General features: G+C 45.0%; 1 long non-coding RNA gene across 1 annotated transcript; it reads right to left on the bottom strand.

The window, feature by feature from the left end:
* Nucleotides 1-22031: 22031 nt before the first annotated feature.
* Nucleotides 22032-66505, bottom strand: LOC123371380. The gene is made up of 3 exons (XR_006579781.1): nucleotides 66448-66505; nucleotides 51120-51214; nucleotides 22032-22154 (listed from the first exon to the last, which is right to left on the bottom strand). It is a non-coding gene; the product is annotated as an uncharacterized LOC123371380 (long non-coding RNA).
* Between the last annotated feature and the right edge of the window lie 5584 nt (nucleotides 66506-72089).

The raw sequence follows: 72089 nt of genomic DNA, 5'->3' as shown, positions 1-72089 counted from the left end.
CATTGATGGACCTATCCTCCATGAACTTAGCTAGTTCTTTTTTGAACCCTGTTATAGTCTTGGCCTTCGCAACGTTCTCTGGCAAAGAGTTCCACAGGTTGACTGTGCGTTGTGTGAAGAAATACTTCCTTTTGTTTGTTTTAAATCTGTTGCCTATTAATTTCATTTGGTGACCTCTAGTTCTTGTGTTATAAGAAGAAGTAACTAACACTTCCTTATTTACTTTCTCCACACCAGTCATGATTTTATAGACCTTTATCATATCCCCCCTTAGTCGTCTCCAAGCTGAAAAGTCCCAATCTTATTAATCTCTCTTCATATGAAAGCTGTTCCATACACCTAGTCATTTTTGTTGCCCTTTTCTTAACCTTTTCCAATTCCAATATATCTTTTTTGAGATGGGGTGACCACATCTGCACACAGTATTCAAGATGTGGGCGTACCATGGATTTATATAGAGGCAATATGATATTTTCTGTCTTATTATCTATCCCTTTCTTAGTGATTCCCAACATTCTGTTTGCTTTTTTGACTGCCGCTGCACATTGAGTGGATGTTTTCAGAGAACTATTCACAATGACTCTAAGATCTCTTTCTTGAGTGATAAGAGCTAATTTAGACCCCATCATTGTATAGAGATAGTTGGGATTATGTTTTCCAATGTGCATTACTTGGTATTTATCAACACTGAATTTCATCTGCCATTTTGATGCCCAGTCACCCAGATTTGTGAGATCCCTTGGTAGCTCTTCACAGTCTGCTTTGGATTTAACTCTTGTGAGTAGTTTTGTATCATCTGCAAATTTTGCCACGTCACTGTTTAACCCTTTTTCCAGATCATTAATGAATATGTTGAACAATACTGGTCCCTGTACAGTCCCCTGAGGGAGACCACTATTTACCTCTCTCCATTCTGAAAACTGACCATTTATTCCTATCCTTTGTTTCCTAACTTTTAACCAGTTATTGATCCATGAGAGGACTTTCCCTCTTACCTCATCACAGCTTGCTTTGCTTAAGAGCCTTTGGTGAGGGACCTTGTCAAAGGCTTTCTGGAAATCTAAGTACACTATATCCACTGGATTCCCCTTGGCCACATGCTTATTGATTCCCCTCAAAGAATTGTAGTAGATTGGTGAGGCATGATTTCCCTTTACAAAAACCATGTTGACTCTTCCCCAACAGATTATGTTCATCTATATGTCTGACAGTTCTGTTCTTTACTATAGTTTCAACCACTTTGCTCGGTATTGAAGTCAGGCTTACTGGCCTGTAATTGCGAGGATTACCTCTGGAACCCTTTTTAAAAATTGGTGTCACATTAGCTATCCTCCAGTCATCTGGCATAGAGGCTGATTTAAGCAACAAAAGTTACATACCACAGTTAGTGGTTCTGCAATTTCATATTTGAGTTCCTTCAGAACACTTGGGTGAATACCATCTGGTTCTGGTGACTAGTTATTACTGTTAAATTTATCAATTTGTCCCAAAACCTCCTCTATTGACACCTCACTCAGGGACAGTTCCTCAGATTTGTCACCTAAAAAGAATGGCTCAGGTGTAGGAATCTCCTTCACATCCTCAGCAGCAAAGACCAATGCAAAGAATTCATTTAGCTTCTCCTCAGCGGCCTACTTTTCCTTGAGTGCTCCTTTAGCGCCTCGATCTTCCAGTGACCCACTGGTTGTTTAGCAGGCTTCCTGCTTCTGATGTACTTAAAATATTTTTTGCTATTACTTTTTGAGTCTTTGGCTAGCTGCTGTTCAAATTATTTTTTGGCCTTTCTAATTATATTTTTACAATTCACTTGCCAGAGTTTATGCTCCTCACTAGGATTTAACTTCCACTTTTTAAAGGATGCCTTTTTGCCTCTCACTGCTTCTTCTACTTTGCTGTTTAGCCATAGTGGCACTTTTTTGGTTCTTTTACTATGTTTTTTAATTTGGGATATACATTTAAGTTGAGCCTCTATTATGGTGTCTTTAAAAAGTTTCTATGCAGCCTGCAGGGAATTCATTTTTGGCACTGTACCTTTTAATTTCTATTTCACTCACTTCTTCATTTTTGTGTAGTCCTCCTTTCTGAAACTAAGTGCTACTGTGTTGGGCTGCTGTGGTGTTTTTGACAACATGGATGTTAAATTTAATTATATTATGGTCACTATTACCAAGTGGTCCAGCTATATTCACCTCTTGGACTAGATCATGTGCTACACTTAGGCCTAAATCAAGAATTGCCTCTCCTCTTGTGGGTTCCAGGACTAGCTACTCCAAGAAGGTGTCAAGAAACTTTATCTCTGAATCCCATCCTGAGATGACATGTACCCAGTCAATATGGGGATAGTTGAAATCTCCCATTATTAGAGTTTTATTTTTATATTTACAGCTTTTCTAATCTCCCTGAGCATTTCACCGTCACTTTCACCATCCTGGTCAGGTGGTCGGTAATATATCCCTACTATTATATTCTTATTATTCGAGCATGGAATTACTATCCGTAGAGATTCTATGGTACAGTTTGATTCATTTAACATTTTTACTTCATTTGATTCTATGCTTTCTTTCACATATAGTGCCACTCTCACACCAGCACGACCTGTTCTGTCCTTCCGATATATTTTGTACTTTGGTATTACTGTGTCCCATTGATTATCCTCAATCCACCAAGGTTTCTGTGATGCCTATTATATCAATATCCTCATTTAATACAAGGCACTCTAGTTCACCCATCTTATTATTTAGACTTCTAGCATTTGTATATAAGTACTTTTTAAAATCGTCACTTTTTACTTGTCTGCCATTACATGATGTGATTGAATGGGACTCTTTCATTTGACTATTTCTCATCAGATCCTACCTGTATTTTATCATCTTCCATCCTCTCCTCCTTACTAGGACATAGAGAATCTTCATTAATAAATCTTCCCCTAAGGGATGTCTCTGTCTGAACCACATGCTCCTCCTCACCTGTTGGCTTTCCCCCAGCCCTTAGTTTAAAAACCACTCTATGACCTTTTTAATTTTAAGAGCCAGCAATCTAGTTCCATTTTGGTTTAGGTGGAGCCCATCCTTCCTGTATAGGCTCCCCCTTTCCCAAAAGTTTCCCCAGTTCTTAATAAATCTAAACCCCTCCTCCTTACACCATCGTTTCATCCATGCATTGAGACCCTGCAGTTCTGCCTGTGTAATTTTAATTTTAATCCTATCCCGCAAAGCATTTGAAACCCCCTCCTAGATTGGTATCATCCACAAACATTATAAGTGTACTCTTTATGCCATTATCTAAATCATTGATGGAGATATTGAACAGAACTGGATCCAGAACTGATCCCTGCAGGACCCCACTTGATATGCCCTTCCAGCTTGACGGTGAACCACTGATAACTACTCTCTGGGACTGGTTTTCCAACCAATTATGCACCCACCTTATAGTAGCTCCATCTAGATTGTATTTTCCTAGTTTGTTTATGAGCTCATGCAAGACAGTAGCAAAAGCTTTACTAAAGTCAAGGTATACCACATCTACCGCTTTCCCTCTATCCACAAGGCTTGTTACCCTGTCAAAGAAAGCTATTGGGGTAGTTTGACACTATTTGTTCTTGACAAATCCATACTGACTGTTACTTATCACCTTATTATCTTCTAGGTATTTGCAAATTGATTGCTTAATTATTTGTTCCATTATCTTTCCAGGTACAGAAGTTAAGCTGACTGGTCTGTAATTCCCCAGGTTGTCCTTATTTCCCTTTTTATAAATGGGTGCCATATTTGCCTTTTTCCAGTCCTCTGGAATCTCTCCCATTTTCCATCACTTTCCAAGATAATCGTTAATCGCTCAGATATCTCCTCAGTCAGCTCCTTGAGTATTCTAGGATGTATTTCATCAGGCCCTGGTGACTTGAAGACATCTAACTTGTCTAAGTAATTTTTAACTTGTTCTTTTCCTGTTTTAGCCTTTGATCCTACCTCATTTTCACTGGCAATCACAATGTTAGACGTCCAATCACTACTAAACTTTTTGGTGAAAACCAAAACAAAAAAGTCATTTAGCGCTTCTGCCATTTCCACATTTTCTGTTATTGTTTTCCCCCCTCACTGAGTAATGGGCCTACCCTGTCCTTGGTCTTCCTCTTGCTTCTAATATATTTGCAGAATATTTTCTTGTTACTCTTTGTCTCTGAATAGTTTGATCTCATTTTGTGCCTTGACCTTTCTAATTTTCTTCCTATATACCTGTGTTTTTGTTTATATTCATCCTTTGTAATTTTGACCTAGTTTCCACCTTTTGTGCGACTCTTTTTTGATTTTCAGATTATTGAAGATCTCCCGGGTAAGCCGGGGTGGTCTCTTGCTATACCTCCTATCTTTCCTACGCAGTGGGATAGTTTGCTCTTGTGCACTTAATAATGTCTCTTTGGAAAACTGCCAACTCTCTTCAATTGTTTTCTCCCTTAGATTTGCTTCCCATGGGATCTTATCTACAAACTCCCTGAATTTGCTAAAGTCTGCCTTCTTGAAATCCATTATTTTTATTGTGCAGTTTCCCCCCCTACCATTCCTTAGAATCACAAACTCTACCATTTTATGATCTTTCACCAAAGCTGCCTTCCACTTTCAAATCCTCAGCTAGTTCATCCCCATTTGTCAAAATCAAATCTAGAATAGTCTCTCCCCTAGTAGCTTTCTCCACCTTCTGAAATAAAAAATTGTCTCCAATACATTCCAAGCACCTGTTGGATAATCTGTGCCCTGCTGTGTTATTTTCCCAATAGATGTCTGGGCAGTTGAAGTCTCCAATCACCACCAAGTCCTGTGCTTTGGATGATTTTGTTAGCTGTTTAAAAAAAGCCTCATCTACTTTTTCCTGGTTAGGTGGTCTGTAGTAGACCCCTACCATGATATCATCCTTGGGTTTTTTACCCCTTTTATCCTGAGCCAGATACTTCCAACAAGTCTGTCTCCTATTTCCATCTCAACCTCAGTCTAAGTGTGTACATTTTTTATACTTAAGGCAACACCTCTTCCCTTTTTTCCCAGCCTGTCCTTCCTGAGCAAATTGTACCTTTCTATACCAATATTCCAGTCATGAATATTATCCCACCAAATCTGTGATGCCAACTATTAATTGCATTTCAAGTTCTTCCTGCTTATTACCCATACTTCCACATACTCTTACATACTCTTACATGTGAATGTACATTTTCCTTATTTTCTACTTGTTGCTCTCTTTTAAATGTCAATCATCCAGTTGCAGACTAGAGCCAAGGTATTTAGTACAATGGACTAGCCATCAGCCCACCCTCCGTGTAACTCTATCCTAGTCATCTTTCTTTTGGGTTATTTTTCCTTATCCCATTTCTCTTTTTTTATTATCATTATTCTCATGGCCATCTTTTCTGGGCCATTGGGCTCCAGTGTTATTTTAATTAATTACATCATTATTAATTAATTACATCTGACAATAACTAAGAGTGTCATGGAAAGACTGGGAATTAGTTTTGCAGTGACAGACTGATCCACTGTAGCTGCTTGAGAAAGCCAGGTGGGGGTTAGGGAATTGAAGCTGTAATAGATTATTCTATCATAACTGCCTGTGAAGGAAGGGAATTATCCCTTGAATGACAAACTGCTCTACCATCCCTGTTTGGGGAGCCAGGCATGGGACTGGGAATTGAAAAGTCAGGCTGTTCCACTGGAAATCTTGGGAAGGGAAGTAGCAATTTTTAATGTTTAACTAAAATTTAAAGCAATCCCTTGCTTCACAGGGAATCTGCCCAGCACTTGCAGGTTACCTTTTCCAGTGTTAAAAGGTGGCCCTTTTCATTTACAGATTCTCTGAAGCAGCTGGCAAACCCCAGAATATCATAAAAACTTACAGAGAAAAGCAACTTCTAGTAATAAAAATATGGAGGGAAAAAATCTCCATTAGGACTGCTGCCCTTCTATTTTTTAGTACAAATTTGTACAGGCTTCTGAGGGTGCCCTCCATTTGTATACGTGGGGATGTGGCGGAGCGATGACTCACCAGCGTGGCACCTCCTGCTGGTTGTCCAGAGAATTAGCTCTTTACAGCTCAGAGCATCCTCTGCAGGCTGGTGTCTCACCTGCCGCTGGCCCCATGTCCTTCCCAGACCCCGGTGCCCTTTTCCATGGGGTTCTACCTACCACAGTAGCCCCTCACTCTGGGTCTCCCCTCCCAGGGGAACCTGCAACTCCCTATCCCCACCTTGCCTCAGTGGCCACTGCCAGTCTCCATTTAGCCCCCGCTCACTGGGGCAGATGTCAGTCTGTAAACCACTCATCGTCGGCAAGGGGGTTGGACCAGCTGCCTCTGCCTATTCCTGGGCTGCCCCTCTGCAGCCCTAGTACCCTTTTATGGGCCCAGCTCCCTCTGCCCTTCCCCAGCACTGCTCCACTCTAGGTACCCTCCTCAGCTTCCCAGGCAGCCAGCCCTTCTGTCTCTCTAGGAAGCTAGAGAGAGTGGGTATCCCAACTTCTGGCCCACAGCCCTCTTATAAGGGCCAGCTAGGCCCTGATTAAGCTGGCCACAGCTGTGGCTGCTTTCCCAATTAGCCTACCCACCCAGCCCTCTCCCAGGGCTGTTTTAAGCCCTTCAGGGCAGGGCAGGGCTACAGGGGGTCTTGTGAGCAGTCGGCCTCAGCTTATAGCAGCACTAGACAGAAGGGTTCTACCCTGACTGATCTTTTGGCTAAGATCTAGCATTGGTTCCTATCACTGTACTATCTGATATGTCCTCATCCAGGAGATGGACTCAATGATCTCATGGGGCTCCTTGTTCTTTAACCTCTACGATCTTTGAGCTCCTGAAACCAGCATTGTTCAACTGAAGTCAATAGAGATTCTCGGATCTGGCCTGTAATTCTTTGCCTTAACTGCAAGGCAGCTTTAGCCAATTTACAGATCGTACACAAGTTGTCATGAATGGCATAGTTCACAGGCCTGACTTCAAGCTCGCACATCTGCAGCTCAGCTTTGCAGATGGCAACATTATACAGCTGGTTTATAATAACGTTGTAGAATTATAGACGTCTGCTGCGTCCTATTTCTGTGTAAATTAAGGTTGAAACTAGACTAGGTTTCCCACTGTTGAAATCATAGCTAAAAAACTCAATAGACCGTTCTGATGGGGAACAAAGGTAGCAGGAGGGGGAGCTGCTGATGAGAGGGGCTGCCGTGGCCAAGTCTGAAGTTGTAGTTTCATGCCGCGCTCCCTGTTTGCTAATCAGAATTTTCTCCATGTTCTGTTCAGGTCAGAACATAATGCTACTTGCAATAGTGCCATAATGCGTAGCAGGTGGATGGAATGCATACACCAGTGCTAGGGTCTGTGTGCATTTCAGATTGGAAATGAATGGACTGTCTCCTGAATTTTGAACCCTTGGGCTTGACAGGAGTTCCATTGGCAGCAGAGAAGCACCACACAGACTCTGCTGCTTTCCTGCTCTAGCACTAACCCTGTCTGCAATGGCTCATGCAGGCTTGTAGCACTTCCCCACTGCAGTAAATCCAGGGCATTTTACTTTGGTGTCTGTCGTGTTGCTTCATGCTCAAAGACCAAACATACGGTGAGTCAGGATACCGTGAATGTTAGCTAAGGAGAACCACAAACCCAAGAAAGAACTAAAGTCAAGTCCCAATGCAGGAGCTCTGTGTTTATCTCCTCTGACAGACTGCAATGAGCGGCTGGCTGTCACTGCAGACAGCAAAATCCTTAGTGTAGCGGAGTGGCTATCCGCTCCCGCCTGGTGAGGCTTTAAAACAGCCCTGGGAAGGGGCTTTGAGCTGGGCTGATTGGGGAAAGTGGCTACAGCTGGAGGCCACGCCCCAAACTGAAGCCCTGGGGATTATAAGAGGCAGGAAAGCCAGACCCCAGGCAGAGTTTCTCTGCTTCTAGAGAGAGATGGGCCTGGCTGCTTAGGGCTTGAGGCCAGATACTTGAGGGTGAAGCAGGGCTGGGAACAGGCCGAGGAGCTGGGGAGGCTCCAGCCTGGAAAGCCCCAGGCTGCGGCCTAGCAAAGGGCCTATAGGTACTGTGGGTTGCAGAGGGCAGCCCAGGGGTAGGACGAAGCAGCAGGTCCAAACCCCCTTTGCCTGTGATGAGTGGGCTGATACTGCAGTCTGCCCCAGGGTGTGGGGCTAGACCATGACTGTCAGTGGCCACTACTGAGGCAAGGCGGGGATAGTAGCGCGGGGTTCCCCTGGGAGGGGGAGACCCAATTATAGATAGCGGGCACCGGGTCCAGGGAGGGACGCCGGGGGCCTGCGAACAGGCGGGTCACCGGCCTGCCGGGGGCGCTCCAGGGCCGGACCGAGGGACATTCCGGGACCGACCAGCAGGAGGCGCGGCAGGGGTGAGTACCACCCGCATACAGTGGCACCTGACCAGGGACCGTTAGAACCGCCCCTGATACAAAGGGCCAGGGCAAGGACGGTGGACTATTGCCTGGACTTTGAGACTTGAGAGACTGAAGAAAAGATGGACTATTATTGGAGGGCCTGTGTGGCCCGGCTTGCCGAGCAGCAAGCACGATTGCTTCCGCTGCTGCGGGGGCAGGCACACGGACCTCAGTGGGGGCCAGGCACTTTGGGCTGGAAGCCAGTGCCAGGGCCTAAAGACTATTTCGCCTGTGGGCGAAGGGGACATTTAAGAAGAGTGTGCCCCTACTGGGTTGGGGCAGAGAGGCCTCACCCAGACAAGACTCGAGTGCCCCCTGTGAACTTAACAGGGGGGCTCCAAACTTGTTGGACCTGTGGGGAGCAGGGACACCTAAAGAGGGAGTGCCCTCATAGGTCCCCCAAGGCCTGGGCCAGCCCAGAAGAAAGGGCTAGGGCCCAAACAACCAGAACTAGGGCCGTGGCAAGGGGAAGGCGCCGGCGGTGCTTTCACTGCCACACCAAGGGCCACATAAAGAGGCACTGCCCCCTAAGGCAGAAAGGGGAAGTGCCTGAAACTAAGGCTCAGTCCGAGACCAGCCCCAGGAAAGGGGTGGTGAAGGCTGAGGCCCCTAAAGAGAAGGGGGCTGGGGCAGGGAGGCCCCACCTTAAACAGGGAACCCACACAAGGGCCAAGAGGGCTGAGGTGGGAACCCAAACCGATGTGGGAACCCACATAGGACTAGGGAGGTCTACGGTGGGGACCCAGACAATAGAGGAGGAAACACGCAGTCTGCTCCAAGCGCTGGGGAGCCTGCCAGCAGAAAGAGATTCTCTGCGGACCCAGCAGGTGGCTGGGACCCAAACCATCACCCCGCCTGTCTTAGACGGAGAGACCCAGACGGAGTGGGCCCAGCAAGAGGCTGGGGCCCAGGAACAACGTGTCCGAGCGACAAAGGGGACACAGGTGGTGCTGGGACAGACCACCACTGGAACCCAGACCCTGAGGGAAGAGGGCCTCTTAGCAATTTAAAGGTACAGTGAACTGAAAACAAAGGCATAACCATTACATAACTAAATACACCATGCTATCCAAAATGCGGTCTCGACCTCTCTCCAATGAAGCAATAGCATACATTTAAAACCAGAGTCTCAACCATATGAACTAATTCAATTCCAGCACTGAGCACTGACAGGTTCTACGTTTCCCTGAGACCACGATAAGTGCTTATATAAATGTGCACCACTGTTCCAACTCAGCCCAGCTGTAGTAGCAGCTTCCCTTTCTTATATCTGTCCGCATACATTCTGTATTAGACCTGCATGTTAACTTTGCAGATCCTTGTGATATACTGTATAGTCAAATAGAGACCACTTCAGGATACTGTATCTCTCAATGCAAAACAGTATTACAGTTCTCCCTGCTCTGAGATCCTCCACAATCCTGCCACCCATGTCACAACTGTTGGATACTCTGGCGGGGGGAGGGAGACAACCCATAAGCTTTACCAGCAAACATCTTTATTGCATACAATGGCTTGCTCCTCAGGAAGAAAACTGCCAGAACATCATCAGCCCTCAGCTTCAGCCAGAGACTATGAGGTGATCAAAATGCCTTCAGGGAAGATCAGAAATACTGGATGTGTCTAGACAGCAAAGAAAAACCTACCAACTCAGGCTCTCAGGGCTTGGGCTGCAGGGCTGTTTCATTGATGTGTAGACATCCGGGCTTGGGCTGGAGCCCAAGCTCTGGGACTCTTCCACCCTGCAGGGTCCTAGAGCCCGCAGGTCAATCCATGTTGCAGTTGTTCTTTTCCTCTCTCCCCCCCGCCCCCACACCAGGGCAGGTGGGGACAACAATTTCAAGGCAGTGGGAAGATGACTGGGGGTGGGGTTTACACAGGCAGTTCAGCTGCATTAACTTTAATGGGAATCCAACAGCTAAAATCTCTGAGAAATGTTCCACTTAGTGTCATTGGTGTAGCTACGTGTGTACCAAATTGACCAGGGTAAAACAAATCTCTGAGCGTGGAAAAGCGCTGTCTCTACAGCACATAGCTGCAGCATTGAGGAAAAGCAATTAGCAGAGGGAATTTGTCTTAATGCAGTTTTCCATTTTGTGTCTAACTTTGCCCACGGAGGAGCCGCCTGGGGATTTCCAATTCATCTTCCCTTGTGTGTGTGGGTGGGTGGTGGGGGAATGACTTTAATTAAGGTAACAGGCGTACACTTTGAACCTTTACCGTCTGATCAAACTGGAACAGAAGGAAGGGACGGGAAAAACACAACAAAAAGGGGTTATAAAATATAAATCATAAGGGAGAGAAGAGAGAACATAACAAATGGCAGGCCAGGTGCGCCTTTTCCACATTGTGCTGAATTTAGCCCAAATCCCTCATGTTTCCCCCCCCCTTGGCTTTCCAAACAGATGTCTGTAGCCCTCAGATAAATTACCAAGAAAACAGAGGGCGGAATCCTGTTTGATGCTGCTTCTTTGCACATAAATCCCAGCTGCTGATTTTATAGTATTTTCTTTACAGTCCCAGAACCAAAAAAAAGAGAAGATGTGGAATGGCTGGATCTTGTGCAGGACCCGAGGCTCTCATGACAAAAAGGGCTTGCTCTGCCCCCTTCTTGTCTGAATGAGGCCTTTGCTGCTGTTCACTGCTATTTCCCTATAGATACTGCAGTCAAAATAAAATTTGTCCTTTTCCTCTACTTATTTTCCAGCTGCCTCCCAATCCCATTGATTACCTTACTGGGACCTGATCTGAAGTCAATGGGATTTAGGCTTCTAACTTACCTGGGTGCTTTTGTAACTCCCCGTAAGCAGCTATTTGCATCTTAAGGCACCTAACTACCTTTATGAATCTGGTCATTAGTATCTCTCTCTCTCTTTATGTCTCCTGTCGACTTACCTTACGCTTCTCGTTCCGGTAGAGTACTGGAGTTGACAGGAGAGCGATCTGCGGTCGATTTAGTGGGTCTTCACTAGACCTGCTAAATTGACCCTGGTGGATCGATCGCCGCAGTGTCAATCTACGGTAAGTGTAGACATACCCTAACACGCTGGCCCTTCTACACTACCACAGTGATTCAGAGGGGCCGTTGCAGCTGAAGTGCAAGTTGGAGCAATCCTGAGGATTGAACTAACATGCACAAGGGACCATACTGGTCCTTGACAGTCCCAGCCTATGGGAGGCAAAAACTGTCCCCCTCATTTGATCTTTGCTCCAGATTCAGCCCTAACATCCTTAGTGAAGGAGTGAAATCATGCCTTATTATGCTGAATTTCCAAACACGCATGCACGCACACACACACACAACCTGCTGGTGAGTCTGTGTTACAGGTCCCAACTCTTGTTAGCTCACACGGTAACAGAGAGGTCCCCAAGATGGTGGCCAGCTCTCTCACACACAGCCTTGTCACCAGATAGGTATACGTAGGAGTTGAGAGACCCCACTCACAAGCTCTGGATGCCAAAGATGCAGCAATGTTTCCCCACTATAACAGGGCATGGCGTCTGAATTGGAAAGCAGTTTGCAGGAGAAGATAATGTGGTTTGTATTATTCTTTCCATAATCTGTTGGATAAAGTATTTTCCATCAGGAGTGATGTGAAAACTAATCTCAGTCTCTCCACACTGTTCATCTCAAGTGAGCACTGGTCTATCCATTTCCAAAGCAAAGGAGTTATTAAATGGATAATGTAAAAGGGAGCGTGTAATAATGAGGCTTTAATTACCAAACTCTTTACCTTATTGCTTTCCTGCACCCCCAATGAAAACCAACAGTGGCAGTTTCTATTAGAAATGTTGATTACTTTTGTGAATAATTAGACTCGCTGGGTTCCAGAGGCACCTGACCTCCGTTAATAATGGCAGAAGAGGGTGGGGGAAGAAAGAAGCATTTTATAAATGCTGAGAGAAGGGAAAATAGCAGATCTGCAAACTGTAGCAGTGTAGGAGGCAATGGGACTGTAAGAGAGTTGGATTCATAGAAAAAGGATATATACTAAATATATAGAGCTAGCATGTATGCTAATGTAACACTACTTTCTCCCGTCTCTCGAGGGCAGCAACCCAGGTAAACTTCATGCAGAGTCCTGAGTTTTGTGGATCTGTCTAAGATTGCAGAACACAAAGGCCTCCACTGTAAAGTAGTAAAAGCAATGCACCTGTTCTAATCATTGCATCATGAAATTGACATGTCTTAGTGCAGTGTCACTGTGCCATGTTTTTGCCGTAAGGAAGGTGGCAACATACTAGGTGTTTGTTTATATAGCACTGTTGCTGTTTATGGGGCTGGACACTGGATATGGCATCAGGTCAAGGGCCGCCAAATAGACATTTTAAGGCCCTGATTCAAAGCCAGCTGGAGCCAATGGGAGGCTTTCTGTTTATTACTGTGGGCTTTGGACCAAGCGCTAACGGAAGAGTGGGAATAAAGCAGTGTGATGGCTGTTTGTTTATTATATTGTCCATTGTTACCTTGTGCTCCCTGCTGGCTGGCTGTTTTATCTACCTGCTTCTCTCATCTTATACTTTGATTGAGCTCTGAGTTTAGCTCTTTAGGGCAGAAACCATCTTTTTGTTCTGTGTTTGTACTGCACCTAGCACCATGGGGTCTTGGTCCATGATTAGGGCCCCTAAGCACTGCCACAGTACAAATAATAAAAATAAAACAGTACAAGACAATGCAGGACAAACACACAGTGGTGGATGATCATTAAGTACAATACCTCCAGCAAATATGTCCCTTTCTTTTGCTGCAGCACATGCCTTCTGACTCCTACTGATTTCAGCGAAAATAGGACTCTAAAATCAGCAGTGAAGGAGGCAGACAGTCCAGCAGTGAAAAGGTTAATTCTGAATAACAAAAAGGAGCATTTGAAAACCACCTCTATAGAAACATCGATATGCAGGTTAAAGTGAAAGTCCAATGTTTGTTGTGTCATTGAGAAGAAGCTGTTAGGAAGTGCAGTGGGAGATTGGAGGTGAGAGATGTAGGAGGGACCACTGGGGAGGGGGAGATGGGCAGGGGCGGCTCCAGGCCCCAGCACGCCAAGCGCGTGCTTGGGGCGGCATGCCGCAGGGGGCACTCTGCCGGTCGCCGGGAGGGTGGCAGGCGGCTCCAGTGGACCTCCCGCAGACGTGTCTGTGGAGGGTCCGCTGGTCCTGTGGCTTTGGTGGAGCATCCGCAGGCACGGCTGCAGGAGGTCCACCGGAGCCGAGGGACCGGCGACCGGCAGAGTGCCCCCCGCGGTGTGCCGCCGTGCTTGGGGTGGTGAAATTGCTAGAGCCACCCCTGGAGATGGGGCTTGGTGGTGCACTGTCAGGAGATTGACTTTCTACCTCTATGGACTGGGGTTCAAACATGAGCATAGCAACCAGTGAAATGAGTTTGATGGTGTCAGTCTGTTCCGCAGTGAACCTTGCAAAACCACCACACAGTGTGACATGCCTGGAAACAGACAGAGTGGTGGGGTTGTGGGCGAGGGCCAGGTTTTGAAAGGTATTGAAATCAGTGTGTGCTGGGCACCCTAGTGAGTTTTTCAAAGCGTCTAGGTGCCTAATACCTTTAAAAATCTAGCCCTAATTGCTCACTGAGATTTTTCCAGTTATTCCTCTGATTCCTTCATGAAACAGAATCAAATCTCCCTCTCCCCCTGCTCTGGGAACTCCAGTGGAGGAGTTGGAGCTCATACAGTACGTACCAGCAATGGTAACACTGTACTGCCGCCGGCTGTGTGCCACTGGTGATGAGAAGGCAAGTGGAGCATACCGGAAGTGTGTTCTCTATGCTGCTTCCCAGGGAGCCCACTGCCACACACCGAGGTGTAAGCGGTGAAATCTGATGGTCAGAGAAGAACCAAAGGTGTGGTCAGCAGGCAAGCCAAGGGTCAGCCCCTGGTGTCAGAACAGAACCAAAGGGCAGAGCCAGAGTCATGGTCAGGAGACAAGCCAGTGGTCAGAACCAGGAGGTAGAAATCAGGAGATCAGAGCCAGGCAGGGACTAGGGCTGGAGTGGAGCAAACAAGAGGTGGCACAAGGGCTGAACAGACAGCAGGTCTGGCACAGCTATGAACATGGAACCCATTGACCCGCCATGGCTACAGGGTTTAATAGGGATCTGTTGGCTCTTCTGACCAAATGGGGAACACAGTCACTTAGTGCATGTTTATTGGGCCCAGCTGACTCATTGGGTTGCTAGGCACCGAGCCTGGAGTCAACTGAGTTCCTGACACCCACAGCATTAGGACTGGGTTTTCCCAGGGCTCCCCAGTCCATACAATAAAAACAGACCTTGCCCCCTATGTGCACCACCTCTCTTCCAGCACGGGATGCTGTGTTGTAAAAGGAGCCTGTCAACTTCCCTCCTGCACCTTTTCACATAATAGGGGGGGAACAAAAGAAGCTGAGAATTTTGTCCCAGCCTCTAGAAACGGAGGGTATTAAGGAGGTGCAATGGATTCTACAGCAGGGACCAAGTGTTGTCCCTTATGTTGAGCTCAACAAGCCACTGTATATATTTTATATATTGTATACTGACCCTTTAACCCAACTCACTCTCAGAACTCTCTCAACATTACCTAGGGTGCAAGTTTTCTCTCATTTTTTTTGTGAGCTGTAGTAATTAGATGTGGATTAGTGGAGTAAACAATGTATCATTTACTTCCTTGAATGTATTGGATTAAACTACCCCGTACAGTATCACTTCCCATTAAGCGCCTGCCTCGCTGAACACAAGCTATTTCACAGAGATGGAGGTCTTAATAACCATGCCTAAAGGGAAGTTATTATAGGAAAGAAATACCAGACATATAAGTCATGCCAAATGCATGGACAATGTCAGGGCTCCAAATTCACATCATCAGGTTGTGATCCTTGCTGGCAAGCAATAGAGTAAATATGTTGCTGTGCATAATTTTAGTGTTCACCTAGCATACACTGTATACTATATACACTGGAGACTTCTGCAGGCACACTGAAAAGGATCTTGAATTCTGTTTCTGCATGCGGTGTTTTATGCTGCGTGCATTTAAAAAAATTTTTTACTAGCGGCATACCATGTTGGCAGTAGCAATTCTGCACAGTTTCACAGCAGTGCATGGCATGAGTTTACATTTCTTGGAATTCAGCTTGTTTTTGTGGGGCCAGCAGGCATTCCAGTTTTCCTCCTTCTTTGCCTCCTGGCTTCAGTGTGAAATTCAACTCAACAAGAACAACTGCGCACTATCTAACTGCTTCACTGCTGCAGTTGATGGGAGAAGCGTTTTTCAAAGTGGAACTTGAATTGTTTGAGTGGTCTCTGAATATTGGCATGAACAAATGCAGCAAATTCTCTCTGCTCTTATCCATAGGATCCTATTAGTCATTGTTTGCAAGCATTTGGGCAGTCACTAGCTTATTCTTGGAAACATTTGCAGAACCAAAAGTTTTGTGAATTTTAGCATGGATTATTATTTGTTTTAAAATCCAGATTAGGAAATGATTTATTTGCTATTTGTCATTTGCTACTCATTCTCTTGTTTTAAAAAGTGTCTGTTATCCAGTCCAGGAGTTGAAAGAATGCCATGTGGCTTTAAGTGATCAATTTCCCACCACAAATTATTATTTGTATTGCCATAGTGCCTAGAAGTCCCAGCCACAGACCAGATCCCCATTGTTCTAGGTGCTGTACAAACACAGAACAAAGAGACAGCCCCTACTCCAAAGAACTATATAACAAATAGTGAATACACTCGTGAACAACCATTAGGTTGAAACATATTTGCATAACTATTCATCAAATACTTACCAGTAACAAATATGCTGCTAGAAATAAGGATTGTTTTGTGGGAGAAGGTCAAAATTCATCAGTTTATTTGTTCATGGTGAATAACTGGACCAGAACACTTACCAACCTTGAAGGCATGTCTCAGATTCAGGGGGCATATAACTAGAGGTTCACTGTGCTCCATGAACCTGCTCTGTTAGGCAACACTTGGAGATTTCTCAATGTTATTCAAATAAAATCACAGCTATGGTGGTACAACCGAGCTGGATAACATCTGAAATAGTCAAGTTAATAGAGTGACTAATATAAATGTTCCCTGTACCTAAAATTACATCAAACCACTGGAGCTTCTCATGTTTTCAGAGTAAACTATGAAGAAGAACCTCTAGAAGGCAAGGCTTTCATGAAGGCATCACAGCACCTACTAGTCAGCATTGTCTCATGCTCTGATGCCATTCCTGGAAGCAGCAATCTCAGTTTGTCTTTCTAGGAGATATCTCATTCTGTTGGCTTCCAAACAGACTTTTCCTCTGGTTCTGGGGTGCCCTCAGCTCCCTGGGTTTGTTCAGGCACCACTATCAAATCACAGAAGGTGCATTAAGATTCAGTCTTAAGTTCATAAAAGATGGGAAATTTAGAGTTCAGGCTGAGCCGTTTTCCTTGTTCCATGCCCCACTGTCCTATGGCAGGTGGAATGTGTCTGACTGAGGTGTACATCAGTTCCCAAGGGGTGTGGTGTTGGTGAGTGAGTATAGCTTTGCCTTTAGCTCAGTGTGGAAAGATCTGTGCTGCAGTAAACTGATTATGTTGCCTGTTTATGTGACTAGATATGGATCAGTCCAACCACAGTGCCCCTTTTGCACCTAGGTAGAAGAGCCAATCATAGGGCAAGTATGTTGGGAGGCCTCTGTGATGCTTAGTAACACTATTTCAGCCTAAACTTCAAATGCCCCGCTATTCATGGGTTTAAGTTAATAAATTAAGCCCGTAACAATATTTGTATATCATTTTTGGTGTATGGTTTCCCTCTTGCTTCTGATGTATTTTTTATTGTTTTAAATGGCAGTTTTTCAAAGAAATAAAACCTCTCTTTGAAACTGTAGCAGACTTAAGGGCCATTCGGGCCCAAACAAGTATGCAATGCCTTGTTAATCTTTGACACGAGGGGCAAAGAAGCCATTCAAAGTGACTTCTGAGGGCACATAGAATCATAGAAGATTAGGGTAGGAAGAGACCTCAGGAGGTCATCTAGTCCAACCCCCTGCTCAAAGCAGGACCAACCCCAACTAAATCATCCCAGCCAGGGCTTTGTCAAGCCAGGCCTTAAAAACCTCTCAGGATGGAGATTCCACCACCTCCCACTTCCCCTGAGCCACACACCCTACACTGGCACAGAGCCACTACACCATTCAAGGATCCCCATGTATACAAGGGTGATCCTCTGGGGGCCAAATCTATGGATTTAGGGCCAGTTTGCATCAGCTGAGGAATAGAAAGTGGCCAGAGCTTAATCCAGCAGCAAAGCCCATGTGTCTGTGCAAATCCTGGGGTTTCACTTGCTGAGGCAAATCCAGCTGTCAGCTTTCCCTCTGGAACAATAAAACAGAGGTGTGACTAACATAAGCAGCCCACTGCATGCTGGGAAACCTTAGCCAGAAGTGGGAAGCTGGGAACCAAGGAGCAGCCACTTCAGGAAGCTGCCAAGGCAAATGGGGTCGGAAAACACTCATTGTAAACATCTGCTGAAATGCTACTAATGATATGTGCTGGGGGGGAATTCAGCTGCCCTTCGTGATCTTGGTTAAAAGCCCTTTGAACAAGAGAAGTGATCTCAGCATGCAAGCAGCATAAACAGGCCTACTGGAAGCACAGGATTTATTTATTTGTTAGTTTTGTTTAGCACCGCTGTAATTTAAAACCAGTTTAATGCCACTCAGCCCCTTTTTGGTATAATAAATTTTAACTCCACCACCACAGGAACCCACCAGGGCTCTGGGCTGAGTCCTCGCAGGTCTTATTTCCAGCCCAGAAGGAATTTATCAACAGCCAAGTTATTCTAATAATTTTTCCTGAAAAATGAGGGTTTGTTTTAATGGAAACATTGGCATTCCCTTTGCTATCCCAAAGCTGTTAGCCAGGTGGGCATCAGCTGGAACACAAGCTCCTTTGCAAATGTGTTTGGGGGGATTTTGATTTCATTCTCTGGTTCCTTGTGAGTTTGGTGCTCGCAGATTTGCAGAGAGTTTTCTGAAGGAACTGTGATATTGGCCCTCCCTCTCCTCTCAAAGAGGTAGTGTGGCTGCAGGAGACAACCTAAGAAATGGGATGATAATAAGACATGGATGCATTTTGGGAAGGGGAAAGAGGGATTGTAACTCCTAAGGTAGTTACTGCTTTTCTGCTGCTTTTCATCTTGAAAACCTGGCAAAAATCTTGAAAAGGTGCAGGGGCAGGTTTTTTTCCTCTTCTCTTCTGTATATTCTTAAATAGGCCCCAGAGACTAAATTGCTTTTTCAAGTTTTATCAACAAAAAGACAGCCCATCAGAGTTACAGTTCAGTGCTTTAAGATTGCCTTTATGTTTAGCAAGAAGCTTACAGGCAAAAAATTGGGAAGGGGAGATTCTATGCCCTCGTGATGTGACAGGATTTGTATTTCCTCTAGCTCTCACATCTCCCTGATGCATTTCTTACGTTCCAGTCAAGTCTCTAATAAATTGCCATCTGTATTCTAAGTTATAATAAGGCTTTCACCAATTGGCACTGTGGAGAGATGTGCTGGACCGTGGAGTCAACTCCATTTAGCACAGACTATTCCACAAGGCATTATCCAAAAATGACAATTTGGGCCTTTCAGATATGCACTATGTCATTCAAAAGGAATTTTTTAGTCTGCTGTGGGCCATAAAGTTTCTCCCTTCACTGCATCATGGGCAGTTTCACAAGTTCTGTGTTTCAATTAACAGACAAGCAAGAGAGGAGGAAGACTGAAGGGGGGTGAGAGAGAGAGAGAGAGAGAATATCTTTGACAGAAAATGAGACTGTGCATTCCCAACTTTAAAGGCACTTGGTTGTTCAGGACATGTCTACACTGCATCACAGGGTGTGACTGGAGCTTAAATAGATATACTTCTCCTTGGAAACAGCCGGATGGCAGCTGGGGTCCCCTCTCTCCTCTTTGAGAGGCAAGATTGGCACAGGAGGCCCTGCAGTAATTACCACAACAGCTGGGGTGTATCTGCTAAGGGGGTTGGCTCACCTGCTGCACTCTTCTCTTCCTGCCCCAGACATAGTCTTCGGGTGGGGTGGTATTTGCAAGGGGTCCTGAGAGCAGTAAGTTTGGAATTAGTACCCTATTGAGATGCATAGAGCAGTTCACAACTCTCCACACTATTGCTGCAGGCTGTCTGCTGACTCAGGCAGGCATTGCTGCACTGCTTATATTTGGTTCCCATTTACAAGCTTTTCTGCACAGTCACGTGTGCTGGAAATTTCAGCTGGTGTCACTTGTTTCCAAGAACTGGAGCCCTCGGCACTGGCCTATAGGTCTTGCTCCAAAGCACACTGAGTCAATGGGAATCTTTCCATTGATGTCACTGGGCTTTGGATGAGGCCACAATGCATTATGCCTCAATCCAGCCCTACATACATTATACATTCATGAGGGGATCTGTTATTTGTGTGTCAGTGACCACCTACTCTAGCACTGGGTGCACCTACAATGCTGTACAGATGCGTACAATAATAATTAGAACTCAATAATTAAAAAGTTGAATAATTTATTCCAATATATTACAAAACCCATTGAACAACTTGATGAATATATTTAATTATCTGCTCAGCGGTATATCTGAGTGAATATTTTTTTTAAAATTAGACAAGTAATTTATTTGAAAAATATTAGAACATTTGTCAAATAAATTATCTGAGGAATATTATTCAACCAGCTCTGATGATAATGAACTACCAGCTGGTGCCTTCTTAAATAGAGCTTTGTGTCTCATAGGAGTTCTGACTTAGGATCACTGTGCTTTTTTGGAAGGTTTTTGCTCGGGTCTCATCTACTACGTATTATTACCAGCCGTGCTGAAGGATGGTCTTGCTACCTTTGGGATCCATCATTTCTTTTTAATGGAGGAAAGGAGAAAGATGGACATAGGAGAAGAAAAGAGGTGACGTATAGGCCACACTTGAGTCATAACAGCATTTCCACTTTCAAATCATATGGACCCAGTCACAGAGACTTTGATACAGGAAAACACTTAAGCATGTGCTTAACTTGAAGCACGTGGCCAAATGTCACACAAATCATGTAAGCACATAAAAAGACACACCTCTCACTTCCCCTATGTAAAGCAGAGACAGAGAAGGCATTTGACTGTGAGTTTGTGTTTGCAACCATCACACTAGAAGAGAGTCCTTAAGAAGGCTGAGAATGAGGAGAGGATGGGTTCCTGGGAACAAGTGCATAGAATCATAGAACTGTAGGGTTAGAAGGGACTGCAAGGGTCATCTAGTTTAACCTCCTGCCAAGATGCAGGATTTGTTGGGTCTAAACCATCCAAGACAGATGGCTACCCAGCCTCCTTTACATGCTTAACTTTGAGCATGTGAATAGGGATGCTTCCCTGAATCAGGGTCCAAAAGGCAAATATGCCAAGAAAAAGTTTCAGATAAAACAAAAACCCCAATCGCAAGATCCTCAGCTTGCGTAAATGTACACAGCTATAGTGAAGTCAATGGCATTACGACACTAGCTGAAAATCTAGCCCACGATCTGTGGTGTTACTTGGTATTTTTCATCCTTATTTATCAGACAAACCCTCTCTCCGGATCCCGTTGTGTTACTAAAATATTCACCCAAGCCTGTTGATAAGCTCCCCAGAGGAACAGCATAATGTGTTTGGTAGAGATCTAGTCTGTGATATGGAAAATGATATTTATAAGGGAAGATAAGGCTTATATTTTCAACTCCTACCTGGACTGACCTGGTGGAGTTTAGCCTTGAAGAAGAATAATGTAGCAAAGTGCCCTTAAAGATTAAAATTGATTTTATTTTTTTACAGCTTTGCTGTAAAGCCTTGGGCTGAGGTACAATTTGCAGTTATAATTACAGTATATTAAATACACAGTTCTTATTCGTAGCCTTCACTCCTCTGGCTCAGATACCTTTGGACCTGTGACCTTAGTGTTTTACTCAAGTGTTCTCTCCATAATGATCTCATTAAAAGTTGTGTCATGTAAGGATGGAGGTAACAGTCCTTCCTCTCTCAGTTACTGAAAAGGCTTTAGTTATATAAATTAACAGGCTACATGCATCCTCTCAGAAGCTTGTCAGGCATTTTCATACACATTTGGGGAACACTTAAATGAATAATGTGGAGGGCAAGTAATTTTTATTAATTGAAGCATGCTATTTATTTCAGTGTCCTTATTACTGGATGGTCACATGGGGGTGGTACAACATTGAAGAGATGAGGAGCAGGCTTGCGTCTTGACTTAAGACTCATATTACCCATATGAGAAGCAGGGAGTAGTGGCCTCTTCCAGGCCAGCTCCCAGTGGAAATGGAAAGCAATTTTAGCTCCCAGACCCCTATCCGGTAATGGGAATGAGAAGTAGGAGGGTCACCTCTCAAATACATAATGGAGAAGAGAGCACACACTTATTTTCATGGCATTGTTACTATTTATTATTATTTTATTATGGTTTTTATGACTTTTATTTGATTTATGAAGCATGAACAATGTGCCCAGTCTTATATATGATACATACATAAATACAGTCTGCCCTGGGAAGCGTTGGTTTCCTCAATTCTTCTCCTCTAGTATAAAGGAGGGACAGAAAAGGCATTAAACTGAGGGTTCGTATTTGCAGCCATCACAGTAGAAGTGAATCTGAGGGCGATTGGAATGAGGAGGAGGTAGGATCCTGGTATCTCTAGAGCAGTTGAATATCCCATATGTAAGAAGGTAGGCACAGAGCTGGGCATGGAAGAAGGAGATGAAAGGGAATAAGCAAGCAATGACAGGTGCAGAACTGTGCAGGGTTAGTGATTCATGCATGCCTGGAGGGTATTCTGACCAGTTTGGAACCAAGTTCCTTCAGCACATACACCGTCTACATGTGACACTTTAACCATGCACCTTGGAGCCCTATTCTCCTGCCTCAGGATAGAAGTAAATCCCACTGGCTTCAACAGCTATTATTTGTATCCTGCGGCAGGAGAATTGAGCCCTGGGGTGTCTTCTTGTGCCTATAAAGTGGTCGTTTAAATGTCTTATCTAAGAAGAGCTGGCTCGTGTAGCTTGCAGTCTCCTGACTGCATAGCCTAGAATCCCTTTTCTGTCAGCTAGGCACTCCAGCTCCTTCACTCCAAGCTATTTTATATGATCTTGAAGAGATTACCCACAAATGCCAAGATTTTAAAAGGTTAAGTTCAGCTGGAGCTAAAGATTCCAGTTAGCTGTGGCTCCTCTATAGCAAGCCAGGTTTTTGGGTGCAGGGGTCATACAGCAAGGTTGGGATTCAGTCAAGGAACCAAAAAATCACCAGTCATATCTTGTGCCAGCATTAATTGAAATCTTAATCTACTGTAAATCCAGCCAGTGGATTTAGGTTTGCTGGACTCAGCAGTTGAGTTCTTGGCATGATGAGATCCATTGAGCTTTGGCAAGCCTTGTCAGTATAATGGTTTGAGGGGGTCATCACAAACTGGTACCATTTAGAGCAGCCTTGGGGCTGCTCTAAATTGTGCTAGAGACCAAATTTGACCTCCTTTGCCTCCATTTCAGATGCAATGACCAGAACATCTGGCCTGGATATTCCTGATGGGGAAAATATTGGCCATAGCTGAGAGTATAAAATCAGCACAGACTGAGACAAAATGGGACAGATGATAAAAGTTGACCCTTTAGGGGAAAAAATATCATTCTGAAATGGGCTCAGTAATATGTTGGCTTAGGAGATTTTTTTTCTCCCGCAGTCAGGTTCTTGTTGGCAGAATGACCGCTGCTGCGGCAGTCAAAGCCTCAACACGTGCTAGTTTTCTAAAGCTATCTTTTTTGTTCTTCATCTCAACGGGAAGTGTCTGTGTTTTGATTTTACTGTCTGCATTAGTGTTTAGTCTCTTTCTGCTTCTGTTACATTCAAACACACATACAGCACACCATTATGAACTAGTAAACTTCATTAAAGCAATTCCAAATCATTGTTACTTAGCTGCTTTGAATGGAAGTATTGACTGCTAAATGATACATGGTTTAGGGAGTGGCAGTGGCAAACTGGCCTTGAACCTTTGGGTAACATAAAAATGGCCATACTGGGTCAGACCAATGCTTCATCTATCCCAGTATCCTGTCTTCAGACAGTGGCTGGTGCCAGATGCTTCAGAAGCAATGAATAGAACAGGGAAATTATCAAGTGATCCATCCCCTGTCATCCAGTCCCAGCTTCTGGCAATCAGAGGCCAGAGCTACCCAGAGCATGGGGTTGCATATATATGTGCCAACATTCCACTTTCCCCAAGGTTGATCTACCCCCGCTCTGCCCTATGCCCTGCACCCACTCCACCCCTTCCCCCAAGGCCCTGCCCCGCCTCTTCGCGCCCCCATTCCACCCTCTCCCTCCAAGCGCCTCCTGCACGCCACTAAACAGCTGATCATGTTTTGCAAATTCATGTTGGTTTCGCCAACTTTTGTGCCAGAGAAAACAAAACACCACCAAAATAATCCAAAAAATCTAAACATTTTGTTTTGACATCTTCTACATGAAACTTTTTGAGTTTTTTATTTGAAATGACTTTTGTTTAGAAATTTCCTTCAAAATTATTTTCTTAAAATTTCAGAAATGCTGAACATTCAAAATCTAAACAAAAATGTTGTTTTAGATCAAACAAAATGTTTAATTCAAGCCAAAACAACATTTTTTTGTCAGAATTGCCAGCTAACCGAAAAATCTGTTATTCACCCAGCTCTAGCTGCTGGTCCTCCAATGACTTCCCACAATTCCCTCATATGCCCAAAGAAGATAGACAGGCTCTCCCAAATGCAATGTGAAAGAATTCATTGAGTCAGCTTACTGCAGCAGAATGACTCATGGCATGTTTGGATATTACGAAAAACAATTTAATTTGGAGGGTGGTGAAGCACTGGAATGGGTTACCTAGGGAGGTGGGGGAATCTCCTTCCTTAGAGGTTTTTAAGGCCCGGCTTGACAAAGCTCTGGCTGGGATGATGCAGTTGGTGTTGGTCCTGCTTTGAGCAGGGGGTTGGACTAGATGACCTCCTGAGGTCTCTTCCTACCCTAATCTTCTATGATTCTGTGTGCCCTCAGAAGTCTTAGCACCACACGAATGAGTGCAGTGCCAGTGTGGAGACAGCACTCAAATGTTATTTCACAATTTGGCTGCTCTCATTCTGCCTAGGCTAACTCGAGAGGAGTAACTCCACTTAACTCTGCAGTGAAGACATACCCTATTCGAGGGTCACACGCTTTGTTGCTTATGTAGGCTGAGCTGTACACCCAGCTGGGTCCTAGCACTCCCATTATGGCTGGATCTCCCGCCCCATCCACTCTGGTCAGATCCTATGACTTTTGGTGAAAATCAGAAAGCTGGAAAAGCCTGAGTTCCAGAAAAATCAAATGTTTCCAGTTTTCTGATTTTCACCAAAATCCACAGGGTTCTGACCAGAGTTGTGGGGGCACAGAGTTGAATTTAGGGCCTTCCTTCACTCTGCTACAGACTATCCACACAATCATCAGTCTACTCCAGAGCAGGCCCAGAAGTGGAACTGGTCATTGGCAGAGCTGTGTAAGAAACTACTACGTCAGCCATCTCATTGTGGGCAGGGACTGGGCAGGCAGAGGTACTCCCAAGATGAGTGTTCCCACCTGTGTGAAACAATGGGGTCAATTGTCTCTGGGAGATCCCAAGGTATCCTCAGGGCCTGGAGTCTGCTTCTTCCCCGACCCGTCCCCTGGTGGAATAATCTGTGGGAAACTTGAGGCGTTTTCTCTCCTTTTCTGGTTTTCTCATGGGGAATGGCAGGAGTAGGGTGATCTTGCTGTTTGATAGTTGATATAGCCTATCAAATCCCTTGTAGGTTTCAAAGGCCTAATCTCAGAAAAATACCTTCTCTTTAGGCTTCCTAACATCCTCTTTCCCAGAGTTGCAATGTAAAACCTCCCCCTATCTTTTGCCTGCCCCAAAGTCATAAGCTTTGAATCACTGGTTGGGCCCACAGTTGAAGGTCCACATAGACTCTCTGACCGAATTCGGTGATGAATCCTGGTCACATGACACCTGCGGCACGTTGTGCATATGTGAAGAAGACAGACTCTCTTGCTGGCACTCTGCTTACGAAGGAGTCAAACTCACTGCAGCCTCAGAAAAGTCCTATTATCTTTCTTTTGATTTGAAATTAGTACAATTTTCATTTTGGTTTGAAATTAATGAGCTTTTGCCAGGAAGTTCCACAAAAACCTCTGTTGTTCTCCTGCATGGAGCATCTGAGTTTCTCGAGAGCTTCCTGCTGCTCATTCTCCACTTAATCCTCCACATGTATCATCACAAAGATCTCCATGCAATCAAGAGAACTCACAGACAGAAGATTATACATGATAAGGACTCCAGTTGAGAATAAACAATGGGAGCAGATGTACACTTGAGAAAGAGAGCACCTTTTTCATGCAAATATGCCTTGTAATTAAAAGGGGGGAGGGGAGAGAGAGAAACAGCAAATATATGAAGTGTAGAAAATATACCAATTTTCTAAAAGGAATTGCCAGTGATCCTGGCAATCACTGTTGCATAAATCTAAATTCTATACTTTGAGGGAAAATAAAGCAAATACAAAATGAAAAAAAAAACACTACACAGCTGGCGATAACAGAATCTTTAGCAATAGACAGCACAATGGAGCCCCAGTCCCAGTTGGGACCATCAGATATTACCATAGCACAAATAATACAAGATAAATCTTCACAAACAGACTTAATTTAAAAAGTAATGAAAATAGGGGATGAAGTCAGTAGGTGTATTACATTTGGATTTTTGTAAAGCATTTGATACCATGTCTCACAGAAACTTATTCAAATGATTTCAGTAGGAGTACTGCCACAGGGTCTACAAATTGGCTGAAAGAACATTAGCAAACGGTAATGATAAATAGCAGTGTTTTAATTTGAGTGGGGGGTAGCTCCTGGGGTGCTACAGGGATTGGTTTTATATCCTCTCTCATTTATCACCTTCATTAATTGATCTAGAAGACAAAGTAAATAGCATATTAATGAAATTCACGTTCAATACTGAATTGGGAGGAGCTTCAAACACTAGCGAGGACAAATAATAAAATGGCACCCAGAGAGATTAGAAGCAAGGACAGAAAATTATCCTTCCCTGGTGGATTAACAGTGAATAAAGAAGGGTAATTTACTTCTTCACATAACACAAGAACCAGGGGTCACTGGATGAAGTTAATAGGCAGCAGGTTTTAAACGAATAAAAAGAAGTACTTCTTCACACAACGCACAGCCAACTTGTGGAACTCATTGCCAGGAGATGTTATGAAGGCCAAAATTATAACAGAGTTCAAAAAAGAATTAGATAAGGTAGATTCACAAATGACTATTAGTCAAGATTGGTCAGGGATGCAACCCCATGCTCAGACGGCCAGAAACTGGGACTGGAAGACCGGTGATGGATTACTTGATGATTGCCCTGTCCTTTTGAAGCATCTGGCACTGGCCACTGTCAGAAGAAAGGATTATGGATTAGAGGGACCATTGGTCTGACTCAGTATGGGCCATACTTATGTTCTTATTTTGCCTTAGAACACCCCTCTGAGGTAGACAAGGGCTATTATCCCTAGTCTATATCAGGGAAACTGAGGCACAGAGAAGTTAAGTAAATAGGAAGTCTGTGGCAGAACAGAGAATTGAGCTTGGGTTTCTCAAGACCTAGGTTAGTGCACTAACAACTGGAACAGCCTTCCTCTCACATTGGCTCCTTCTTAGGCATGCTGGTCCTTGTTGGCGTGGGGTGGGAGGGTGACAGTCTGAAACTTCCTGCACCAGCAGGGGTGAATGAAGGTCCCTCTCTACACAGCTTTGATTCAACTCACCCTGGCATCCCTCCCTCTCCCTGAAAGTTGAGAGATGGGGCTGGCATTTCTAATGGCATCTTTTTCCTGACCATGCGATGGTTATCTATCACACTGCAAACCCAGTCCAGATAAAAAAGTCCTTCAGATTAATAAACATCAAACAGATATAATAATGTTGAGGGGGTTTTGGGGGGTAGGGGGGTTGGCTTGTTTGACCTAATTTGATACTGTTGTTGGAGACCTTGGAAAACCAGTAGCTGAATTTTGAGAAAAATGCTGGCCTGTGGTAGCCTACCATGGTGTGTTAATGTAACTTCAGCCACAAACTAATGATGAATGCTGTGGGTAGACTGATAATTTACAGGCTCCAGCTGTACTGGAAAAAGCTCATTTTGAACTATGTAGCAGAAGGATTTGTGGCAATTGGTATCTGTTAATCCACCAGGGAAGGATAGACCAGTTAATGATCCTACTTTTCCACTCCCTGTTGCCCTGCACTGCACTAAATCAGGTTCAGGTTTACTAGATTGGAGAAATCCTCATAAACTGTTATTGGCGCTGCAGTGTAGTATACTGTAGTAACATTCTGTGATAAGAGAATGTTTTGCAGTCCATCTACATACCTAGCTGGTGTTTGAAATTTGGAATATTTCTCCCCTCTAATTTCTTTTGTATCCATTCACAGAGATGCAGCAGCCGTTGCTGCCTTTGAGATTCCATTGCACACATTAGGAACGACACGCTGCATTAGGACTTTTCTTCTCTTAGTGTCTAGCCCTTTCTTAGCTTCTTATTCCCCAGTCCGAGTCTCTTGAATAGTTGTGTGGTATCCACCTTCTCTAAACTCAATGTGCTGCCCTTGTTTGAAAATCCGCCCACTTATTTTGGTGCCTAAATAGGAGTCTAAGCTCTTTTGAAAATCTGGCCTCAATTATGGGTGCTGAGCCCTTCTGAAAATTCTGGCCATAAATCTCTGTGTGCCTCAGTTTCCCACCGGTGAAATAGGAATAAGAACATATCCTTTGTCTGTCTTTTCTAATAGACTGTATGTTTTTCAGGGCTCTCTCTCACTATGCATTTGCAAAACATCTTGCACAAATTTCAGTCAGGGACTCTAAGCATTACCATAATAATAATTAACTAATTATGGCACATGTGCAAAACTGGGAGACAAGATAACTTGGTTCTAATTCCAGCTCGGCCAATGATTTGCTCTGTGACTTTGCGTAAGCCACTTACCCTCTTAGTTACTCCCTTTGTAAAATGAGGATAATACATAATTATATTCAGAAAGTGCTCTGATGTCTTCTGGTGGAAGGTAAGTACACGGTACAGCATGACTAATGTCTCTGATTATTTTCATTGTTACTTTATTATAAAAGGGTTAAATTGGGAGAAAGCCCTTTTCAGAAACTGCTAGAAGCAATATCATGCTCTCTAAGGTCAGATCAACTAATGAGAATTTGGTTTGAGGCTGTCACATTCCAGACTTGGAGTTTCATTGGCTGAGTGTGAGGCCATCTGCTCTCTGGGGAGACTATTTTGAGGGTGGAATTCTGCTGAAAGAACTTTCATTCCACCATGTGTAGTATAATGTAGTATAATTAAACTCAGATGCTATTTTCCTAATATCTGGACTCTGAATAACCACTGCCTCAAACCTACATCTGTTTCTGTTTCTGCTGGGGCACTCATTTTCCTTGGCGTCCTGTTTGCTGGAACAGCAGAGGCAATGGTCTTGCTCTGGACACCGGATGTTTAGGAGAAGCAAAGTTGCTAGCAGGTTTCTCTTCAGTGGGTTGAGTTGGCAGAGTCTGGCTCAGATGCCAGAAATCCACCTCACTGAAGGCTTGATCCAAAGCCCGTTAAGTCAACAGAAGTCTTTCCAGTCAATGGGCTTACACTCAGGCCCTAATAATAAAAGCGTTTTTTTCCTTGCTGGACTGGCAGAAGAAAATATTAATGTACGTGTTTAAATATCCTGGGTTTCTTAGAGAGAGATTCTGAAGGAGCTGGGTGTGTGTGTGCTGCTTTTTAAAGTCATCCTGTAGCAACCCAGTGGTAATCACACTTCCTGCCCAGAATTCATTCCCTGCAGGAGCAGAAAAGCAATGTCTGGCCAAGCAAAGAGAGAGAGGCCTGGCATGAGCAGCTTAGATCCACAGCCAGCAGTAAAAGGCTTTACCTGGAAGGCTTGCCTTGCTGGCTGGATCACAGATTTGTCTGGCATTTCTGGGATAAACCTAAGATTCTAATTGAAATGCATTTGGTGGCCTGAGTTCAGGCCCTATTAGGAAAGAATCCATGTCGTAAAGCAAACCAGCTTCACACCTGTTTCATCCCAGCTGGCAACTTCTGTTTGAGAAAGGCCCATTGCTGTGGTAAATTGTAAGATAATAATAAAAAATCCTATTCCCTGAAGGCTTTGATCAAAGGTCTTTCTCTTTTCTTTCTCTACCTTGTTTTCCTTCCTTATTTTTCTCTCTTTTCCCTCGCTTTGTCTGATTAGTACAGACAACTGTGTCTGACTGCCTCAGGGAGTGAATTGTGATTGTGAAAGTATTTATGAGGCTGGTGGGGAAGAGTGTATGTGTTTCACATACCCTTGTGCTGGATCGAAATAAAGTGAGATGCTAAGCAGATTAATAACTACACTGTAGTTTTATTCAGTATCTGCTCAGAGGCATAACTCCAGTCAGTTCTCTCTTCTGATCTCATTTCACTTCATGAAAACAAGGAGTCCGGTGGCACTTTAAAGGCTAACAGATTTATTTGGGCATGGTGTTTCAGTTAAATAGTGCCCCATACACCACCCCCACCACCCTTAACCTACTTTTCCTACTCCTGTACTCCAGGCACATACCCACAATAGGCACAGGCTAATAAGACACAGGCTGGGACTTGGGATAGCTGTTCCTGACTCTGCTACAGACTTCTTATGTGACCTTGGGCAAGTAACTTAGCTCTTTGTGCCTTAGTTCCCTGTCTGTCAATTGGGGATAATAATACTTCCATTGTCTATCTCGTCTAAGTGCTTCAGCACAAGGACTGTCTCTTACTACGTGTCTGTATCTTACCTAGCAAAAGGGGCTCCCAATCTCAGATGGGGCCTCTAGGCTTTGACATACGAATAAATAATAATACAATACAGGGTGATTCTTCTTTTTCAGCACTCCACTGAAGTCACTCCTCCATTCGCCTTTAAAACTTTGCATCTTGCTCTTGCTTGACAGCCTGCCCCATGATTGACAGAGCTTTGTGTCAAATTTCAATAATGCCAGGTTTTGGTACCCAGGTAATGTTGCCAACCCTCCAAGATTGTCCTGGAGTCTCTAGGAATAGTCATCTGATCAGGGACAGCTCCAGGCACCAGCACGCCAAACGCGAGGGCGGCTTGCCTGCGGAGGGCCCGCTGGTCCTGCGGCTTCGGCGGACCTCCCGCAGGCTGCCGCCGAAGCCGCAGGACCAGCGGACCCTCCGCAGGCAAGCCGCCAAAGTCAGCCTGCCTGCTGTGCTTGGGGCGGCAAAATGCCTAGAGCCGCCCCTGCATCTGATGAAACCTCGAGGAATACAACCAATCAAAACTGGCAACCCTATACCCAGGCTGGGATGACTGAAGGGCAGTGTCAGTGCTAGCCCATTGGGGGCCCTAAGCAGGAATATTTTCCCTCCCCCACACACACAACACATACTAATAATTAATAGGGTGGGGGGGCTTGAGATGCCCGAGACCCTAAGCAATTGTTTAGTCTGCTTATGCCTAGTGCCAGTGAAGGGGAAAACCTCCATTTGCTCCCAAGGCTTCCCTCCATATCTCATCGTGAGCGATCTGGCAAACTGGCAGAAAGGAACAGCTCGTCTACATTAGAAATAGCAAAAACTAGTCAAATAAAATAAATACATAGAAACCAAAGCGCAGCACATCCAGCTCATAACCATGTTTAGAACTGTTTGCGCACCTGACGCATGCCATTATGAAACTCTATTATTCAGTATATTTTTCCATCTCTCTATACAGCATATCATCTATCAATACTTCACCTATATTGCAGCAGTCATCAGATAGCCACCGCTGTATATTCGATTTACATCGGCAGCATTCACTATAATCTAGTTTTTGTAGCTATATACTAGCAGAAATGCAATATGAAGGTTTTGAAATCAAGCACTCTGAAGTCAAGGAAGCCTGGAAATTAATGATTTTCCTTCAACATTAGCTCAGCTGCACTGGATACACTATATGTTTTGTGGGAATATAAGAATGAACATAATAATACACAAAAAGTTTATATTATATGAATTAAATCTGGAAAGATGTGTAAGTGGGCTGGGTTAATGTTGTGGGTGAAGCCTTAATTTTTTGAATGCCCTGATATCTGACTGCTTGACCTCACAGGCTTAAGGCTGAATTGTTTCTGTTTTTTTAAAATGCTCCCTAAAGCTTGATGTGGGATGTGCAAGTATGCACAGCTAACTAATTACAGGAATGCACAAGTTCTGCTGCTGAAGCAACAAGAGATTGTAGAATAAAGAGGCTTTGCTCAACTTAAATTGCATCATCCTTTGTTCCAATACTATTATGCCTGTTGGTGACATTTGCTTTACCATATAATGACCAAAAGTGGTCAGAATTTCATTTGCAATACCAGATTTCCATCAACAAATGCTGCTATCCAACGCCATACCAGTGCACTGGCTGGTTCAGTATTTACTCAGATGAGTATCACTTGTTGAATCAGCAACAGCTGGGGTTTATATAAATGCTTGCCATTCAAGTGCTATCCATGCCCAACCTTCCTTAGCTTATGATGAGATTTGATGATATGACACCCTATGTTGCTGAGTCTGATATCCTGACTATATCCATCTATATGACTATGCATATCAACATATTTATCCACCTTTAGAGCCATTCCAGTACATACTGCCTTGCAGGTTATATTTCATTCACTGCCACAGATGGAGCATCTGTAGTGTGCAGAATCCAAGCCAGTCATGAGGCAGAGGGTTTCACTGATGCAATAGAGCTTTCTATTATAATGACCCTCCTGCCAGAGTTTTGGGGCCAAATTCTCTGCTGGTGTAAGTCCATTCATCAAGGTTGTGCAATGTCTCAGGGTCTTGGGTAACCCCTTGCTAAGCCCCAATGACCAAGTAGCACCAGTCTCCAAAAACGCCTTCTTTCACCTCCAGCTTGCTGGGAGACTTTGTCCCTTCTTGCCATACCTAGCCACTGCAATCCATGAATTGTCACCTTCAGACTTGATTACTGCAATTCATTGTGTCTGAAACTGAATGGGAAGATGATGCATAGGCTCCAGCTGGTACAGAATGGACTGCCTGCCTTCTCCATGGCTCAGGCTGCAGCCAGCACATCAGCCCAGTGCTCAAGTCCCTCCTCTGGCTCTCAGTCAGCTTCTGATGCCAGACTAATTTTCAAAGCGATTAATGGATCAAGCCCCAGCTACGCCAGAGACCAAATTTTGATCTATGAACCACTCTGATGCTCCCCTGGAACAGAGCAGATCACAAAGGCCAGGACAAGGCTCATGAGAGACTGGGACAAAACATTGTCAGTTGGGGAGAGGAGAGATTGAGAGCAATCTTCCAGTGGGGATCAGGTGAATCTAAAGTCTGACCATTTTAGGATACACTGCAAAGATGTTCTCCTTGAGAAAGCCTTTCCACCATAAATGATGCTTACAATTCAAACACCCCTTTTATTACCAAACCTCTACCAATTCCATCCCTGCCAAAAAAAAAAAAAAAAACCTCAGGCAGAGCTTTGTCTCCAAAAAGGAAGGAGTGCCAGAGTCTCCATGAAGTCCACTAGGGACTTCACTACTGCTATCAATTATATATGGAAGGCACTCTGAGACTACAGTGATGGGTAGCAGTATAAAACCCTGAGAGAGAGAGAGAGAGAGAGATTGAGAAATTTCACCCTCGGTCTCTAGGAAGCTGGATCTCAAAGAAACAGTTCTAATTTTTTGGTCTCCTGAAATGCAGTGCTCCACAAGGAAACTGCATTGAAGATGAGTGTATGCACGTAGGCTAACCCACCCAGATCTGATTTAATCCTAGTGTCTAATGCTTAATTTCACAAACTCTATCACTGTCATGGAAACTAGACCTGTTTCATTACCTCAGGGAGGTCTATGGAAGGTGCTGTAACTGAGGAGCTTATGCGCGAGCCCAGAAACCTCCCAGGGACAGCAGTAATTTCTAAATAGTGGAAAACACATGGGCTAAACCATCTTTTCCTTTTCTGTGGGGAGCTGCGAGGGAGGAGCACTGTCATAGCTTTAAAAATATTTGGCTGACCCTGCCAAAGAGAAAACTAATGTTCCACATCCTTCATTTTCCATTTATGAGACATGGTGGGTCTTTAAAACTGATTCTTAAGCACCTACTGCAATAACTTCTACAAGGAGAGAATGATTATTAACCACTTGCATTCTCACCTGAGTGTTTTGCAGAGAGGAACTATCAAGCCATAAACATGAAAGGGTAGGATTAAGGAAAGCTGCTCCCATTTTGCCCCACATGGCACTCTGGGAAGTGTTTATTGCCATGTAAAAGCTGTGAATTATATTTTCAAATTGAATTTTTCTACTGAAAATATGTTATTTTGGAGGTTTTGCAGGTGAATTTTTTCTCCTGCCCCAGTCATATGCCCTGGGTCAGGGCCTTGAAGTTAGATACCCCATCACATGACCACTGACTCCGGTGGTCTCTGTTACTGTAACCATCTTGCTGGAAAGCGACATCACTTGTGGCATCAGCACTGCAAGAGCGGAATATCAGTGATAGTCAACTAATTTCCATCCTGTAAACACATGATATATTCACACTTGTGAATATACTCATGACAACACACTGATGTTTTCAGCATGCTAACACTGCTAGCCAATTAACAAACTCTCCAGACCAGAGTAGCATCTGCAAAAGGAGATGCTAATCTGGTCTCTGATGTGCTGCAGTGCCCAAAGGGTGGACTCTCTCCATATGGTCTCTCGTTCCTTGCAAAGTAAGCACCAGTGTTGCTTTTGCATGTTTAATGACAGTTTTCTATAGCCCACTGAGCTTAGAAAATATTAGAGAAAAGTGTTGGGTGATTAAATTCAGCTGGAGCTTGGCCAAAACATCTCTACTAGTTCTTCAAAGTTTTGGAAAATATGCAGCAACAAGTTGCAGATAGCAAGTTCCAAAATGTTCCTCTCAGATTCAGGTTGTTTTGCATTCCTTCTTCCCCAAACTAACACCCACTGACTTGTCCTCCGCACTCACCCACTGGATTCTGTATGAGTGGATTTTAATATTTATAGAGCAAACAAATAACAAGCAGTTATAAGCTATGAGGCTATTATTCCATCAAGGGGTCCTGTTCTCATTCAGATCAGAACCCTTCTGATGATCCATAAACCACAAAAAAGATGTTTGCGTCCTTTGAACCCTTGATGGAATTACAGGCATGTGTGGTAAACAACTGCCTTTTGTTCGGATAGACTGGTTTTGGTAACCTCAAGCTCTTTGGATTGATTAGAACAAGGAGGAATCGGTTTGATTCCCTTCTGGGAGGTAAGGGCTGGCATTCAGTAATGCACCAATATCTCCAGCTTCCTAGTTAAGCGTAAGCAATGGAGCGCAAACTGTCATTTGTGAATTATGAAAAATGTGCCTCATTAGCTCAGAGCAATGCCTACGACATCTGCATACCTACTACATCAGCACAGATCCCCTCTCCCACCCACCCCCATTAGGAGCTATATGGCTCAGGGGCAACATATTATGTACAAGGATCTGTTTCCTTTTGCATTCGTGCCCTGTTGCTCTAGAGTCAATGGGAGACTTACTGTCACTGGGCAGCATAGGACAGAATATGGAGTCAAACTGAATGCCTCTTTCATTTGTTCACATTACCTGGCATGACTGAGCTGCGATGTGCTGCCTGCCCCACTGATACCCAGCACCTTTGTAGAGCTATGTAAACAGTGAATCATGATCACTATCATCACCATTCCCAGCCTCTGTAGCACTACCTCCTTCAAGCATCCTGAGCTCTACAGAGTACTGCCACTCAATCCAGTCTCCACTGTCTTATCTCCCGCCACCTTTACAGAATAGCCCCTACAGCTAGTCGGAATTTGCACTCCACAGGAAATTCAGAGATTTTGAATTTTGTTTTCGTTCCAAATCAGAACAAAAAGCTGAAATTTTGAAATTTACCATGCAATGAAAATTAAAAATCAGTGTGGAACTATCAAAATGCTTTGTTTTGATAATGACAAAACATTATAATATAATACAAAATATTAAATGTTGTATATAAATTAGCAATGAATAATTATAATAAAGAAAATATTGAACAATATTGTTTTAATATAATATAAAGGTCAAAATAAAGTCAAAATGAAACATTTTTACCTTACCGAAATGAACTATTTTGACACTATCAATTACAAATTATTGTTTCAACTTTTTCCATTGAAAATTGCATCAAAATTTAACCGTTCCCACAAATCATTTTGATTTTGGCAAAACTGCATTTTCCTACAGAAAACTGTTCTACTGAAATGTTTGAGACCAGCTCTAATACCCATCCTGCACTGCGCGGCCAGACTTCTAAAGCACCATCCTTTTACAGTTCAGCCCCATTGCAGTACCAGTCCCACATTCCTGGAGCTCCTCTACAGCCTGACCCAAAGCCCATTGAAGACAATGAGAGTTTTATCATTTACTTTCGTGGGCTTTTGATCAAGCCCACACAACATTAACTGTGCTGCAATCCCTCTAATGCCATCTCTGAGCTCCACCCCTTACATCAGAAACAAACTCCAGTGTGCTACTAGACTCTCTGGTATCCCCAACCTCAGAGATCCACCCCGTTTACAACACACAGTGCTGCAATGGTACAGCATGTTTCCAGTCCTGCTGATATTCCCAATCTCCTGGCGGAGGGTGAAGATACATGCTGCTGATAGCAAAGCAGTGGGAAGAACAGCTCTAACGTTATAAACGGGAGCTGTGTGATCACATCTATGTGGCAGTCAGAACGTTATTTGGAGGATAGGAGGTGGCACCTTTACCACTCTCCAAGACGTGATGGAACCACGCTATTGTCACAAAAAATGTCTTAACACAACATTGTCACTACACAGTTAAACAATGTAAAATCCAGCTATGACAAATGTAAGGTTGCCCACATGACCATAAATGTGTCCCTTATCTGTAGAGAGACAGGGAGAGTGAGATAATAGCTTTTATTGGACCAACTTCTGTTGGTGAGAGAGACAAGCTTTCCACCACACAAAGCTCTTCTTAGGGTCTTGGAAAGGAACTCCCTGCATCACAGCTAAATGCAAGATGGAACAGATTGTTTAGCATATGTAATTAGCACATATTGTAAGGGACCATTCAAGTTAGAGCGGCCCTTATCTGCAGTATGATATGGTTTTTCATCACATGATACACTATTTCTCAAATAGAATATAATGTCAGATTTTTTTTCTTACAACCTTATATACACGTGTGGGATCTGGTAATATTTTCTTCTGTTCTTGAATATTTACACTCATTCCACTCTTAGAATAGTCCAGGACAGCTCTATTTGGAACAAAGCAATTGGCACAGCAAATCAGACCAGTGGTCTATTGAGAGTGGCTGGTGTCAGATGTTTCAGAGGAAGATGCAAGAATCACAAGAATGGGCAACTACAGAACAAACTACTTATCAAAGAAGTTTCTTCCTAACCCTTATCAGTGAGGGGTGAGCTTATGCCCTGAAGCATGAGGGCTTATACTCCATACCATTTTTCTCCTACCTACGTCACATAACTGGGGATGTTCTTGCGATCCTTATAAATGTCTAATCCTCTTTTTTTAAAATCATCCTGAGCTCTTGGGCTCCAGGAGTTGTGTCAAAAATAGTTCCTCTTATCAGTCTTAAATTTGTAGCCTTTTGGTTTCATTGGCTGTTCATTTGTTCTCGTTTATTATTGTCAAGATTAGTCTCCGTCTCATTCTTCATACAACCTAATATGTGGTGTGCTCTTCTTGACTGCTGCTGCTGCACATTGAGCAGATATTTCACAGTAACAACCAGGTCTTTTTCCTGAGTGGTTACAAAATTTGCAGATGGCACAATATTACCGACATTAGTCTAGACGAGCGAAGGCTGTAAAGGTCTGACCAAAGCTAGATGCCTGGGCAGCACAATGGCAGATGAAATGTAACCTTGATAAAAACAAGGCAATGCAAGTTGGAAGGAATAATGCACATTTGTCTCCCAGTGCTTTTCCTGGGCTACTGCGACTCCACTTTGTCCTTTGCTAGGAACTCCATGCTACTAGTACAATCTAACCCTTTGTTGGGATTTAATCAGCTTTGCAAAATGCTCATTGCACTGGCTCAGTGATTTTCAGATGCTTACAACGTTGTCAAATGGCAAGAATTTTCCTCAGGAACAAGGCTGAGCACTGCTGCTGGGTGAAGCCGACTTGCATGACAAGCCGCAGCTTTCCATCTCCAACCTTTTAGGCTATATCCTGGTCAGGCCTCAACAAACAAGGGCTGGGAATTGTAGTGGACTATGAAGGCCAATTTTAGTGGAAAAGGCTGGAATAAAAGTAAGGACTACTTGACCCCCTGACCTGGACATATTCCCAAAAGGGGCTTTCTGGGTTATAAAAGCAACAAAAAGAGGAAGAAGAACAGGAGTACTTGTGGCACCTTAGAGACTAACACATTTATTTCAGCATAAGCTTTCGTGGGCTACAGCTCACTTCTTCGGATGCATAGAATGGAACACACAGACAGGAGATATTTATACATACAGAGAACATGAAAAGGTGGAAGTACGCATACCAACTGGAAGAGTCCAATCAATTGAGATGAGCTATCATCAGCAGGAGAAAAAAAAACATGATAGCTCATCTCAATTGATTGGACTCTTCCAGTTGGTATGCGTACTTCCACCTTTTCATGTTCTCTGTATGTATAAATATCTCCTGTCCGTGTGTTCCATTCTGTGCATCCGAAGAAGTGAGCTGTAGCCCACGAAAGCTCATGCTGAAATAAATGTGTTAGTCTCTAAGGTGCCACAAGTACTCCTGTTCTTTTTGCGGATACAGACTAACATGGCTGCTACTCTGAAAAAAGAGGAAGCAAATTTTGACCAGATTTGGGGTTTCCCAAAATTGTCCAGCTTGGTTAGAGCCATTCTGGGGAGCGGTCAGTTCACTGTGTACCTAAATTTATTTAACAGATACCTGCAGTGTTACACATCGGGACCTTGATCCTACAAAGATTTATGCACATGCTTAACTTTCTGCATTGGGAGTAGTAGCCCTGTTGAAGTCAATGGGATTGCTCACAGTGTATAAAATTAAACATGTCTTTGCAATTCAGGGCCTTAATGAGCTTAGCAAAATATACCCGCTATAATGCACTCTCAGCATGAGATTTTCAAATACTCATAACTCGGAAAAATACAAACCAATCTCCTCCATAATAAGGCTGGGCACTGCAGCTCAGTCAGAGCTATTGCCGTGCCAAATTGTGACTTTCAGATGTCAGCTATTTTGGCAATAAGGGCTACTGTAAAGGGTCACCAGGAAGAATGGAGAAAACCGTATTGTGGTCTCATTCTCACTCAGAAAGAGCCTGAATCATTTCCATGTAAACTTTCCAAAACCATTCACCAAGAATGGAGAAATTTAGCCCAGAAAGTCGATGTTTCATGAGTTAGGACCATCTGAAAATACAGCTTTATAATGGAATTTTACCACCTTAAATATAGTGGTAGCTGCCACTCCTCGTTATACTTCATTAATATGTGTTATAGTGTAATATACACAGAACATATTGTTTTGTTTCTGGGATTCTAATTCTTCTAGCAAGAGAAATGCAACCAAACATGATAAAGCAATGATAAAACCCTGCTTTTTTGCCGTTTAAAAATTAAAGCACCAAATGTACAAGGTTAGTAGGTATTGGAGGTGTTTGGAGCAGTGATAAGGAGATGACTTACTTTGTTTTACAGTGGGGTCATTCTTCTATATTCTTGGGAGAATTCTCAACATAGTGATAACACATAGCAGTACCTTGCACCTTCTCCTAAACTAAACAAAGAAACCATTGGCATCACTCATGCACATGGGACCTGATTCTCAGCTGCGTAATGCTAGTGTTATACCAAAGTCACTCCACTGACTTCAAGGAGAGAGCCCAGCACCTTCTACTCAAAAAAAAACCCCCAACCAAAACAAAACAAAAAAACAGGCCTCTATCACTTGAGCTAAAGAAGAACCTTTGTTAGCTATTGCAGTATTAGGGAATCTGTCCACAATAGTCACAGGACTGATGTTAATCGCCACTGAAGTCAATAAAAAGGCTTCTATTTATTCTTTCAAGAAGGTCCTCTGGTTAGACCATTAATCTAGGGTTTAGGAAACCTTGGTTTAATTTCCTACTCTGTCATTCTTGGGCAAGTCTCTTAGCCACTCTGTGCCTTAGTTTTCCAGCAGTGAAATCATAGAATTGTTGAATTGGAAGGGACCTTAAGAGGTCTTCTAGTCCAGTCCCCTGCACTCATGGCAGGACCCAATATTATCTAGACCATCTCTGACAGGTGTTTGTCTAACCTGCTCATAAAAATTTCCAATGATGGAGATTCCACAGCCTCCCTAGGCAATTTATTCCATTGCTTAACCACCCTGACATTTAGGAAGTTTTTCCTAATGTCCAACCTAAATTGCCCTTGCTACGATTTAAGCCCATTGATTCTTGTCCTAGCCTCAGAGGTTAATGAGAACAATTTACCTCCCTCCTCCTTGTAACAACCTTTTATGTACTTGAAAACTGTTATGTCCCCTCTCAGTCTTCTCTTCCCCAGACTAAACAAACCCAGTTTTTTCAATCTTCCCTCATAGGTCATATTATCTAGACATGTAATCGTTTTTGTTGCTCTTCTCTGGACTATCTCCAATTTATCCACATCTTTCCTGAAATGTGGCACCCAGAACTGGACACAATACTCCAGCTGAGGGCTAATCAGCATGGAGTAAATCAGAAGAATTACTTCTTGTGTCTTGCTTACAATACTCCTGCTAATACACCCCAGAATGATGTTTGGGTTTTTTTGCAACAAGGCTACATGGTTGAATCATATTTAGTTTGTGATCCACCATGACCTCCTGTTTACTTAAGGCCATTTCTCAAATTTGTCCAGATGATTTTAATCTTAATCCAATTTTCTCCAAAGCACTTCCAGCTCCTTCCAGTTTGGTATCATCTGCAAACTTCATAAGTGTACTCTCTATGCCATCATCTAAATCATTGATGGAGATAATGAACAGAACCAGACCCAGGACCAATCCCTGCAGGACCCCCACTTGTTATTCCCTTCTAGCTTGGCTGTGAACCACTAATAACTACTCTCTGGGAACAGTTTTCCAACCAGTTATGCACCCACCTTATGGTAGCTCCATTTAGATTGTATTTCCCTGTTTGTTTATGAGCTCATGCAAGACAGTATCAAAAGCTTTACTAAAGTCAAGATATACCACATCTACTGCTTCCCCCCATCCACAAGGCTTGTTACCCTGTCAAAGAAAGCTATTGGGTTAGTTTGACACTATTTGTTCTTGACAAATCCATACTGACTGTTACTTATCACCTTATCATCTTCTAGGTGTTTGCAAATTGATTTGCTTAATTATTTGCTCCGTTATCTTTCCAGGTACTGAAATTAAGCTGACTGGTCTGTAATTCCCTGGGTTATCCTTATTTCCCTTTTTATAGATGGACGCCATATTTGCCCTTTTCCAGTCCTCTGAGATCTCTCCCATCCTCCTTGACTTTTCAAAGATAATCACTAATGGCTCAGGTACCTCCTCAGTCAGCTCCTTGAGTATTCTAGGATGCATTTCTTCAGGCCCTGGTGATTTGAAGTAATTTTTAACTTGTTCTTTTCCTGTTTTAGCCTCTGATCCTACCTCATTTTCACTGGCAATCGCTATGTTAGATGTCCAATTGCTACTAAACTTTTTGGTGAAAACTGAAACAAAATGTCATGTAGCACTTCTGCCATTTCCACATTTTCTATTGTTGTCCCACCCTCCATTGAGTAACAGGCTTATCCTGTCCTTGGTTTTCATGTTGGGGGTAACAGCACTGCCCTACCTCGCAAGGGTGTTGTGAATACAAATAGATTAAAGATTGTGAAGCACTTGGAAATCTACTGATAAAAAGTGCTGTATTCAAGGTAGGTATTACTATCTGAATGGGAAATGGATCAGGCCCATCAAGTATACTTGTGCTGGTCTGATATTCCATCCTAGAGGACAATGATATGCATACACACTAGCCAGCTGTACATTAGCAATCCCACTGGACCCAATCCTGAGCTGATTTACACTCAGTAGACTCCCACTGGACAGAATGTAATTTAGCATGGGGTTTAGTCCACTGGTATCATGATGGATGTGTTGTTTCACTGTGGGATTGTTCTTTTTACTGCTGTGGTAGTGAGCTGGTGGGGTTTTGGGAGGGATTTTTTAAAAGGAGGTTAATTGTGATTCCTCTTGACTGAGGGAAAGCCTTGTAACCCTGGAAACGAACAAGAACCATTTTCCAGAACCCATCCTGAACTCTGTCATCCTGTGGAAGTGGGCTCTTGGCCTGTATGAAAGTGATATGGGAAAAACAAAAGCCACAGCAACAAGGCTAATAATAGTTCCAATAAATGTTCAGTGCATAATACCACAGTAGATAATTCTGAACCTGCTCGTGGGAAGTGTTGCTTATATTCATTTGCATATTAATTCCGGAGAGAAATGCTAGCTCTTTGGCTGGGATAAATAGCTCCAGTTGTAGTGCCAAGGTTCTTGACTGTTAAGTTTTTATTCAGTCTTCCCAGCAGAAATTTCTTCTGTAACTGCCAGGGAAGTTAAGGGCCATTTGGACTCCTGCAAGGCACAGGCACCTGTTGCATTGCCACTCTAGAGCAAGGGATCAGAGTCAACCATAGAAACTTCCATGCTAGATCAGACTGGTGGGCCATCTAGTCCAGTATCCTGTCTCTAAAACTGACCAGATGTGCAAATTAAGATCACAGAGGGAGCAGGCTCTAGAAGAGCTTCTTTCCCCCACAAAACAAACCATATATTCAAACGGACTTTCTCTGCATCCACCATCCTAACATCCTTTCCAGAACAGGGAACAATCTGAGACTTGCCCTGTGGGAAACTGGCATGGTTGGGTTGCTCCTTATTGTCAAAATTAGCATTATGCAGTGACGGTGCTGGGGCGAGGGGAGATGACCCCTTAGAATAGGATGCAGCCACTAAGGGTAGGGTGGAAAATTTGAGCAGGATTCAGCTTATGGGTACAGAAGTGGAAACTCCATGCAAATATCATTGAGTACATTTACTCTACTTTTTAAGGTGGGTTTTATTTTTTGATTTTTGTTGCCTTTTAGATTGATCCACTGGAAATTAAAAAAAGAAAGAATCCGCAAATTCATTGTGTGTTCTAATGGACAATGAATGGCTTTTACAGCCATCCAAAAATGCCTGCATATAAATTTGCAGATGCACACAGTGAAAAGGATAAGGAAGAATGGAAATTATAAGGTAACATTTGTGATTTATGGAAAATTCTGCATTTTACTGCTAATCATAATGGACTCCTGCTGCTTATAACCTTATTGTAATCAAAGGAGTCTATTCATTTCTCACACCGTTATGTGCACATAACTCCCATCAAAGCCAATATGGGTTATGTGCATGCTGTGAGTGGCAGAGAGGTTCCATACAATTAAATCATTTACTCTAGCTGCATTGTATTTGATAAGAATGGCTCATAATATCATAATTATAGCTAACACCACACATTTTAATTTAAAAGATGTACGGGTATTGGACCTCTTGGCCTTGTGCTTATAGGGAAGGGGAAGCAGTAGTCAGAGTGCTGGACTGGGAGATGGGGTTCTTTGCTTGACTCTGCTCTGACTTGCTGTGTGACCCTGAGGAGGTCATTTAGCCTCTCTGCACTAAACCTTCCCGTAGGTCCAGGCACACAGGAGTAAGTGAGGGATATGTACCGGCTATTCCTTCCCCCATGCTCCAAAGCAGATGTACAGTGGATGAGTGGAGCCAAGGATCCATCGCTCTCAAAATACATTGGCCAGCACAGCTCAGCAGGCACGGGAGGTATCATAATTTGCTACTGGTATAAGTTAGCTGCAAATTACTACCCTCTATCCCACAGCAGAGGGGAAGCAGGGATGGAATTGTGCCTCAACACTTGTAGGGTGACGTAGCTTGTAGACCAACCCTTGCTCAGGTCTATGCCCCATCTAGCCCTATTTGAAAAATGTAGAGAGAAAACACCTTCTTCCTTCTCACTCCTCTGTTGGCAGCGAGCTAGGCAGAGCCTTAAAGAGCCAACATTGAGAACCTAAACTACTTTTAAAAAATAAGACCAAAATGTGCAAATCCCTGATGAAATTCATAGATTTATTAAGTCCACAAGGGAACATTATGATCATCCATTCTGACCTCCTACATAAGAGGTCATAACTGCACATTGAACTACAGCATAGCTTATAGAAAAGCATCCAAACTTGATTTAAAGACTTCAAATGATGGAGAACCAGCTAAGTGGGTCCAATGATTCATTACCCTCACTGTTAAAAATGTGTGCCTTAAATCCATTTTGAGTTTGTCTAGCTTCAACTTCCAACCATTGAACTTTGTGATGTCTTTGTCAACTAGGTAAAAGAGCCCTCAACTATCAGATATCTTTTCCTCATGTAGGCATTTATACAGAGAGTTGGTCAAAAATGTTTAGACAGCACAATTTTCCCATCAGAAAATCAAAACATTTTGTGGTAATGTTAGATTTCATTGGAACTTTCAACAGGAAATTATCTAAACACTTCATTTTGATATGGTCAGAACCAGGGCCGCCCAGAGGATGCAGGGGGCCTGGGGCAAAGCAATTTCGGGTAGGGTGGCCAGACAGCAAGTGTGAAAAATCGGGATCGGGGTGGGGGGTAATAGGCTTCTATATAAGAAAAAGCTTCAAATATCGGGACTGTCCCTATAAAATCGGGACATCTGGTCACCCTAATTTCGGGTGCCCCTTCCATAAAAAAAATTGCAATACTATAGAATGCTATATTCTCATGGGGGCCCCTGCGGGGCCTGGCGCAAATTGCCCCACTTGCTCCCCCCATGGGCGGCCCTTGGAAAAATAAACCTTCTGCATCTCGGCACAAACTTCTTTACAAGGTATCACTGGTTCTCAGCATCAGCTAGTGCTAAAAGGCACTAAAGCTCATAAAAAGGGTTGGACAAATATTTTCCGTCAAAACTTTTTCTGGATCGAAAACTAGGGGTTTTTAAAAAGCAGGAAAAAAACCACGGACAATGTCTGCTTTCCTTCAAAATTTGTTGTGTTTTTTTTAATGAAAAGCTGAAATTAGTCTGCCAAAACCCAAATATGGTTTGGGGTTTCAGAAGTGTGTGGCCAAATATTTGCTGCTTGCTGTGTTTGATTGTTTAAAGAAACAATAAAAAAATTCTGCTTAAAAAAAATCCAAAACTTTTGAATCACCTCAGCTTGTGACCAAATGCCTGAGCCCATCTAGGCAGAGATTTTTCCAGGCTTCTGATACTCTGCTGGCTTCCTTGACTCATATCTGTCTCCATAACTTTGGGTTAATTTAGGTTAGAACATAAGAACAGCCATACTGGGTCAAACCAAAGGTCCATCCAGCCCAGTATCCTGTCTACCGACAATGGCCAATGCCAAGTGCCCCAGAGGGAGTGAACCTAACAGGTAACGATCAAGTGATCTCTCTCCTGCCATCCACCTCCACCCTTTAACAAACAGAGGCTAGGGACACCATTCCTTACCCATCCTGGCTAATAGCCATTAATGGACTTAACCTCCATGCGTTTATCTGTTTCCTAGAGACTGGCTCCATGGGGTCCCTCACAAACTGGAGACGGTTACTGTGGGTTTGTCTTTAGTATAGCTTATGTACATACTCCACGAACTGAACATTTGAGCTTGTTCCAGAATCTGGGATGAGCCTATGTTGTGAAAACTGAAATACTCAAAATAGCACATGCATGTGAATGGACACAGGGTGCTAAAATTAAATTAACCTCGGGGTTCTCAAACTGGGGGTCAGGACCCCTCAGGGGGTCACGAGGTTATTACTGGGGGTCGCAAGCTGTCAGCCTCCACCTCAAACCCCACTTTGCTCCAGCATTTATAATAGTGTTAAATATATAAAAAAGTGTGTTTAATTTATAAGGCGGAGGGTTGCACTCAGAGGTTTGCTATGTGAAAGGGGTCGCCAGTATAAAAGTTTGAGAACCACTGAATTAACACCTCTGGAGCCTCAGAGAATGTAGGGGAGGGGGGTCTCCCTTGGTAGGGTAGGGAAGGATATTGCTCTTCTCATGTGATCCCTCCCCCAGTGGCTAATTTTAAATGAAGCTACCCTCCCCTGACATGAATCTCCCTATGGCACTGAAATGAAATATAGACTGTAATTTGGCATTTGAGAAGTGAAAGGGATGGTAGCCCTAATGGAAAAGCTAACAGCTTGGCTCTTCTGCAAGCCTCAAACTGCTGAATGAGCTTTAGGGTAGGGAAGGCTGTGACTCCCAAACAGCCTGGCCCTGCCCCCTATCTGACCCCCACCCACTTCCTGCCCCCCGACTGCCTGCCCGCCTCAGAATCCCCGACCCATCCTGCTCCTTGTCCCTTCACCGTCCCCCAGAGGCCCCCCCAACCACCACCCCGGGACCCCACCCCTGCTCCCTGTCCCCTGACTGCCCCGACCCCTATCCACCCCCTCGTTGAGTCCTGACAGACCCCCGGAACACCCACAATCCAACCCCCCCATTCCCTGTCCCCTGACCACCTCCCCAACTTCTGCCCCCTCCCTATCCCCAGGACTCCTTGCCCCTTATCCAACCCCCCGGCCCTGGCCCCAGCCCCTTACCGACAGCTCCCCTCTCATCTGGAGCCTCAGCCCATCCAGGAGCTTCGCTCGACACCGGCAGCGTGGCTCTGGCGGTGCCTTAGCTCCGCCCCAATTAGAGCCGCGTGGTCAGGGGGCGAGGCTGGGAGCTCCGGGCCAAGCGGAGGGAACTCAGGCCCTGCTGGAGCTCGCAGCCCCGCCCCCTGACCACGCAGCTCTGAGTGAGGCGGAGCTCAGGGGCCCCGCCAGAGCCACGCTGCAGCTGTCCAGGGACGCTGCTGGGTGCGCTGAGGTTCCAGGAGAGGGGCGGAGGCAGGGTGGGGTCGGGCCGAGGCGGGAGCCTTGGCCGTTCTCGTGGGGGCCCCTGCAGAGCCTGGGGCAAATTGCCCCACTTGCACCCCCCTCTGGGCGGCCCTGGTTCAGAACACTTTGTTTCAACTTTATCGTTTAGACTTTTATTTTAGAATAGAATATAGTTTAAATGTGCAGATACGATCGTATACCATACTATATAGTTGAAAGGATAAAGTCAAAATAAAATGTTCTAATCTTATTGGAATAAAAGGTTTCAATAGGGTCATTCCAATGTTTCCAAAACGAAATACCGTATATACTCGATCCTAAGCCAGTTCGTTTATAAGCTGAGCCCCCCAAGATGGATAAGTAAAAATGGAAAATTTTTATAACCTGTTCATAAGCCAACCCTATAATTCAGGGGTCGGCAAACTTTGGCTCCCAGGCCATCAGGATAAGCCACTGGTGGGCCGAGATGGTTTGTTTACCTCGAGCATCTGCAGGCACAGAGTTAAACCTAAGTAAACAAAGTGTCCCGGTGCACCAGCTGCTTACCCTGACGGGCCGGGACAGCAACTGGTGGGGAAATTTTTTGGGGGGGAGAAGCTGGGAGTCAGGGGAGTAACCCCTGTGACCACCCCCCACATGACCCCACCCCTAGCCTGGGACCTCCACACTCTCCCTATCCCATCCCTTCCCACCTTATCTGGGGAGGGCCATTGGAGGATGTCTCTGACCTGGCTGGAGCTGCTCCGGCAGGCTGGGCAGTGCGGCCGCAGCCTGCTCCGGCTGCCAGACCGAGCAGCGCAGCCAGACCATGTGCCAGCGGGCTGGGCCAGGCGGCGCGGCCGCAGCGTGCTCCGGCAGGCTGGGCAGCGCAGCCACAGCCTGCTCCGGCTGCCAGACTGAGCAGCGCCGCCAGACCATGTGCCAGCGGGCTGGGCCAGGCGGCGTGGCCGCAGCGTGCTCCGGCAGGCTGGGCAGCGCAGCCACAGCCTGCTCCGGGGGGTGGGGCCAAGTGACATGGCTGCAGCCTGCCAGCCCCAGAGCTGCAGCTGCTTCGGAGGCTGCGGGGAGAGCAGAGTGGCCAGAAGCAGAGAGACTCTGTTCATAAGCCGACCCCCTTCTCTGGTGCTTCCCTTTTTTACTAAAAAATTCAGCTTATGAACTAGTATATATGGTACTTCAGAAATTTTGTTCAGTGTTAAATTTCAACATTTCAACTTTTCATTCTGATTCTAAACAAAAGCACATTTTTGAAATGTCAGAATTTCCCACGGAACAGAAATTCCATTTTCCAGCCAGCTATACTTACAGACCATGATCAAGTCACCTGTTAACCTTCTCTTTGATAAATTGAATATAACTTATCACCTCTCGCAACCAGTAATATAACATGCAATGCTTCATCCTCTGCATGCCAAATATAAAAACCATCATCCACACTGTAAGGAAAAAAGAGCCAAAGTATTTCTGTTTAGGTGCCTATAGTTAATCAACCTATTTAGATAATGAAATAAGCGGGGCTGATTTTCAGATGCGTCTGAGCACCCACACGTCCCATTGAAGTCTTCAGTGCATAGCACTTCTGAAAACCTGGTCATCTACTTCGGTGCCCAAATACATATTTAGGTCCTAATTATAGGACCTCAAGTTTGAATATTTGGGCCCTGATGCCTTGATATTAAAGTGATGGGCACTTTCAAAATACCTTAGATGGACAGAAAATGGATATTAATAATGTTGTTTACATTCCCGTATTGCCTAGATCAATGGCTCTCAAACTTTAGCAATCCGAGGACCCTCATTTTGATTTAAAATTTTTCAGGGACCCCCAAGCCCTCCGCTCAGTCTTTGCCTTGCCCCCTTCCTCGAGACCACACCCCTGCCCCACCCCTTCTCCTAGGCCCCTTCCCCCACTCAATCCATCCTCCCTCCCTCTGACACTCAGTCTCCCCCACCCTCATTCACTTTCACCAGGCTGGGGCAGGGGGTTGCGGTGCAGGAGGGGGTGCGGGATCTGGGAGGGAGTTTGGGTGCAGGAGGGTGTGTGAGGTGTGTGCTCTGGGAGGCAGTTTGGGTACAGGCTCTGGGCTGGGGCAGGGCGTTGGGGTGCAGGAGGGGGTGCGGGATCTGGGAGAGAGTTTGGGTGCAGGACAGTGTGTGAGGTGTGTGCTCTGGGAGGGAGTTTGGGTGTGGGCTCTGGGCTGGGGCAGGGGGTTGGGGTGCAGGATGTGGCTCTTATCTTGGGTGGCTCCCAAAAGTGACTGGAACTTCTCTCTGGCAGTGGCTCCTAGGCAGGGGGGCCAGGAGGTCTCCATGTGCTGCCTCTGCCCACAGGCACTGCCCCCACAGCTCCCATTGGCTGCAGTTCCTGGCCAGTGGGAGTTGCGTCTTGGGACGGAGGCAGCGTGCGGAGATCCCCTCCCTCCCTCTCCCCCTCCCCAGGGCTGCAGGGATATGCTGGCTGCTTCCGGGAGTGGTGCGGAGCCCAGGAAGGTAGGTAGCCCATTCACCAGTGTGCTGGGAGGGAGGGGGAGGAGTTTCTCAGCAGGGTCTGTGGACCCCCTGGAGTACCCTTAAGGACCCCCAGGGGTCTGCGGACCCCACTTTGAGAAACACTGGCCTTGAGACTCCAACCAAAATCAGGGGCCCATTAGGCTCAGTACATACCCATAGTTAGAGAACGCCCCTGCCCTATGAGCTTACAATCTAAATAAATAGGACAAACAATTGGAGAAGAAGCATAGGTGAAATGACTTGCCCAGGGGCATGCAGCAGGGCAAGGTGTAGAACCCAGGTCTCCTGACTCCCGGTCCTGTGACCAGACAGAGGGAGAGAAAGAAAAATGATTGTGATTCATAAGAAACTGACTCAAGAAAGTGCTTAACCAACCAGTCACCTTGCTCTCAGTGAGGACAGGTCACAATCCTCACTGAGTCCCAGTGGGAACATAAGCGTGTAAATAATGAATCCAAAAGTCTCCTTTGTGATGTGCTGTAACATGACACTTTGGTCTTCTCCTCAATTTGTCCTCTGTGTTCAATTCCAAAGGAATCCCAATGAGCTCATACAGAGATTACTTGTCTTAAACTGCTTAGCAATAAGAGAGGTAAGGTGCCTTTAGATACTCTGATATTCTCCAGTGCCAACCTTTCCACTCCAGCCTCTTGTGCAGTTTTGTTGTCTGCTGTTAAACAACTTCCAGATTCTATCCCAGCTGTGGCTGCATTTAGGGGAGTGGGTGAACACTACATAATGGGAGCTAGATTCTCAAAGAAACTTAGGCGTGGCAACATTGAGCATCACCATGCCTAAGTTTTAGGTACCTTAGAAAATCACTGGGATTCACAAAGCCTCAGTTAGGCACACAGGCGCCCTATGCAATGAGTGGGGAGAGATAGGAGCCTCAGAATGGGATTCACAAAAGCCAGCATGCTAGGTGGCTCCCTGCCTAAACTTGCCAATGAGAGATGGCCAAGTAAGTGGTGTGTCCTAAACCAGACCCCTCTCAGTGAGTTTGGCATCTGTCTCTGCTTGGGATTCTCAGCTGCAAACCCTCTCTTGGTAACAGGTTTCAGAGTGGTAGCCATGTTAGTCTGTATCAGCAAAAAGAACGAGGAGTCCTTGTGGCACCTTAGAGACTAAGGACAGGTCTTCACTACCCGCCGGATCAGTGGGTAGGGATCGATCTATCAGTATATGAAGCATTTTTGAATCCTTTGGATGAAAGGTGAGTGGAAGATATTTGTACTAGTTAGTCTAATAATTTTCTCTATTAGCCACAGGAGCGTTTAAACAAGTATGCAACAAAGTCACTATCATAAACAATCTTAGAGGGAGATTCTGCGAGCACATATTACCAGGCATGGTGCTTTCTACTCTGAGTACCCCCATGGAAGTCAGTGGGACTATTTACAGTAGTAAGTGTGCTCTCAGTATTAAGAACCTGATTCTTACCTCCACTAAGACCCCTTTATACCACTCTGGCAGTGTACAAGGGCCTTCAAGTGAGTGTGAATGTAATTTATGCCCACTTTACAGCTCCTTTACATTGCTAGAATTGTGTAAAAGGGACTTAGTGTAAATGAGAATCAGACCCCGTGTGTTTTCAGGATCAGGCACTTATTCTGAACACACACATTTTTACCTGATTACAGGCAGTACAAAGCTCATGCTCCAATACATCTGTTAGTCTTTAAGGTGTGACAGGACTCATTGTTGCTTTTTACAGATCCAGACTAACACAGCTACCCCTCTGATAATTATTCCTACTATTACAATTGTAACAATTGCCACCTGGGGAACTTCCTAGAGCGGGATTAGAGGAAGAAATTATCTTTTTATGGTAATGGATAGAACCTGCATGTACAGGGGCATCTGAAAGGCGTCTGCCCCTTTTGTATGAAATTACAGGTGGTTCTTTACATGCCTCTGATAAATTATGTTCTCAAGTCCGGATGTGCTGATGCCTGTGTATAATCTTATTAAATTTCCTTTGAACAAGTAGAAAAAATATTAACCAAAGGCACAAAGGACACTTACTGTGCTCAGTCTTATCTTTGCAGCTCAACAGGTCAGGTCTCTCAATCTCCAGAACCTCTTCTTTTGGTCTCACTGACTGGAGCTTCAGCCTCCTCCTTCAACAGAAAATGTTTACTCGCTCTTAGCAATCAGATTCTCAAGGGCAACTTCTTCTCACTCACAGTGACTGGGAATACGGTAAACTAACCAACGAAAGCTGACAGTGAGCAAGTGATTATTTCCATCAGGAGGGTTCCGTATAGCGTTGGAGATAAAGCATTCTCACTTTAACATCTGTAAGCAAAAAATCCACTCTAGCTTTATCAACATAGCGTTTGAATCTTTCCACAGGATGGATACTGTGCAAAGAGAGGATAGCCTCAATATACTGTAACCAGCTCTATCACATTAGCCACTCTCCACTTGGTGTTTGCTCTGCAGTATTGTTTACTATTTAGCCTCACATATGTGGTCACTACGGCGTGGTCAGGGCCTGATGCAGCAAACGACTTAAACACATGTGTGACTTTAAGCATGCAAGCAGTGCCATTGACTTCAATGAGAATACGGTCATGCTCACGTACCTTGAGGAATCAGGACCTACGTGTTTTGCAGACAAGTTTGACAAATGAGCCCCAGTTATGAAGCGTTTACAGTCTATGGCACCAATCATGCAAATGCTTATGCACATGAATGGGCCCATTGACTCAGAGGTACTACTCATAAGCACAAGATTACTCATATGCAGACATATCTCAGAGGATCAGGGTCTCAATCCTTGTTTTGAACTGTACTATACTGGACCGTATTCACTGGTGCCTTTAGAAACTGTGTCAGCACTTTGCGGCAGAGACTCTGCTATTTGCTCTGCACTTTTCCCCAGGAAACATCTATGATACTGTATCAATAACCATTTATAATGAGATACTAAACTTATCTCTGGGCATAAACTGCATGCACTAAAATGCAAATGGCAGAAGTAGGCAGGGCATGTGGGGGCAACTGGAGTCACCACTGCACAGAGCCTCCCATCCACCCCATCTCGAGGGATGAGTTTTAACATACAGGCCCCGCACAGGCTATTTCAGCCACCTGGGTGGCATGCCTCGGGCAGAGTGATTATGGAGCTGATCCATCTCCTGGGCAAGAGGATTCCTCCCTCTCTGCTCATCTCATCTCCCTTTTCATCTCTCCAGCCACCCAGGCTGGGCAATGGGGCCCAAAATACAAGTCTTCTTGGGACAATACAATAGAAACACTGAAAACTATCCACTAAAGCAGTGTCATTATCCACAGCCCCAGAGCCTGGCTCCAGCGGGGCTCCCTGGGAAGTGTGATGTCAGGAAATCCTGCCTTCTGGGACGTTCCAGCAAAGCGGGAACCCACCAGTGTGGTCAGAGGACCTGACATGAAACGAAAGGGAGGTTCTCAATGGTTCACATGCAGGACAGCACCCTCAACCTGACTTGTGGGGGACAATTCTGCACATTGTATTACAGGAAATGGAATTTGCTGTTCTTATTTGCAGGTCACCTTTAAACAATTGCTTGCGATCCATGCAAGCCTCCCATCAACATGCCATGATCAGCCTGGTCTATCGGACCCACAGCTGCTCCTCTTCTTTGCCGGGGCATAATCATTCATGAATCTAAAAGAGTTTTTGCATGAAATCATCTCAGCTAATAAAATACAACAGATCAGCCTAATCTCCTGACTTCAAGAAGTAATTTAGAGCACTGATTCCATCAGAATGAGGAAGGGAGATAGAAAGACTTGGGCGGGATGGCCAACTGGGTAATGAATTTTTGTAATGTATTTGTTGAGAAAGTACTGAGGTGAGAGAGGCTGTTTATACTGTTGTGGATTTTTTCTCCTTCTCATTAGCTATGGACAAGCTGCTGCCTGAGATTTCATACAGGAAGGAGTTTTAGGAATCTACATATTCTTGGCTATGTTTGCTGCCCTCGGTCTGTGCCAGAACTCCTACTGAATGTTAAATCTCTAATCAAACTATGCATTTCTAAAGCACCTATTGCCGTAGTATTGAAACAACATTGGGTAGTTACTGCCAACTCGTTCTTTTTAAACAAGTACAAAGTACATGGACGCCATATTGAAACACTATACTAAGTTAGACTGGAGACACACTGCAAACATGCACGACTTGTTTCATCCCAAAGGATGGGGGAGCTTGTGCAGTCTAACCCATTGTAGAGTTTTGGAGCCTAAACATCTTGGTCGTTAAGCTTCAGGACTAGGACTCAAGAGAGCTGAGTTTCATCCCAGTTCAGCCACTGATTCCCAGTGTGATTTTGTGCAAGTCACTTAATTTCTCTGTGCTTCAGTTTCCCACGCTGTAATATGGGGATAACATTTCCTTTCTTCCAGCCGTTGTCTTGTCTGCGTAGATGGTAACCTCTTCAGGACAGGGGCTGTCTCTTACTATGTGTTTGTACAGCACCCAGCACAATGGGGCCCTGTGTAACCCAGGGAGTTCCTCATTGCCAACTATCAGAGGGTACACCCCACCATAACTCACATCTGACCTGACACACTCATTGTCCCAACACACTGTGGCCATAATCTGTATCTAAAAGGGTTAAGTAAGGTGTCATATGCAAACCAGTAACACACTGGTCATTAATATTATTGCATGGTGTATGTACGGGGAGGGGGGGGATAAAGAATTCATATAAAGAATTATAGATGTGTATTGGAAACATATCCTTAAAAGGTATTTTGCAAGTACTGCATAAGCCCAGCCTGTCCTAGACATAGGAATGTTACTTGTTTTGCCTGTTTTCCTATTTCTTCAGTGTCTATAAACTGAGCCAGGTAGCACTGCAGAGGGCAGTGAAAACTACATCTATGTAGAAGGTAAACAAAGCCATCAAGCTCAAAGAGCAGAGGGGAAGAGGGCTGAACGATCATAATGGGGAATGGATCCTGCACCCTCAGGAAGCCTTCCTGGCTTTTTAAACAGAGAAAAGAGACTATGGGAAATAAAAGCAAAGGCCATAAGCCATTTTAGCATCCATCAGCTAGGGGACAAAGGGTGAGCAGTGCCCTATGAGTGGATGAGAAGTGGATCCTCTTGGCCAGAAAACCCAGAGTAGATGGAAATGACTATAGGTGAGAAGCCTGCACAGACAACAATTATAAAGTTCAGTTTTAGAGTTCAGAGCCACAAGAAAGCTCATTTTGTTCTGTGTACCTTGTAACCACATCTGTTGTCTTCTCTTTTTACTTATCTGTTCTTTGTTAATAAACTTACTCTTGTTTGATTACAATATGGTCTCAGGGCTGTGTATTAAACAGAAAGACTGGTGGTGTCACCTTGCAAGGAACAACCAGGCTGGTGGAGGCCAGAGTGAGGCTATGCTGCTGGTGTCAGGGCTGTGAGCCAGAGGTGCACAGCACAGAAGTTACAGGGCAGGTGGTGACAGAACCTCTGGCTGGTCTCAGTAAAACCCAGAAGCATCAGACCCTGGTCTCGGTTGCATCCTAGAAGCAGCACTTAATGTACGAGAAACTTCCATTGACTTTAATAGGTGCTGCACACCCACAACTGACAATGTGATTGGGTCCTTTATGGTTCCCACTAAATTCATACACAATATATTTTTCCAGAAGTTTAGTCAATGTCAGTTAAAAAGGACTTTCATTCTGGGGCAATCAGGAGGAAGATCGTAAATCTTTGGAGTTCATAGGATCTCCTGTGTCCATGCAGTACAGTCCCACCCTTTTAAAATAATGTATATAAGAAATGTGTGAGATTCTCTCACTCCACTTATATTCTTCCTCTGTTAGGCGAAACAGGAGCTCTGGAGGAGCTGTGACTTAGGGAGTGTCTCTGAGTCACAATTCCTTGCCAGGGCAGTTCCCGGGGCATCAGTGCTACATGCCACCTGTTTCTGAGAGGGAGCTTTCAGTCTAGCTCTGTGAGAGCTGTCTCACTTAAACAAAACGCAGACACTCACGGTAGGAAGGCACAATCCAACATGAGACAGAACTAGGGTCCCAATTCCTTAAATCAAGGAATTCTCCACTTGGTTTTCTTGGGGACCACACGTACAGTAGAACCTCAATTTTACAAACACCAGTCTTATGACTGACCAGTGATCTGAACCATTCTTCCCAAAGAAAGGGGAGGAGGGCAGAAAAAAATCACATAAGGAAAATGATGTGGCTGAAGAACCAGTTGACATCTCTTCACATTCTGGTGCCTTCCGTGCATTGGGCATGGTTTAGGAGAGGTTTGAATGATGAGGAGAAAGTGAGGCAGTGCACCATTCTGCAATGTATGCAACATATCTACTGTAATTTTGAGAGGTTACATTTTATGAATGTTTCAATTTTAGGAATGTCTCAGTCCCCAGTTAGTTCATAACAAAGGGGTTCTACTGTATTCCTATATCCCTGATAGGAAAGTTACGGTGCAATTAGTGGCAAATTGGTTATTTCAGGATATTCCACCCCCTCCTCCTGGACAAGTAGAAACTATATCTTGGGCAGTGGGTCTCAAACTTTTTTACTGGCGACTCCTTTCACATCTCCAGCCTCTGAGTGCAACCCCCCTAATAAATTAAACACTCTGTTTAATATATTTATCACCATTATAAATGCTGGAAGCAAGCGGAGTTTGGGGTGGAAGTTGACAGCTCATGGCCCCCCATGTAATGACCTTATGACCCCCTGAGGGGTCCCGACCCCCCAGTTTGAGAACCCCTGGTCTTGGGTGTTTTGGGAATCATTTACTTTTAGTTCCTACTACACTCTCAGCCAAACAGCCATTGAGCCTGTGTGCACAGCTCCCTCTGCTGGCTATCGGCATGATGTGCCTCCTCACCTGTGGCCCCTACACATCCGTGCATCGAGTGGGTAGCTATAAATGAATTAGCATCAGCACAGTTACTTGAATTTTGTTTTAATTAATCCCAGACTGAGCAGCAAATGAACCACTAAGCGGAAGGAGAGAGAGGGAGGCAGCAAGAGCTGAGGAGTGTGATGGCTCATGGATAAAACTCCCTGATTGAAGGGGAGATGTGGGCAATGTGCCAAGAGAAGTTTAGCTTCTGATGAGGGGCTTGCAACTATTAAAATCCCTGCTCCCCACTTCTCCTGGCTGGCACTGCCAGGAATGCCAGCCATCAGCCACTGCACAAGACAGCCAAATCTTTTCCAAAGCGACTGACTGCGATGTCACAACGAACTACGACTGAAGTGGGGAAACAGGCAGCAGGAGCAGCTTGAAGGCTTTAAAAGACAAAGATCCCAACCGCATGTTAATGTCCCTCCCTAGTAATAAAGAATGATTGGGGAGGGGGGGAAGGAATGCAGGATTTTAAAACCTGACAGAGCATGAACAGAGGGCCAGATACCCCAGCTCATCAGAGCCACATCCCACCAGGGACAGGATGAAAAAATAATGGGATGTTATTGACACATGGATGTCTGCATCTACTGGTGTCACTTCTCCTATATTTAGAGTGCAAGCTCTTTGGGACAGGGGTTGTCTTTTTGTCCAGTGCCTAGCACAATAGTCCATAACTGGGATGCTTAGGCACTATGATTATACGAAGAATAAATACACCTCTACCCCGATATAACGCTGTTCTCGGGAGCCAAAAAATCTTACCGTGTTATAGGTGAAACCGCGTTATATTGAACTTGCTTTGATCTGCCCGAGTGCACTTGAAACGCTACAGCAGCACAGCTGTAGCACTTTGGTTTAGACATAACCTATGCTGACGGGACAGGAGGTGTTCTCCCATCAGTGTAGGTAATCCACCTACTCAAGAGGCAGTAAGGTCGATGGAAGAATTCTTCCGTCAACATAGCACTGTCTACATGGGGACTTAGATCAGCTTAACTACGTTGCTCAGTGATATGGATTTTTCACACCACTGAGTGATGTAGCTGGGTCAATCTAATTTTCTAGAGTATACCAGCCAAATACAACATAAACACTGAGTCCAAAGTATATGTCACCAGAAGCCCTGAGCTCAAAACACAACCTTAGAAAATGTACAGCTTAGATGCACTTCATGCTTTCTCATACTTGGGTACCAATGAAAAGCAGACACTGACAGCCTGATACTGCTGCCTCTGTAATCAATGGAGCTTTTCCATTGACTTTAATGGGAGCCGGATTGGGTCCTGAGTGCTCAGTGTTTCAGTTTTATTTAACAATGTGAGTGAAAATGTCTTCTTCAGCTAGCAGTCGGGATGCTTTGATTCAACATATTAATTCAAATTCCTTTTATTGTCTTTGGAGGCAGAGCTCTGTAGATTTAGTAGAAATTATAGATAAGGAATTTTATGAGAGGGAGAGGAAGGAGGTTAGCCTTATTGAATGTGTTACTATTGATAGCCAAGTGAGAGATTATCTCTATTGCTAATAGAGCATTGATTTAGAGCTCATGGATTTTGGAACTGAAAATATGAGTTGGTTCTCTGTTACTCACCTGTAACCTAACAGAGTGAGTCAAATACATGCTTTTGAAGTAGGAGAAGGTGGGCAATTAGGACCAAATCCTAATCTGATCTAATCTACATCATCCTGGTATCGAAATGCAAACCCAAATTACAAAAGAATTCATAAACATTGCACTGCATTCTCCCCTCTGCCTTGTAACATGTCAAGCAAATGTGGAGGGTAATTTTTAAAAATTATTTGCGATCCACAGGGAAGTGATTGTAGAAAAGCTAGTGTTAAATTTTGCCTACCTTCGCAGAGCAGAGATGGACATTGCTGCATGGTCCCAGGACCAAATTAAGACACAGGCAGGTGCCTAGGGCCTTAGCTCTGATTTGATGACATTAGAATCTCCACTTTCATGTAGAAAACAGGTTTCTGGGCCTCCTGGTTGTGAAGAGAAACTTGAAAAGGCAAGCTGAGTGTAACTGATGCAGTGATGTCTGCCTGAGTCTGCAGACAGCCTCCAGTAGAGGGAGAATCCGCATCTAGAGCTGGTTGGGAAATTATTTTTTTCCCCCACAAAAAATAAAGATGAACATGAAAAAGACTTTGTTTGGGTCAAAAATTTTCTTTGAAAATTTTCAGGTGTTCTCAGACATCTGAAAATTTCTCAGTTTTAAGCAAGTGAAAACTGAACATTTAAAATTTTAGGGCTTTCGGACAATTCTTTTAATTTTTGGCAACCTAAAACCAAACCATTGCTGGTCTTCAGGTTTTCATTTTTCACACACTTCTCCCCCAACCCCTTTTATTTATTTGTTTGTTTATTTATTTTTATGAAAACAGACGTTTTCTGTGAAAATTTCCATTTTGTCAAAAAAAAAAAAACCACAACCAATTTTCCATCAAAAGAACATTTGGACAGAACATTTCCCTCCAGTTCTAGCAGCAGCCACTAGAGCTGTGTGGTCCCCCCCCACCACCAGTAGCACAGACCAGGACTCAAAGGGAACCTAGCTACCAATACTGACAGACATGAAGGAGCCATTGTCACCACGGGAGTTCCATGTGAGGGTGTGGCTAGGGCCCTCAAAATGCCTAATCTGGCCCTGCATGGTCCAGCTGTCCTGTACGCCGTGGCCACAGAGCCTAGCTATTTCCCAGCTGCCTCCCTGTGTCCCCACAGGGGGGACAACAGAAACCTTCTATGGTTGGCCAGCATGGTTCCTTGCTCACACGCAGAGTCACAGATCTGGGCACTGGGTGTGTGCAATCTCTCCCTTACTTAGGGACGGGTGATGGTTTCCTCCTGGGCTGTCAGTCCTCTAAAGAGACTGAATAGGCCACCGAGCCCAACCAAGGGGTCACTCAATCAACAGCGCCAAAACGGAGCTATCAACCAGGAGTGTGGTTTGAGGCCTTCAGGCTGAAGAACACTCTTTCCTCCATATCAGATGAGGGAGGACATAGGCCCTGCAGTACCCCTTTGTGCCTTCCCCCTGACTGACAGGGTACCTATTTGGGGAATCCAGTCCTCCTCCTGCTTTCTCTTCCCACCCACCACAGTAGCACCATGGCATTTACTGAAGTCACATGGTTTCAGTAACCCCTGGGAGCTCTTAAGAGACAAAGAGAAGGGCCTGAGACCCACAGAACAGGCTTCTCTGGGCTGTGGAGGATGGAGGGCACATGCAGATGAGTTACTCTTAAGTCACTCAATTGGCTCTGTTGTGGAGCAAGCTCTTTCCCCTTCCATATTAGCCTGACCCACCCTCACGACCCAGTCGGCATATGACCATGTAACTAAGTACAGTATCATAGTGCATATGTACAGGCAACCTTAATTCTGGTATTTCCCAACTTTCCAGTGCTTGATTTTTCAGCCTTAGTTTATAATGTTCTTTGAAGGTAGTTGTCTTGTATGTCATCTTATAGATAAAATGCAAATGGTGTACTTGATGCAAGGACAGAGGAGCCACAGCTAAAGCATCACTGCTTTTGTTTTGTAGACAGCTGGGGGGAAAAGCCATGATGCCTACGCAACTTCATAGCCCGGGTCGGGCAGCTGGTTCATCAGGGTGAAGCTCCTGAAGTGTATAAAGGAAACTAATTTAAATCACTTCTGCTCTTAGAGAAATGGGGGCGGGTTGACTCCTGCTCAGAATGTGTTTTCATGTTTAGAATGTGTGATGGCAGTCCTCTTGGCTGACATGCCAAGGAACTGAAGCAGGGACCTCCAGAGCTAAAAGCGTGAGCAGCTGTAGCTTGAACTCTTCAGCCACGGCTTTTTAGCTGCAGCTGTAACAGACTCACCTCCTCTGCGGAGCAGGTGCAGCACAGAACACGTAACACACAACCACCAATGGATCACAGATGCACCTACCTAAACTTTAAGTGTATGGGAAATTAAATGAATGCAAATATTGCAAAACATAATCAACCAACAGAAGTGAAAACCCAAGTCTGCCCTTTAATCAAGATCCTCCATACCCAGTGTAACGAGTCGGACTCACCCCCGCGGCGCCTCCTGCTGGTGACTCCGGGAATTAGCTCTGTTCCAGCGTTCAGAGCGCCCTCTGCAGGCTGGTGATCCACCTGTCTTCAGGCCCCCGTGTCCCTCCCTGGACCCGGTGCCCTTTCACATGGGGTGCTGCCCCCTAGCAGTAACCCCTTTCTCACTGGGTCTCCCCTCCTTGGGGAACCCCCACTCTCTAGCCCCACCTTGCCTCAGTATGTGGCTACTATCAGTCATTGTCTAGCCCCACACCCTGGGGCAGACTGCAGTATCAGCCTATTCATCACAGGCAAGGAGGGTTTGGACCTGCTGCTTTGTCCTACCCCTGGGCTGCCCTCTGCAACCCACAGTACCTTTGGCCCTTTGCTAGGCCGCAGCCTGGGGCTTTCTAGCCTGGAGCTTCCCAGCTCCTCAGCCTTTTCCCCAGCCCTGCTTCACTCAGGTATTCAGCCTCAAGCTAAGCAGCCAGGCCCATCCCTCTCTGAAGGCAGAGAGAGACTGTCTGGCTTCTCGCTTCCCTGCCTTCTTATAAGGCTCTGTTCCTCAGTTTGGGGCGTGGCCCCCAGCTGCAGCCACTTTCCCAATCAGCCCAGCCTAGAGCAGCAGCTCTCAAGCCCTGCCAGGCCACTTTTTAAACCCCTTCGGGCAGGAGCAGGGTCCACCCTGCTACACCCAGCCAGACCATTCATACCCACTCAACAGACCCATGTGCTTCTTCATATTTAAATGGATAAGTTGCCCGTATCCCAAGGAGTGGTGACATGCTGCTTCCAGTCAGTGATCCTCTGAGCCACAAGAGCCCCTCCTGCCCCTGCCATTTCAAGCATGTGATCTGTCTCCCTCGGGAGATAAGACAAGGAAGTTGCTTAATGGGCCCCCCATGGGATATTACAGGGAGGTGCAGGAGTGAGGGAAAACATCAGCACATAATTCATCATCAGGCAGAAGGGGAGAAAAAAAGAAAAGCATCTTCTCCCTAGAGTGGACTAAATAGGAGATCCGGCTGGAACCCATCAAAGAAAACAAAACATGGAGAATCTAGGAATACTGTGCACTTCACATTCTTCTGAACATCTCTAGGGAGAGGCTGGAGGGATTAGAACTTCCTAAAGGAGGAAGAGGGGAGCTGTTTTATGAAGAGAGCAACAGAGAGATGCATATTCTCCCCAGCAAGGGACAGGAGTCTCCTTTGGTTTGTTTGTGTGTCTTTCTGATCCGCTACAATTTATTTAATTTCCATTTAAAGACATAAAGTTCTCTCCCAAGTTGTGTAGGAAGGTAGTGGATTGCTTTCTTATTGTGGCAGTTTGCCAGCTGGTCAGCCTGACATAACTTTCCCTGGCAGAGACTGAAATGTTGATGCATTATCTACATTTGGAAGTGACATTTTTCTCCAGCTTTCATAAGCAGAACTAATGGAATCACTAAAGTGCAATCTCTTTGGTTTCTTCTTGGAATTTCAGCTGAGTTTTAGTACTTCTGAAAGTGAAGCCTCGACAGCACTGGCGGCTGCCATCTGTAGTGTGGATAAGCCCTATGCAAAACCAAATCACGTGGGGCTGTGCCAGTGCACCTCACTCTTGACCCAGCAGTGTTTCCTGGTATTCAGGTCTGGAACCCCAGACAGCTCTGCCAAAGCACCTCACTCCTGCCCTGCAGCATCCCCAGAAATCCCAGGCCTGGATCCCACCCCACGGCTCTGTCACTGTATCTCCCATTCCTAACCTTGCAGCGCCCCTTGCTGTTACAAGTCTTAGACAGCCACCACATGACTCTGCCAAAGCATCTCAAGCCTCCCTTGCAGTACTCCCTGCTATTTCTGGCCGAGACCTACAGGTGAACTTGGACAATACAGATTACCCCTGACTTGCAGCACACCCTGCTATTCCAGTGTAGGGTCTCTCCACTCCAGCGACAGCCATTGATGCTTAACTGGTGCTCTAGAAACTAAGATGAGAACGTTCAACTCATTACATTTGTGACATAAGTAGAATTTGAATCCATTATTCTACAGATAATAAGAAAGCATGAATTAGCTGCCATCCTTTTGAGAAAGGCAATTCGCTACCACATGGTGCTTTGGAAAGGGCTGGATGTCCGCAAGCACCAAGACAAACATCAACGTCAGAGTTTTACATGCTGTAAAATTATTTTAAAGTGCTCCAGTTGCATCTCAGAGCATCGAGACGCTGGAGGGTAAAGAGATCAGGACAGTCCCCATCTCCTGTTGTACCTTCTACAGCCAGCAATCTGAAAAGGGCCATGTATACAGGAGTTCAATTACTATTATCTGACTGAAGTGCTGACTCTTCACTAGCCCTCCCATTCTCTCAGTTCTTGTATGTCCTGCAAAATTGCAAAAGCTGGTGTGCGAGGATCAGGATTGTTCTGCCATTTTCGTGGCAGGTGAATCAGACTCTAGGTTTCACATTATGCCAAGGAGCTACAGGAGAATATCACATGGACATCAAGGGAATCCAGAATTGCACCTACCCAGCTGCTTGAGGGATCCCCCTCTCTCCCTGTGCCATCCAGCTGCAGTGTAGCCATTCCAGCTGTAGCTCACTCAGTTTAAAATGGAGGCAGCTGAAGCAAGGCACTATCACACCCCGGTTTGTTTGAAACAGCCCAGATGTTGCTCTATAGGGCATATGGCACAGTCCACCAATTCTCTCCAGCTTTGGTGGGAAGAGAGGGGAAAGCAGTGAAGTTTAAGTCATGTGAGAGAGGGATCTTCTCTCTTGCTTGGTCACTTCTAGCCATGGGGGGTTAGAAGATATTGGATTTGTCATTGGTAAGAAGCGAATTTTAAATACTTGACAAGGGTATGTAGCTATCTGTCCATCCATCTACACACTTACATAGCTTTCCTCACCACAGTACCTGAGACAAGATCCCGGAACTATGCTCTTTTACTTTTTGTATAAATCAGAAGGAGGAAATAAAAACATTGCATATTAGCAAGGCCCTCAGATCTCACGCAGACATCAAAGGGAACATATGGTTCTCCACCCCCACAAAATCTCTCTGGAATATCAAAAGGATGCCATCTCTTCCTCACCCCCACCCATCCCCAGATTTCACATGAATATCAGGAGGCTCTTATGCCTCTGGATCTCATGCAAATAAGAGAAACATCTCATAGCCTAGGATCTTATGTGAATATATCAGAAGGAGCCTTGCACACCTGGATCACACATGATTATCAAACAGATATTCCCCTCCTCCTCCCCCAGTCACATGCTGCTATCAGAGGTACATCCCTGCCCCCTTCACTCCTCCCCCACGTGAATCCCTCTGATTTCATATGGATATCAGAAAGTGTCCTATACTTCTGGAACTCATATGGCCCCTGGAAGGCTTCCCATCCTCAAAATCTCAAGCTTATAACAGAGAAAAATCAAATCTTTAGTCAGAGGGAGCCTGAGGCATGGATCACAAATGGATATAGAAGAGGCTATCCCATGGATTTCACAAAGTCACCAGCGTGATTCCTCTAGATCTCAGTGAGCAGATGCAGTCTCCTGAACATCACATGATTCTGCTTGGAACTCACATGACTGTCATAGGCATACCCCACTCCACCCCCAAATCTCCATACCAGAGCTTACCAGCAAGCCTGTAAAATGCACCCTGCCTTGACTTCTCCCTGTCTCCAGTGATTGTCAATATACCCTTTGTGCTGAGTTTTACAACCTCTCCAAAGCCCAGGTTCTCTCTGAACTCATAAAGGCTAAGGTAAACATGGGTGACACTCAAAATTACTTCATCTAATACTGCAGAGTCCTTTCTTTTCAGCTAAATCCTTCCTGTAGCATGTACCATTCTACCAACCCCAGAAGCCCATTCTGAAGTCACAGACATAGTCACACATTAACAATCTATAAATAGAACAAGCACTGTTTGCTCAATCAGTTAGACTCACTAGCACCTTTACAAGGGATTAACCCTCATAAAGAGTGCACCAATAAGAATAGGTTTGGGCAGGCATTCGGTGACAGGGAGGAGAGCAGAATTTATTTGCCACGGTGTTTGCCCAGCCCTGTGTAAAATAACAATGGTTGGAAAGAAATGGAATATACCAAGTGCTAGCTCAGCTCGGATGTAAATGGACAAAGCTGGGTGGTGGTATACTTTGGATTTGATGCTAACTTTTGACACAGCCTTCAGCTTATCTGGCAGTGGTGACAGAAGTTGAAGGTCACACAATGGCTGCTCTGTTTGCCTTCACGGTTGCTTAACAACCAGTACCTAAATTATTGCTTGAGAAAATCTAGCGCATGAAAGATGCAGCATAAACCAAATCCTTACATGGTAAGTGAGCAGGTTCTGAACAGCTGCCTAAAGTGCTGGGAAGACCATGGTTGAGAGATCCATTTCTCTGGCACAATGGAAATTTCTGCCATAAGGGTAAAGCTCATCAGTGTGGGAGGTTCTAAGGGCCATCACAAACCTCACCCTCCTCCACTCCCAGTGCAAGGCGCATGTCTTCAACCTGCCTCTCTAACACAAACACACAGCAGCACGCACATAAAAAAAAATCCTAGCACACCAAAACATTTCCCTGCATGTACAATTCTCCCCCTGGGGAGAGGATGAAACACACATGACAGACGTGAGTCATGTTGCTTAATGCCCGATAGAAAGCGCTCAGAGGCTACAGTGATGAGGGAGATTTATGAACTGGAGTAGAATAGACTTTTTTATTGTGTCTGTACTAGAGCAGTGCAAATAACAGGTGTTTTGGTTCACTGGCAAGTCCAAAAAACTGTGGTGGGGAGGGTCATTTTGGGTCAAACTGAAAATGAAATGTTTTGAGATTTTTGGTGAATCAAAAAGTTGAAAATAAAATTCATTTCAGGTTAAACAAAATGTTTGGCTTCGACAATACCGAAACATTTCATTTTGATTTTGAGCATTTGAAAATGTTTCTGATGTTTTTAAAGGAAATTTTGAAATGAAAAGTTGTGTCAAAACAAACAATTAAAACTTTACATTTCAAAAATATCAAAATGAAATGTTGCCATTTTTTCAGAATTTTTTCAGTTTTTTTTATTTGTAACAAATAATTTGACGAAACTGACGCGAACGCCAAGACATTTCAGCCACTGAACCTTTTTGCCAAGAAAAAGGGTTGGACAAAATTGTAGCCTAGCTCTGCTCTGTAAAGCCCCTAGCAGAATGGGGCCCTGATCTTTGATTGATACTCATCAGTGATGCTGCAATACAAATAATAACAATGAGAACACAGCACAATGGGTCTGGTGGATGCAGGGGCGGCTCTAGCCATTTCGCCGCCCCAAGCACGGTCGCCGGTCCCGCGGCTCTGGTGGACCTCCCGCAGACGTGCCTGCGGATGCTCCACCGAAGCCGCGGGACCAGCAGACCCTCCGCAGGCACGCCTGTGGGAGGTCCAACGGAGCCATCTGCTGCCCTCCAGGCGACCAGCAGAGCGCCTCTCGCGGCATGCCGCCCCAAGCACGTGCTTGGCGTGCTGGAGCCTAGAACCACCCCTGGGTGGATGGAGGGGCTGAATGTCCTCTCCACATCTGGGTGATGCAGCATTGCTCCAGGACACGGAAAGCTCATTTGCTTGCATAACTAAAACACATTTATTTCCTACCAACCTGAGGCCACACAGTTTAGTCTCCTGAGTACTGAAATGCTTTAGTCTATCTAAAGTCTTTGGGCTTAATACAGGGGTATCCAGGTGAAACTTAATTGCCCTGTCCTAGATGATTTAATCATGCCTTCTGGCCTTAAACTTTATGACACTATGAAATAATAAGTTAGAGGTGATATGCTACCTATTTGATTCTGTTATCAATCCCCTGGGCCATTACCTTCAAGGATTCCATTGTTACCATACATAGAGCCTCCATATCATAACAAAAGACAGATGTGTGTTCTCCATACTACTTCAAGGAGAGCTTGTGTTAATCACATATGTTCTTGTTTATATAACTTTGCATTTACCTAACAGCACAAAAACCAGACCCATCTTCTATCTGCAGCAGGCAGCTCTGTGTTCTGATCAGCATTCAAAGCCTTGCACTGCCACGGAAAGGGTGGCCCTTTGAACTCTCCAACTATACCCACCCATACATAACAACAGCAGCTGTGCAGCATAAAAAGACACCTGGACTCAAGCAGCAGGTTAAATAAAGTTGCATAGATTTCTACTGGTTTTTTTCCCCAGTGGAAAACATTCATAAAGTTTTTAGGAAAAAAAAAACCTCCTCAGCATTACAAAGGGCGAGAATAAATTCAACTTGAACTGAAATTGTTAGAGCCCATCACCAAACTGTATAATCAACGTCCTAGACTCAAACTATTTGCTCTTCTCTCTCTTCCAATCCCTTTGTTGTTGTTACTATTTATTTATTTATTTATTTACTCACTCACTTCCTTACCGTGGAACAATAGCTCTCTGAGTCCATTTCACCTCAAGGACAGGTGATGCCATCTCCAACGTCTGTCGATGATCATTGTGTCATAAAATAAAACATCATAAATGTCATCAGTTCAAACCCACAGAGCCTCTTTATTAACATTTCTAATGTATGGGCTTGTTGGGATAGCTACAGAGACAACAGGGCCAATACAGCTAAGGTTAAAAGAAATCTAGAAGGCTGGTCACAAGGGCTTTCTGTTCGGATTGTTGCCAGCTGTTGAGCTTTGAGAAGATGATTGCGACTGTCACTGGGGAGACTGTCAGACTCCAGTAAGGTGTAAAGGATGGAAGACAACCTACAAGGAGGTGATGCTTCAGAGGTGACATCGACAATTTACAGCTGCTCTGCATCTAGCAAATGGCTTGTGCCTGTGTGCCAGTGCCTTCGAGTGGCTAGAACAGCTCCTGATTGCTGACCAGGCTCAAGCTTTGGAGTTGCTAGCCATGAGGTCCATTCCCAGTGACAGCTGGCCATTCTGACTGTAGCCTGGTCTACACTAGGTGTTTAAACCGGTTTTAGGAGCGCAAAACCGATTTAACGCCACAACCGTCCACACTAGGAGGCACCATATATCGATTTTAATGGCTCTTTAAACCGGTTTCTGTACTCCTCCCTAACGAGAGGAGTAACGCTAGTATCGGTATTAAAATATCGGATTAGGGTTAGTGTGGACGCTGATCGACGGCATTGGCCTCCAGGAGCTATCCCACAGTGCACCAGTGACCGCTCTGGACAGCATTCTGAATTCGGATGCACTGGCCAGGTAGACAGGAAAAGCCCCGCGAACTTTTGAAATTCATTTCCTGCTTCCCCAGCGTGGAGATCTCATCTCATCAGCACAGGTGACCACGCACAGCTCATCAGCACAGTTAACAATGCAGTCTCCTGAGAATCGTAAAAGAGCCCCAGCATGGACTGCACGGGAGGTACTGGATCTGATCGCTATCTGGGGAGAGGATTCAGTGCTAACAGAAACTGCGTTCCAAAAGAACGAAATGAAAAAGTATTTGAAAGAATTTCTAAGGCTATGACGGATAAAGGCCACAGCCGGGACTCAGTGCAGTGCAGAGTGAAAGTTAAGGAGCTCAGACCAAGGCTACCAGAAAACCAAAGAAGCAAACGGAAGGTCTGGGCAGGTCGAAAAACATGCCGCTTCTATGCTGAGCTGCATGCAATTTTAGGGGGCTGCGCCACAAGTACCCCACCCCTGATCGTGGATTCCGAGGTGGGGGTTGTAATCTCTTCCATGGCTGAGGATTATGCAGACGGGGAAAATGAAGATGAAGAAGAGGAGGAAGACCTAGCAGAGAGCACACAGCACTCCGTGAGCCCCAGCAGCCAGGAGCTTTTTATCACCCTGACGGAATTACCGTCCCTCGCCAGCCCTCACAAGCGGATAATTACCGTCCTCCCAGCCCTCACAAGCGGAATTACCGTCCTCCCAGCCCTCACAAGCCACTATCCCAGACAATGACGCCATGGAAGGGAGCTCTGGTGAGTGTACCTTTGCAAATAGCAAACATTGTTTTTTTTAACCAAGCCTTTTTTAATGATTGATTTGCCCTGAGGACTTGGGATGCATTCGCAGACAGTATAGTTACTTAGAAAAGTTTGTTAACATGTCCGGGGATTGAGAGGAAATCCTCCAGGGACATCTCGATGAAGCGCTCCTGTAGGTACTCCAGAAGCCTTTGCAGAAGGTTTCTGGGCAAGGCAGCCTTGTTCCGCCCACCGTGGTAGGACACTTTACCACGCCATGCATGTAGCAAAGTAATCAGGTATCATTGCGTGGCAAAGCATTAGCAGCGTATGGTCCCGGTGACTGCTGGCATTCAAGAAGAATCCGTTCTTTATCTTGTTCTGTTATCCTCAGCAAAGTGATATCGTTCAGGATAACCTGTTTAAAAATCAGGAATTTAAGTAAGGGGGGTGGCCATTTTTCTAATGTGTTCGTGGAATGCATCAGCTTAAAAAAAAAACTTTCCTGCACGTAGCGAAGCGGGGGAGGGGAGGAGTGAAATGCCGATGATCTTTTCTGTTTTGGTCACCGGCGAGGCGATCTTCCCCAAGCTACCGGACAAGCAGTGGTGGGGGGGAGGGGGAAGGTTGTTGATTAGCAGGGAGCTAGCGTGGTATTAGCCATGCGTTGGGGGGGGGGAGGGGTAAATCACTGAGACAGTGGCTTACCATGGCCGCATGCAAGCTGAATCCTGATGCCTGGACCTGTGTCTGAGATCTGTAACCCCAGAGATGCAAGCAGTCACTATTAAGATGAAAAATGCGACCTTGTAGGGAAATCACATGTGCTATGTAAGGTGAATAGTGCTTTTCACTGTGAAAGAGTATAACAATTGTTCTGTAAAATGTATCTTTCTAAATATTTATCTCCCTCATGCAGCTGCAAATTTTTCAAGCGTCCCTCCTCCATCCCAAAGGCTAGCACAGATAAGGCGGAGGAAAAAGAAGACGCGAGATGAGATGTTCTCGGATATTATGGAAGTTACACGCAATGAAAGAGGTCATCTGAATGAGTGGAAGGACGTGGTTTTCAAATTACAGGAAAGAGGCCAGTGAACGTGAGGACAGGAGGGATGAACGTGAGGACAGGAGGGACAACCGAGATGAGAGGTGGCGGCAGGAAGACCAGCAGGAAAATCAGCGGTGGCGGCAGGAAGATCAGCGGTGGCGGGATGCAACTCTGGGGCTGCTTGCGTGATCAAACTGACATGCTCCGGCGTCTTGTGGAGCTTCAGGAACGGCAGCAGGATCACAGAGTGCCGCTGCAGCCCCTGTATAACCACCCTCAACCCTCACCATGTTCCACATCCTCCTCACCCAGACGTGTAAGAACGCGTGGGGGAGGCTCCGTGCACCCGCCCACTCCCACCCCCGTGGACAGCCCAACCAGAAGGCTGTCGTTACTGTGAATTTTTTTTAATGGCCTTCTCCATCCCTCCTATCCTCCTCCCAAACCACACCCTTACTTCTCTATCTCTTTTTATAATGAATCAATAAAGAATTCATGCTTTTTAAAATGAGAGTGACTTTATTTGCATAAGTAAGCTGTACTCGAAGGGGGTGGGGGAGTTGCTTACAGGGACTGAGTCAATCAAGGGGGTTGGGTGTTCATCAACAAACACAGCAGTCACACTGTACCCTGGCCATTGATGAAGCTCGTTTTTCAAAGCTTCTCTGATGCGCACCGCTTCCTGGTGTGCTCTTCTAATCTCCCTGGTGTCTGGCTGCGCGTTAATCAGCAGCCAGGTGATTTGCCTCAGCCTCCCACCCCGCCATAAAAGGTCTCCCCCTTACTCTCACAGAGATTGTGGAGAATACAGCAAGCAGTAATAACATAGGGGACATTGGTTTGGCTGAGGTCTGAGCGAGTCAGTAATGTCCGCCAGCGCGCCTTTAAACGGCCAAATGCACATTCCACCACCATTCTGCACTTGCTCAGCCTGTAATTGAACAGATCCTGACCACTGTCCAGGCTGCCTGTGTATGGCTTCATGAGCCATGGCATCAAGGGATAGGCTGGGTCCCCCAGGATAACGACAGGCATTTCAACATCCCCAACTGTTATTTTCTGGTCTGGGAAGTAATTCCCTTGCTGCAGCCGTTTAAACAGAGTAGTGCTTCTGAAGACTTGCATCTGAAGAAGTGGGTATTCACCCACGAAAGCTCATGCTGCAAAACGTCTGTTAGTCTATAAGGTGCCACAGGATTCTTTGTTGCTTCTGAAGACGCGAGCGTCAAGAACCCTCCCTGGCCATCCCACGTGGATGTTTGTGAAACGTCCCTTGTGATCTACCAGTGCTTGCAGCACCATTGAAAAGTACCCCTTCCGGTTTACGTACTGGGTGCCCTGGCGCTGCGGTGCCAAGATAGGGATATGGGTTCCATCTATCGCCCCACCACAGTTAGGGAATCCCATTGCAGCAAAGCCATCCACTATGGCCTGCACGTTTCCCAGAGTCACAACCTTTCGTAGCAGCAGCTTAGTGATTGCTTTGGCTACTTGCATCACAGCAGCCCCCACAGTAGATTTTCCAACTCCAAATTGATTCCCGACTGACCGGTAGCTGTCTGGCGTTTGCAAGCTTCCACATGGCTATCGCCACTCGCTTCTCTACTGTGAGGGCTGCTCTCATCTTGGTATTATGGCGTTTTCAGGGCAGGGGCAAGCAAGTCACAAAGTTCCATGAAAGTGCCCTTACGCATGCGAAAGTTTCGCAGCCACTGGGAAATCGTCCCACACCTGCAACACAATGCGGTCCCCACCAGTCAGTGCTTGTTTCCCGGGCCCAAAATCGGCGTTCAATGGATAGAATCTGCCCCATTACCATCAGGATCTCCAAAGCGCAGGGGCCCGCGGTTTGAGAGAATTCTTGTGTCTACGTCCTCATCACTGTCATCGCCGCGCTGCCGTATCCGCCTCCTCCTCGCCTCGGATTGAAGGTCCTGGTTCACCATAGACTGCACGAGAGTGCGCGAGGTGTTTAAAACATTCACGATTGCGGTATGGAGCTGAGCAGGGTCCATGCTTGCTGTGCTATGGCGTCTGCACAGTTCACCAAGCAAAAAAAGGCGCGAAACGGTTGTCTGCTGCTCAGGGAGGGAGGGGTGAGGCTGTACCCAGAACCACACGCGACAATGATTTTTTGCCCCATCAGGCACTGGGATCTCAAACCCGGAAATGCCAAGGGGCGGGGGAGGCTGCGGGAACTATGGGATAGCTACGGGATAGCTACCCACAGTGCAACGCTCCAGAAATCGACGCTAGCCTCGGACCATGGACGCACACTACCGATTTAATGTGTTTAGTGTGGCTGCGCGCACTCGATTTTATAAAATCTGTTTTACAAAACCGGTTTATGCAAATTTGGAATAGTCCCGTAGTGTAGACGTACCCTGTATGTGCAGTGACCACAGATTGTAAAGGCAGGAGCTAAGGGAGGTGCCTAGGAAAACTGAATCCACAGCTTCAGGTGGAATCTCATTGAATTCTTCTCTTTAGACATAGAAGGGAGAAAGAGACTGGAGGGAGAGAAGGGAACCTCCTTCCTGTCTGCCACCAGCACAGACTTCGTTAGCTAACCGTTTTCTCCCTTGTAACAGGCTCTCTATAATAATAGACTCTGAACTGTGGAGCCCACTTAGATTTCAATTCCGCATGACCAGGGATTCTCAATTTTTCAGAACCTAAGCGTTTAAACACCTGTAGATTCGGTTGACAAAGGCAAAACCAGAAGAAGGACTCACCACTGCAAGGATTCCTCTTAGAAAGCTGCCTTTGGTGCTTAGCCATTCTGGAGGAAGATGTGGTTGCTGCCCCCAGGAGTTTACAATCTAAATTAGATAACTCAGTAATTGTAGTTGCTGAATGTCATCTGGGTTTCCAGTTCAAGTGGAAATGTAAAAACACACACAAATACCTCCAACAAAACCTGTAGCACTCAGGGCCTGGGTATCACTACACCCAGTAACTGTATAACCCTGTACCTTTAGCCCTTACTCTGCCCACCCTACTTCCCCACCTCAGAGTTTGTCACAGTCCTTAGTTTGTTATGTTTTTCCACATACAAAGAGTAAAATGATAC

This window comes from Mauremys mutica, chromosome 1, assembly GCF_020497125.1.
Source record: "Mauremys mutica isolate MM-2020 ecotype Southern chromosome 1, ASM2049712v1, whole genome shotgun sequence".
Classification (NCBI taxonomy): domain Eukaryota; kingdom Metazoa; phylum Chordata; order Testudines; family Geoemydidae; genus Mauremys; species Mauremys mutica.
This window is presented reverse-complemented; position numbering and strand designations above follow the sequence as displayed.